Genomic DNA, 71,171 nt, shown 5'->3' on the forward strand with positions numbered 1-71,171 from the left:
AAAAAAAGGGGGAAAGAGTATAGTGGTGCCATCCTGACATTGTCCTAGCAACATGTAGCATGGTCACCACTGAGGTAGAGGTAATAACCTAAATTTTAATAGAAGTTAAAGTTATTTCACAGTATCATCTCTTCTGTTCTGGATGCTGTTAACATCAAAGGCAGCCCCTCCTCAAGAAGCTTCTCTGTTACCCAGGCAAGGGCATAAGTAGGAAAATACACAAGGGAGTGTACCTGCAGTAGCAGGACAACCCCAGTGAGCCTTTTGCTCAATCAAAATCCTTAAACCTACCACAAGCCAGAAACAAAGTTTAGTCAAGGCTCTTATCCCTATTCTCCTAAAACTGGTGACAGCAGGGAAAACCAGCTGCAGAAAATCAGCTTTGAAGGAGTCATTTGACCGTGAGCTCAGTAAGGACAGTGTCCCATGTTGGTACCTTGGGCACAAGATTAGATCAAAGGAAAACTGCCCTTTTATTGTCTAGTGGTAAATAGGTAGAAAAGGTCAATATTCAGTGGCAATCTCATGTTAGACCTTCATTAAGGTGACTTCCAGCACAGCCAAGAGTTTTGGGCAAAGCTGCTCTGACTGCAGTGTGGACAACCACAGGACATTCATTAGTGCAGCCCTTTGCAGGAATGGATCCTTACCTTAAGTGAGGTCCTTCCCTTGCTTTGGGGGTTTTGCAAGCAGCAGCTGTACTTTTATATTAAACTTGATAATTGAACAAATAGTTTGAAAGAGGTCTGCAAGAGCTGACCTGCTCCAGTTCGTGCCAAAGAATGAGAACAGAGCATTCATGGCTCTCTCTGCTGTGTATTTCCAGCCTAGTCACTGGAAACCTAGCCTTGATGTTGGCTAGCAGAAAACCAAAAAAAGCAAATCCATTTTACTAGCAGGGAGAAGGGGAGGTTAGCAACACCTTCTAGAGCAGGAGGCTTCCAAAGTCCACTCCCCAAGCCTAAGAAGGGCAAAGAATAAGTTTAGCTTTCACCTTGAAGAACAGCAGTATCAGCCTGTGGAGGTCAGCCAGTATTGATGGACCTCTCCTAGGCCAGCCCCAGCCCAAGAGACAACAGGATAAACCCTTACTTGTTACTAAAAGAGTCCACATGAACTTTACAGCAGCATGTGCTATTTCTGGAGCACTTTGCACCTCTAGTGGTGGAAGGGTAGGTGGCTCTGACAAGAGCTAGAAAGATTTCCTCAGCTGAGGACCAGGGATACAATCCAGCTCTGCATGCTCTGCAGCAACAAACCCCAGATTTGCTGAGAGAAGCGACAGGACATGAATGTCCTTTATCTACTCAGTGAAGGAGTTCCACTGATGTAGGGTTGCCTTATACATTGACAGGCAAAAATCCACCCTAAAACCAAAGATTTGCTTAGCCTATCCTGGTTGTCCCATTCAGGGGCACAGATTAGTGTTTGCTTTTGGACAGACATACCAGTTTTCTTCCTGTAAAAGCCAAAGCACAGCTGCAATCACACAAACAATTGCTGTAACATGAACCCAGCCACATGCCACTGCAACACCAAAGAGACCAAAGCAGCCCACTATTTTTGCCCAAGTTTATTTCTAGAAATTTGTACAAAAATTGATACTCTGTAATACAATAGTCTATCAAATGACAGATGAACATTTGTCTTTAGAGGCAAAGTTCCAGGAATGTGAAGTACCATCCTCTTGCATGGAAAAGGCACATTTTTGAGCGCAAAATACACTCAACTGAACCATCAAAAAGGCAAGTCAGACATGCAAGTAGTGCAATGTTTCAGGTTTACACAAACACATTGTACTCTGAAGAAATCTCACTACAAGCAGTGTTAATATCCACATAGACATTTTATAAACACTTTAAAAAGTCACTCGCTTGAGATCCTATGCATGGAAAGGCTACTCCTTTACATTCACTGGACGGAATATTTAAAAGCCATCTTTGGGCAGAAGTTACTCCTAGCTTTCCCCAAATGGTATCCCAAACATTTGCATGAATAGACCCACTGCATTTACCCCTACAGGCTACCCTAAGGGTCTGCAACACTGGGGCACACGATTGCACCATCCCACTGCTCCTAGAACTTGTCCCTGGGAGTTGTGTGGCTATGAAGGAGTCCCATAACCCCAGCTACACACCTCTGTGCAAGCAGCAGCTGGGACAGACCTGCTTCTAACCCGACATTCAAAATAGATGTAATGAAACAACAGCCACCAAAAGTAGCCACCACACTGTATGGATCAAGGTCCACCAGACTCATTTCCTTTGGTCCCCTGCACTGCACAACAGTAGGTGCCACACCAGGGGATCTGGCAGCCTGCTTGTGCTTTCAAAAGTGGCTTTTCCAAAGCAGAAGTGCCCTTGTGCTATGTAACCATGTCTCCACATGGCTCTTGTACAACTGCCATCCTAGTCAAATCAACCTGTTGTTTTTTTGACTGAAAACCAGACCGATCCTACTCTCCCAAAATAGCTTGTGCTAGTGAGTTCAATAGCTGTAGGAACGCCTCTGATCCATTGCTGGCAATCCAACAGCATTATACAGCAGATTACAAAAGGTAATCATTTCTCCCATCCAAATCCTTACAGCAATGGAGAGTTGTGCTTTTTTTGATAGAAAGACATTTGTAATGGGGTTTATCCAAAGTAAAACCATTTATTTTTTAAAAGTGGTCTAGCAATACTTTAAACACCTTCTTTGAAAGACACATTCACCCACATATGCTTGCAAGTAGATGGTGACAGCTTGGACTCCTGGAGAAGGTGTGTTGATTCCGAGAGAAGGAGATGCTGCTGAGCCAGTCTCTTCAGTTGACTTCCAAGACCTCAGTCTCTGGCAGGCCAAATTTGCTCTTATACTTGTCAAAGAGTTTGATCAGGGAGTCCACATATATGCCGTGGTAGAAGTCCACTTCCTTCTGGGATGGATTATCAATTTTGGGGATGGTGATGGGTTCCCCAACTAATAAAAAGAGGAAAAGATCCACATGTTAGGTTGAATGTTTCTGTACAGCCTGGAGATGATCTGTCCTCTATGACCACAGGTATGGTAGTTCAGCATGTCCACCCCAGCACAGCTTGCCATTATAGCAGAGGTTTGCCCAATTCCTCCCAGTTTTGCTAGCCTCTGAGGCACAGTTTTCCCACCATCAGGACCCTCATCACATCTACAGTGATTCCTAGATGCATGTTAGCTACACAAATGCCAGCAGTGCAGAGCCCCAACTGTGCAAGGTGACTGGGAAGTCCCACTTGCTTCCATTTAGACAGAACAATAAATCCCTCAATTAACAGGAAAGCTGCAGTTCTCATGCATTTTCCTATACATGCTGCAAAAGCAGAGAAGCACAAAATTCTTTCCCTTAAAGTCTTGCTGCTTTGGGTTGGAAGACTTAAAGGCAAGTTTTAAGATTGGCTTTAAGGTTCGCCTACCAGGCAGCATCACATTTCCAGTTCTAGGAGTGTGGGAGGGGCAGGCTGCTTCTGACCTTAATCATGCACGAAGGTAGCAGTTAATCATTATTTTCCCAGAGCAGCTCACTTGCAAAACCTGTCTAGCAGCAGAGCACGATGGAAGGCTTGTAGCCTCTAGAAACTCTAGGTCATTAGCTGTGCTGGAAGGTTTCATACAGACAGGAAAACAGATCTGTGTAGTCAAGACTCCAAGACCAAGCTAGAATAGGGGTAGTGCATAGACTCAAGTATGTTACTACATAGAGGAGCACATAGCATGTTTATAACCAAGATCTTACCAACAGTAGTGATGGGCTTTGAGTAAGGTAACAAGCCCCAGGTGTTGGAGGAAAAGAGGCCACGGCCATGAAAGATGCATGGAGCAAAGCCAATGTGCTTCTGAAACTTCTTCTGAACCCATCTTCCCCAGGAACCCTCCTCAAAGATCACCTGCTTGAACACTTCATTCTCCCCAAAAGAGTAGACAGGAACCAAGTCCGCACTAAAAAGAAGGAAAGATGTTAGTACCTCACACCCCTGGTCTGCAGTCAATGCTACAGCACCACACTCGGTGTTGTGTACTTTTTCAGGCTGCACAATTGCAGATTTTACTGGCTGGAGCTTTGTCTGCAGCACAATGTACTGACATAAGTCAGACTTGACAGGTCCAGGGAGGTTATTCTCCCTCTGTACTTGGCACTGGTGAGACCGCTCCTTGAATCCTGTGTTCAGTTCTGGGCCCCTCACCACAAGAAGGATGTTGAGGCTCTGGAGCGAGTCCAGAGAAGAGCAACGAAGCTGGTGAGGGGGCTGGAGAACAGGCCTTATGAGGAACGGCTGAAAGAGTTGGGGTTGTTTAGCCTGGAGAAGAGGAAGCTGAGGGGAGACCTTATCACTCTACAACTACCTGAAAGGAAGTTGTGGAGAGGGGTGCTGGCCTCTTCTCCCAAGTGACAGGGGACAGGATGAGAGGGAGTGGCCTCAAGCTCCACCAGGGGAGGTTTAGGCTGAACATTAGGAAAAAATTTTTCACAGAAAGGGTCATTGAGCACTGGAACAGGCTGCCCAAGGAGGTGGCTTTTTGCCCCAGTCCCCTGCTCAAGGGCAGCAGACAGGACAGGCTCATGTGTCTGATGCTCTGAGTGTACATCCACACAACACAGCAAGACTGCAGAAAGGAGAATCTAAGACATCAGCTGCTTCAGGGGATAAAAGCACCTTTCATATGCTAGCAGTACTGCTCTGACTTTGAGGTTGCCTCTTACCCGTGCCGTAGAGCTAGTTTCACAAATCCTTTTCGGTTTTTCAGTGTCACAGAGTTCTTCCCTGGGGTGCTGTTCAGGGACTCCGCTGCTCCTCCAACCACGATGATGATGGCATTACCACTGCCATTCTTGGACAAGATGTAGTCTATGCTGTCACGGTTCACAGGACATATACCTACACATCAAAGAGAAATAAGGGTCAAGCTGCAAAATTAAGAGGATCTTGAAGACACCAGCCATACTTTGTGCCAAAACATTTGTGCCTTGATTGAAAGTTGGATTGTACAACTTCCCCGTGGTCATAGTAGGTTAGGTACAGCATCAGGCAACCTGCTGCTCAGCTAAACAAGCAGTTCATAGACCTGTACAGCACTGAACTTGGTCATAAACAAACTCCAACACCAGATCTCAAAAAGTTGCCCTTAACACAAAAGACTTAAAAGATTTTCCTCTGTGCTTAGTGATGCCAAAGCAATTGTTTAAAACATCTCCAAGTCAACTGGTTTATCCTTAGGGGGTAAGCAAAGCGATTGTGTTTTGATGCACGAGAGTCTGAATTTTACTAGTTTCTCAGGAAAACCAAATATGGAATAGGTCTTCCTTTAGGAGGATGTTTTAGTGATACAAAGAATAAACTGATAAGCCTTCCAGTGACAGACCTATTTTACAGGTTAGTTAAAAAAAAAGTTCTGTTGCATAGTGAGAACTCAATCCTTTGTCCTCCTGGGAAGGAAAAGATGTATAGGACAGAGTGCTCAATTAATTCCATACTCTAAGATGAGTTTCTGGAAAGGTCTTTCGCCCCACCCCACACTGCAAGGGACAGGACTGCACTACTGTGGCAGGTGCTCCTGTCTCTGCCAGGGAGTTGGCCTGACTCATGGTGCAGGTGGCAAGACTCAAGTTGCAAACCCCACTGCCTCAGAGACCACTCCAACCAATAAGTGTCATAACCATATAATCGCAAATCCCGATCCAACTTTGGTATGAATGGAGCCCCCATCAGGAGCTGTTGGGTCCCCTCCTGAAGCAACAGCCTGCAGCATGAGGCCGTCCCCATGGTAGGGACACCTGTCACAGACATCAGGTCTGAACACCCTCACTTTAACAGGCCAGTGAACACACTATAGGATCCTTCCCTGCACCCTCAAAACCCTAAAAGTTCTAGGTTATCCTTTCAACAGTGTTGTCAGCACTTAGTGATCTTTACCATTCCATTACAAAGTCTGGGCCAGTCCCTGTGACATACAAACCTATACATTGTATGGACACCTAGTTTCCAAAGTAAATTTTTGCTAGTTGCGATTCCACCTCTGACTGTCAGTAGTTCTGGTTCTGTGACAACTACCAGTCACAGCACATCGACTTGAACAAGCAACCCCTACCAGTCCCCACTCCAGGGATCCTATTCAGCCCAATGAAAGAGGAAACCTGGGAAGGGCAGTATTACACAATTTAATTTTAGAAGTCAATTCCACACATCTCATGATTGTCATCACTTGAACCAAGAACTAAATTATGAATGGGCCCTGTGGAATTACACAGAGCAAGTCTGCAAGCCTCCATGTGCATCTTGAAACTCTGGGCATCAAGGTCACGAACTAATCCCAGTTCCAGACCTCAGGGGAGTAGACCTCACTTGAAATTTCAGCTGGATTTGGAGATTAAAACTCCATTTCTTTCAACACAGTTATAATTCTCCCTGACCATGTTTCCTTTGAAAGGCTCAAGCTATGCTTGCTATTCTAAAAGGACAGACAGAAGCCTTTGCACTTCTTCCATTCTCCACATGAAGACTCACTGACTACACAGCCCTGGCTATCAGGGCAGCACAGATTCATGCTCAGCCATTTCACACTTGTTAGCAGAAGGAGATTATACCTACTCACAGCACTCAACATTGAAATCCTTCCTCCAGAAAATGCAACCAGACATGTAGACAAGTGGCAGCTGCTGAATTATGCTCTTATTGCATATTCACACAGTATATAATTTTTAATAGCCATTTCTTCATACCTTAGGATCCTTACTGTAACTCTAATCTCTAGCAGGCTGTAAAACATTGCAATATGCAACAGTTGGTTGTAAATCAACTAAGTATGTGTATTGGCACAGTAATATTTGTTAGGATTTCACTTGAAGTGGTTCGTCCACAAAACAATATTGAGGGAATTATCACTTCCCAAGTGATGTTAAAACCTTTGTGGAGACACCCTTAAGTTCTCTCCAACACTGAAAACCTAAGATACCACTGGACAAGGCACTGGGCCAGCTTGCCTAGACTATGCTTTTGCCAAGACAGGTTGGACCAGATTATTCTTGAGGTTCCTTTCAATTTGATATTCCGTGATAGTATGAGTTAAGGATGAATTCAGAGTAGCAGCAGTCCCTGCAGCCCAAGTTAGTCACATTTCTTCACCGCTTCCTCTTGACAACTATATGAAAGCAACGTGATGCTATCAGAGAGAAGTGGCTACGTGAGCTTCTGCCACAGCTTTTCAGTTGTAAGAGGGGAAGACAGCTCAGAGGAAAAGGCATGAGAAGGTGGAGGAAATTGCTCTTGCACTTACCACCAGACATTAAGTAGTCTCTCAAAATAGGCATCCTGAAGTTCCCAGCCAGGGTAGCTAGGTATGGTCGAATCCCAGGGAATTTCTGGCCAACACCTGTGGCCTCTGTGCTGAAGTTGCAAAATGCACCCAAGCCCATGATGCCATGTGGATGGTACCCAAAAATGTAATTTCTGGTGGTCAGCAGATTATGGGTTTTAACCAGCTAGGAAAGAAAAGAGTGAGCTCACATGAAGACAGACATTTTCAGGTAATAGAAAAACAATGGAGAAAAAAGTCAAAGTCACCACCTTTTGTCTCTCTCGTCACAGCCTAAGCACTGACGGTGTGGGCTGTCTTGCATTTCAGAGACTGTGGTAAGAGCAGCCACTTAGATTTCAGTTCCTCACGCAGACTGAGCTGAATAAACAGGCTGATCTTAGACACAAGACTGCCATCCAAGCAAGAATAGGGGTTGGGTTGCAGTAGATTGTGCCCCATTCCTCCACTAATCCCAAAAGTATTCTTGCCCAAACCAACCGAGTTCTTCATGGCCCTGCAGCCATAGCTACGCCTCCTTCCAGGCCCTCTCTCAGCACATTAGTGGCTCACATCCCAGTATTGGGTGGGGTATGGGGGGAAGAATGAAAAAAACAAAAAAAAGTGTCCTGTAACAGAAGAAAGTCTGCTTAATACCTGAAAAAAAGACTCAAGCACTTAATATGCCTGCTGGCCACCCTTGAAGGGGGAAAACATGCAGAAGGGTGGCTTACCAATGGAAACTATCTCTCCTTTCAGAGGTTTTGCTCTAGCCTATATGCCAAAGGGCCAACAAGACACCTCAAGCCATCCACAGCAGGGCTCCAGTCTCTGCAGGACATGCTGCAGGAGCAGTGATCATATTGGTTTGGGATTGTGCAATGTTCCTAACCATTTACTCATCTGCTCACACAGCACGGACACTCCAAAGCTGTCTTCGTCACGCACAGCATAACCCATGCCCTGGTACAAGTGCCACAGGCTCTTTTGATGCTATAAGTAACAGCAGTGTCTCATGCATCAGAGCGCCTTTCCCTAGCAGTATACAAACAAAGTAAGCATACACCAGGACTGCTGCATCACTCTCTGAAAGCAGAGATCAAATTCAAAATTTTTCAGGCTGCAGTGGCACCAGTTTCTGCTGACTGCAACACCCCAGTAGCTTTCAGACCAGGGCAGGACCTACAAGCCCCAGCTGCACCCTCAATCTGAGGCAATAAACAACTGCTCCCCATTCCCAAAACTGTGCATGTAAAGGTCACTGTCAGCTCCTATAGGAAAAATACCCACAGATTTCCAAGATGTCACATCAGCATTACATATCCCACTGCCTTGGCCAAGAAGTGCTTTGGCAGTAATCAAGCAAGTCCTTTTTTGTTGAATCATGCTACATGGAGCTGAAGTGCCATTGCGACACACTGAAGCAGTGCCCAGAAATTTGATTCCCTCTTCCCCACGTTCCCACCACTGTCCCTCGATAAGGCTACTGCATTTGTGCTATTTAAGACAGCAGCTGCAATACAGGCATGAGAGAAGCAGGTTAAGCAAGTTGACTGCCCCTCTACAAACTTTCCTCTAGCTTTGAGGTCACTTAGGGCTCCAGGAAGCATGTGCAGATGCTTGTGGTTGAGCAGCTCTGTAGAACCCCACAGCCTGTGTCACACTTAGTCATCCTTTCTCCCCTTCCTCTTCTTGCCCAATTAGTAGGCAACTTGGCTTTCACACCTCCCTCAACCAATTAGGGCAAACAAGTACCCCAGACTAGACTGGAAACCACTCTCCAGGACAGATTGACAGACTGCAGGGGAAAAAGCAATGATACAGTACGCAAACCCTCCATCTCTCAGCTCTTGCTCAGTGGCAGACACTCTTTAGAGCTCTTGTCTGAGCAGGGTGGGGATTTCCAGGCTCTGAGCTTCATTCTTCATCTGCACCAAGCACAGCTGCTTTAAGAGGAAGCCAGCTGAAACAGAGGGTTTGTCCTTGCTACTCTGAGGCATGAGGCATTTGTGAGACAAGCCACATATCTGCCCTCATACAGAAGACATGTTGTTCTGCTGCCAGCCATGGCAAGCACCCTGCTCCAGCCCCTCCACATATAAGGACACACAGATCCCAGTGGAGCCCATTGCTTTTATATCTTATGCAACTCCCAGCCAAGCTATCACTTTGTCTGCTTTCCAAGACCTCCTGTTATGCAGGCAGAGGGTTCCATTTACCCTGCTTGGTGATACCTACCACACTCACTCCACGCCACTTGTGCAAGAAATTCAGAAGCAAAGCAAGGGTTGTGCAGGGAACCAACTCACCTGCACAGCCCAACTAAGATAAGCAAGAAGGGGAATACCTGAGCAGCACTGGGGACTCAATGAGAATCAAGTGTTCACAACAGGGATTTACAGATCTGAAAGTCAGTCTGATATTCATATATACACACTTTCCCCCAGCAGTTTGTCCCATGCAGGCTGCCACTGCCCTCCACAGGCAGTCTCGCAACAGGAAGGTTCACAGAAGATGAACTTGCCTTCCTGAACCCGAGTCAAGACAGGGTAACCAAGGACTGCAGGCACCAGACAAGTTTGTGCACTTATCTGCAAGTGGTGCAGGTCTTGGATCTGCTAATGCATAAACTCAACCCCAGGTGTGACCTGCCAAAAGCAGAGACTTTACAGACCCCTAAATTTAACCTAGAAGCAGGAATTTTTGAAGTGCTGTAATCACTTATTTCTAGTCTCAAGCATATTGAAGACTTCCTTAGGAGGCTAATCACTCGCTAGTTTTCTTGCACCTTTCCTCTTAAAAAGGTCTTCTCTAGTCTCACTGACCTCAGGTCCTTGAAGGCTTAGTGCCTCCAAGCACATCCATGTGCTGAAGCACATCCATGGTGCATGCCAGCCTGGGAACTGCAGAGCTGGGACTGAAGCTGGACCTTCACCCCACTGCACCAACACTCCCGTTCCCAGCTGCTGTCCTAGACCAAACCCATTGCAGTGGGAGCAAAGGTCCATCCACCTGCCATTGCAATAACATTTCTATAAACAGATCTATAACAGAAACAATAAAGGAGTGCAATTGTGGAAGAACTAGTGTAAATATTTGAGTGCCAGATACACCCATGTAATAGTACTGCCTATTTAATTTGGAGAAACAGGATGAGTAAGTAGCATATTCAAGTGTAAAGGGACTGCAGAGACACTGCTGCTCAGCACCCGGAGCCAGCAAAGAGCAGGATGAAAATGAGTGGGTGGGTGCTCAACCTACCAGCAAGCTGAGCAGCACAGTGACTACAGAAGCATGCGGAGAGCTGCAAGTTAGAACTCATCCTGCAGGATCCGAGCAAGAGCAGAGAGCATATAAACTTGCAAAACAATTGAACAATTGCAGTTAGCTGCATCACACTCAGAAGCCCTATGGAAGAAATTATCTCACCTTCCCAGCAGGCCAGGACCTGAATACCCCTGTAGGCTCTCAATATTACCATCACACTACATCACATGTGTGAAGCAAAAGTTTCCATTTCCATTCCATAAGTCATCTACAACTAAAAGACGCTTTGCCAGGAAGCCAGCCAAGCAAGATAAAATGTTGCAAGAAAGTCACTGTTTTGCAGCAGTCCCTGCTCTGACACACTGCAAGCTCTCCCATCTCAGCAGGAGACTGATAAGGTCTCACAGTGCACACCTGAAATGCTCACTGCTTGACAAAAAGTGAGCCAAAGGTCTTCAGTCCTTGCTATCTGAAGTGCTGTTACCTACAGAGATAAGCAGTAGCTGTGCTCACATGCTCAGGTGACGACTTCTTCACCTAAAGACAACCTTTAGATTGTGGTACCCCCCACATGACATCCTCAGATCAGCAGGATGTGCTCAGGTGGCTGCTGGGACCTCTTGCCTCTGCAGCAGTTGGACTGAGTCCAGCCAGGCACACAGGACTAAGCTCACACCTGCAAGAGCTCAGGTCTTATGTGGCAGTTCAACACCAGGATTTAGCTCACTAGAAATTTCCTCAGCCACTTCATGCATTGCTTAGCTTAAAGCACTATTTACAAGGCCAGCCACTAAGCAGCAGACAAACTTAAGCTTCTAGTGCCCTAAATAGCTTATTACTCTCAGAGCAGCTGTATGAAGCCCCAGTGAATGTGAATACCTCTGCTCATGCTGAGGAATTGAGCTAGATTCAGGCTGGTTTTCAAATCCACTTGGTATTATAAAACATGACCAAATCATCTCCAGATACCTGTACAATTGTCCTACTGGTGCTGACTCAGGTAAAGACCAAGCATAATCATAAAAAATGTCAGAGCCAAGCCTGCCTCTTATGCAGCTACTCTGATCAAGTAAACCTGATGCCAGCAGGTAAAACTGTGGAAGAATGTAGCAGACTTAGCTACAAGTTCTAACATACAGCTTTGTCAGATGTCAGTACTGGTGCTGTTTCAGTCAGGCCAGATCCAGTTTGCAAACTCAAGACTGATCTTGCATGAGCTAGGTACAAGGAAACCTTGGCCTTCAGAACCACAGCCACTGAGCTGAGTTTAGCATTACAAGAACTACTCATAAGGTTGTCACTGGTGTGACCTGCTCTCATGGTGCCCATGAGATATGACAGGTGAGTTCCCCAACAAACTACAAGCCAGAGAGATAAAGCTCTGCCAAGCCAACAAGAAAGCTGAAGAGGGACTCCTTACAAAGTCTTGTAGTGATAGGACTAGGGGAAATGGGTATAAATTGGAGGGGGACAGATTTAGACTAGACATAAGGAAGAATTTCGTCACCATGAGGGTGGTGAGGCACTGGCACAGGTTGCCCAGGGAAGTTGTGGCTGCCCCATCCCTGGAGGTGTTCAGGGCCAGGTTGGATGGGGCTCTGAGCAGCCTGATCTAGTGGGAGGTGTCCCTGCCCATGGCAGGGGGGGGTGGAACTACATGGTCTTTAAAGTCCCTTCCAACCCAAACTATTCTATGATTACATAGACAGTTCAGGATCCAGACAACAGGACTTTGCAGACAGAAGATTTAAAGTAGCCACCACCTCTAGACCAGTCTCCCTCTTGTCTGAAGACAGGTAAATAGTTCATCCAAGGAATCCCCATCCTTTTAGGAAGTTCAAACCCATGGCATTCTGGTGGTTAATACCACTCCTTATAAGAGATTATATTCATGCCCATACTTGCAGGCAACCAGGTCCAGCACCTCACAGCCCCATGATCCCTGTAGCAGGTTTTAACAGCCAGCTGACTGTCTCTCCACAGCAGATGCAGGAGTTACCCCACAGCCGTCAACCCTCATACATGCATTTGCATACAATTTACTACTGGGGTCTGTAAACTTTGCACGACCCCACCCCTCTAGTGACAAAGGAATTGCAGCCATAGGGAATTTTCACAAACATACCATGTGAACTAGCAACTATTCACCTAAAAAAACCCAGAGGTTTACTTTATCTACCCAATCCCTTATCTAAACCTACTTGAACAACCCAATCTTTTGACAAGCTTCCAATATCTCTAGTATCTAGACAGTGGATCTAACTCACATGGCTGGCACTGAGCACATTTCCACGAAGATGGGGCTAAGTTTCACCTTTCCTTTGAAGGTTTACAAGCGGACCAGTCATGACTGATGACCCTCTTGAATCAAGCCCTCCAGAGACACCAGCTCATTTTAGCCTTCAGCAATATCAAGAAGGCAGGGCTTGTTGCAGTACTGAGAACTTGGTATTGGGGGACTACCCATTTCAGGCCCTCCCATACTAGAACATTCTCTGTTCTCCTTTAGCTACGAGACCTTGGTCAGCCAGTCACTTGCACTCTGTGCAGTTTGAGTCTTTTTACATGTACACCTGGCAAGAATTACCTGTTAACAGCAGCAAGACTGCAGCAAAAGTGCTCACCAGAAGCATGGTCAGGCACCCCAAAATTTTGAGTGATTTTGCAAAGGAAGAATTCAGTCTGCACCACTTTGATATCCCGCTGGAATTGGACTTCCTACTGCCTTCTGAGGCTGGACTATCTTAGGGTAGGGCAGTTCAAAAGCCATGACAAGGTCCCCAGCTTTTGCTCAGGCTGAATAAAACTTGCTGACAGCCTTACATAACCATCCTTTCAGCTGTGTGTCTTTCCAAAGAGGATCAAGTTCCCTCCTAGCTGAATTTGGCTTCTGCTCCTCTCCAAGTCCTTCAGCTAATTCTGCAGCCCCCAGAGCAGACTGGCAGTTCTGTCTGCTGTCTGCAACTCATCTGAACTAGCAGGGAAAATCGAGCAGAAGGTGAACAAGTTACAAGACAGAATTGGTGCTATTCCCACTGCTGCAAAACCCTCTTTCCCCAAAGATGCTAGACCTGGGAGCCAATTTCATTGCTCCCAGTGAAGTGATAGGACTTGTGAGGCACAGGTTTCTCAGCTATTCTTACCCAGCATAATGGTGCCCTAGAGCATAACTGGAAAACAGACCACAACTAAGCTAGATGTACAAGAGGGGAACGAGGCAGAGCTAGGCACAGCTGATTGCTGTGGCACAAATCAGTGATGCAGCCTTACTGCAAAGATTGTGATTGCTTCAAGAAGCCTGGTGATAAAGCCATCAGAACAAGCATCTCCTACAAACCATGATACCAGAACTGATGATGCATTTCAGATTTTATAACCATAGCTGATCCAAGCACTAGTATGACAATTGTAAGTAAGCCATGTCCTGCTTACAGTTCAGTGTCATGCATAGGCTAATGTAGGTCCAACATCTCCGCAAGGGTTATTACAACTAGCCTAAAACCATTAAGTCCCAATGGATAGAGTTAACTGTTACTTACTCTTATTGGAAAATAATCCCTGAAGTACCTCCATATAGCCCAATTTCTCACCCATTGGGATCTTCTTCCACCTGAAGGGGGGAAAATGAAATCATGTTTTTAAAGCTCTTTCCCACATGAGTGCCCACCAAAAAGCCTAGAGGATTCCAGATAAGTTGCTATCTCACTAGAAAAAAAAAAAAATCAACAATCATAGTCCTCTAAGGGAGCAGGACACCCAAATCTCACTAAAATCAAGTGAAACTATCCATTCCCAGAACTTCAGGATACTTCAAGCTAATTAAGGCCTGACAACAAATTCAGAGTAGGATATGACTTGGTATTCCGCTGTAGTTGGGCAATGGACACTTCAAGCTAGAAGCAGCTCAATGTTAACCTCAGATTCATCTTTTGGGGAAGGAAGGCCAAGATCCTGGACAATTTCACTGGTCTTGAAGCAATGGGGAGTTGTCTAATGCAGCTACAAAAGGACTTGCCATCAAACCTTCTTGCCATTGCTGTAGCATGGTCTCAGAGCCATTTTCTGTGTGTTTTTTGAAATAAGTTTTCTGCTTACTTTGCAGCAACACTGACTCCATAAAGGAATGACATTTTAATAGTCATGCCACAATGTGAACCTTGCAAGAACTGCAGAGAACAGCAAGACCATGAGTGCTAACGTGGATCTTTCTGATTTATAGGAAGAATCTAAGCCTCAAATGCGTTGCTACAAACCAGCACCAGTACAGTATTAGTGCACACTATCCTGTATTACTCCCAGCATCAATAAAACCTGCAGTCACTGCTTATACTGAGGGATGGCATTTGTATACTTCACTGTATAGTGCTTTTGGTCAGTGATTCAACCAAGTCCCACTAAGAAGGGAAGTCACACATTATATGGAAGTGCTTCTTTGTCCAAATACTAAGACAGGGACACTTAAACAGCATGAATCTACTCTGCAATATTTACCTTTCTTTGGTGTATTCCAGTCAAATACCAGCCAGGCTAAATATAGAGCAGCAATCGCCCAGCAATCTGTGCACAGTATGTACATGAGGATTAAAGTGCAAGCAACACCTGGATAGGTCAAGAAAGAAGAAAACAAGGTTGCATCATATTTTGGTCTGCATTTACACTTGCATTAAGGGTCCCTTGCCTTTTGACCCTTCTGTACTGAAGTCTTAGTCTCAATCTGTTGTCATTAATCCTCAATTAAATCTTATTTAGCTAAAAAACCCCGTATGTAGAATTGAGATGTCTTCCTCCAAAGCTACCCGATTTGAAGTACTTCAACCCTCCCTTCATGGTTTCTCAAGGTATCTCTTCTATAAGATCTCCAGGTAGGACAAATGCTCCACCAGGCAACAGTGAGATTTCACCAGCATTGAGATTTGTTACCCATGCAAACCGTGTTTTTCACAGCTACACAAATCTTCCATGTTACACTAGCTCTAAGCCAGCCACCCCACTATGGTGCCAGAGATCACCTACAACTGCTATTGGCATTAAAACCAACTAGACTGGGAAGGAACAGTAAGACATCGACTGACTGCAATCAGCATCTTCCTACAGTGCTTTTATCAACAATGCTATTGAGCAAAGCAGCCTCAGAGTTCACAAAGTAGTACAGACTGTTCAGATACTTCTGTTACTGGTCTAACATACATTTTTTTGCCCATCTCTGGTACTTCTTGGAGAGAGAATAAGCAAGAGAAAGGCACTCTTGTTGCAATCAGTTGCATCAGTTATCCTTTGCTTCTAAGAAATTTCTTCTCTGGGGACATTCCCATGAATGAGTCAAGGGAGAGATTTCCAATTGCTTCAGTCTAATTTGTGTGGTAGACAAATGAGTTAATCAGCAGGTCTTTCTGTAGCTCCTATGGTTTTCTAGAGCCAGGTAAAGTCATTCGTTGCCTAAACACCAAACAAAGCAATTGTTCTACAACATCCCTGCACCCCAGAAACTGTCCTATGTGATGCAGGGCACATCCAGTAATTAACGCTTAGGTAAAAGTTAACATTTTTGCATTAAACCTCTTCCAGAATTAAGGAAAAAAAGGCTTTGTTTAGGCCAGATGGTGTTACCTACCCATGATAAGGAAAGTGAGAACCCATTGCAGCACAGAGATGATCTGGAGTTGTTTCTCTACTTTGGATTTAGAAAGCCAGAACAAGTCTTGCAGAGCAGAAAGAATGCTTGATCCTGTGCCTAAGAAAAAGGAACAGAAATGAAGTTACATTTGCACACTGAGCAAAGATAACTATTTTCCTTTCAAATACGAGATCTTAAATCAATGTTTGTGCAATTTGCTTTCAAAGCAAGGCTTGTCAGAGGCTAATATTTTCTATGGAGTCTAGCCATCCTGGAAGCAGAAGGGCTGCCATCTGTGAACATCCAGCTGTTTGGGGGATGCCGGAGGAGATTAATGGGGAACACCAGTCCCCACTTGAGCAAGCCTATATTCACTTGACCATAAAAGTGCAGAGTACGTTCACACATGGTCCTAACATGCACACCACCTCCAACTGCCAGGTCCTGGAAGTAGCATGCGATAATAGGGAAACCCACTAGTTCACCATAAGACAAAGATCAACTGTCCCAAACCACAGGCAAGCACAAACCAGGCCTTGGCCTGACCTGTTACTCATCCACCCTTCACCAGGTCCGTTGCACAACTCCTGCGTGCATGTTCAAGGAAAGCTCTGCACTCCAGCCTTACACAGCACAGCCCAAAGTTGCTAGCTGAGCAACATCTCACCCCACAACCTTAGGGATTCACAGCTCCAAGGATAAGTTAAAACTATCAGTGTTTCTAAAGTAGTAAATGAGGAAGAGAAGTTGAATTCTCCTCTCAGAGGTTTAAGCTATTCAAGCAAGGAGAAGCAAGTTAAATACCAAAATGAAAGACTACTTCTATGAGCAACCCACTGCAGCATTTGTGTGGACGCTTAACAATCTCAAAAAGAAGCACTTGCAAGCATGTTTACTTTCACTTCTCTTCATTACTTTATTACACAAGCACCATAACTGGGTAAAACACAAATCAAACTGCTGGCCTACAAAGATGTGCGTTTATACGTTTCCTTTTCTAATAACAGGCTGATCCTTAAACAGAAGGGATGCAAGGCTGCTAAGCAGCTACTATATTGAATGGGTTCAGTCCCTGCCGTTGCTGCCAAGGCATGACACTGATACTTGAGATACCATAGCAAGTGCTCACGCTTAGTCAAATGAAAGTTTGATAGAGAAGAGGCTTTCCTCTAGATATAGAAGGTATTGTAGTTTTGGTAGTTTCTACAAAGCAGGTTTCACTAATGCAGCCTTTAAATATGCAAAGCATCTCTGCAGTCTTTGCTGTTGCCCTTGCTGATAGACTAAGTAATAGGATTAACACACAGTAGCTGCATCTGTAGAACTGCTGTATTAGTTTTGCAGCTTCTTCGCTCCCTCTGTTAAATGCCATTTAATGTTAAGCCTGAGCACAGTCCCTAGGACTGAAAGCTACACACCTAAATGTTTCTGCTAGAAAAAGACATGGACCAGGAGCCACACCTGAGTCTGCAGAATCTAGAAACCCAGAGCCAGCCCACCTAGCTCAGATCTTTGGCTCTGCTTAATCTACACTGAATGAACAATCACAGCAATTATGGGGCATTAACTACCCCAAGCAGACCAAGTTTTGGTGAAGGATAAATCATGTCACTGCAACTGCCAGTAGACTAAAGCCCACAACACCAACCCAGTCTGAAGGAACAGCTCAAGTTGAAGGCAGATCTTTAAGATAACATGCTATATGCTGAAGTCACTCTTAATGATGTAATTCCCCAGTTTAAGATGCAACATGCTGATGAGTTAAATTACCACCACACACTGAGGTGCAACACTGGAGTGCCCAAGCAGGACAACTCAGAAATCCTGTGCTGCAGCTCTTAACATTTGACAATAAATGCCCAAATTTGGGGTGAGTGAAACTCCACCCTGTTTTTTAAAGTCAGACTCATCTGTCCAAGGGCAACAAATTTGTTATTCCCACTGAGAGGCCACAGCCTATGGGCAGCCTCTAATGCAGCACTAGGAACTTGCTATCCCAAAAACCTGATTTACAAAAACTGCACATGGAACAGACTTCATACGTCCTGAAGACTGTTCAATACTCGAATAAAGGGACCTTTTAACAACAGGGATACAGCCAGTGATGCCACTATGTCCTCAAAATCAGCCAGAAGTCTTCGAGATTGTTTGTGATCCACGACAAAAGCCCAGCCCCATGTAATTTATCCTTCCAGCACCTATAGTTACACTACTAGAACATCACATTCCAGCCTTGGATCAGAAAAATCCATACCCTCTTCTCCCAAAGAGAACAACTGTTTATTTCTCCAGATAAGAATTTGTACTTCAGCATTTTCTAGATGCTTTAAGAAATCGTATGCATTGCTAGCCCTGTAAATAGACTAGTATTGGGTAACATAAGTCAACTTGTCAACATGTTTCTTAAACCGCATTCAGCTTTTTGTGGCAACATTCAACTCTTGTAGACAGAGGGAAGGCACAGGTTTGGCAGACAGCTGAGCACCTGCCCTTGGACAAGTGGTGTCCTGGGTCAGTTATTTACTGAAAGCAAAAACATCCTTTGCAGAGATCTACATTTCCAACAACAGAAAAGCCAGTAGTTACCATGGGCCAAACAATATTAGCATTTAACTCCCAGTTAAAGACATTAAAAGTCATCCAGTGGCAATGGAGGGGTCTGTGGGAATGGGCAGAGGTTATCTAGCAAGTGCATCTGCCTGCACACAGTCTACCTTTGCAGCAGCCTGTACACTCCAGATGGACCCAGTGCATCAAGTACAGGTTGGGCAAATAGATTTTAGTGCTAAGACAGCCTTTTCCAGCCAGTCCTGAACTTGCTGTTCCTAGTGTCAGACTTAACACCTTGTGTATTCAACTTCCACTCAAGCTACAGCTAAAGAAGAAAGGGCGCAAAGCAGCCAGGAGGCATTTTTGGGAAGGCACTCCAGTATCTTGAGAGCCAGGCTAGTTACTAGTGCTAGTGCCACGGCAGAAGAGAATTGAAAACAAATGTGGGGGGCTTGGAGAGACTCAGCCACAGCAGAATAAGCTAACACTGATACTTCGTTTCAGTTCTTTAAAGAAAAGATTTCTTTTTAAGAGCTTTGTGAGCCCACATCAAGCATCATTCATGTATTAAAAACCCAAAGAAGCACAGGAAAGGCAGTTTCTCTCACTTTCAAAGAACACAATTAGCCTAATAACCAAGTTTAATAAGGCCCATTAGACATACCTATCATTAACTTTGAGAATACTGTATACCCCAGCCTTTGGTATCACTTGTATCAGTTTTTTCCCAAAGAAATTTTGAATCCTGGAGAAACAGACCTCCACCTTCTACTGCTGAAGACAGCTGGTTGACCCTGGAATGTTTTCCAGGGCACCTGTTCCAGAACTGGACAGCCTGACTGTTTAGAACCACACCCTTCACAACACACATCTACACAGTAGATATCTTTGCAACTGCTTTCCTGGTCTCATCCAAGATCCTAAGCCCTGTCCACCTGCACTGCAACTCATGCCCTGGAGTACTTCTGCACAAAGCAATGCATGGCTCAAGAATGCTACTTCCAGAGATGGCCAAAAGCAACTTCTCCAGGAGACCTCTCTGCTGCTCAGTGAAATCAGCCATCTGCAGCCTTCCAAGGAAGCTCAGTGACAGCCACCAGCTGTGTCCCAGCTGGCCATGGGCTTAAGTACCCTCACTTGATTCCAGCAGCCAGAGGCAAGCACAAGATATGCTACCAAGGAGATCCTAGAGTCAGTGAAGGGTTTGACCAAGCATCTCACTCACCAGCAACACAGGCTCAGACAGGCACAACATCTGGTTTCCAGCACAGTTTATTTCAGATGATGCACTCAAACACCATGATTTACCCAGGCAGGGAGACAGACCTAAAGGTCTCAGTAGACTAACAGGTCTTCACATTTGGACACCACAAAACCCAATTCACAGCAGTTAATTAAATACCAGTCACATAAATTAGATGTGAGGAAGTGTTACAGATATTTAAAAATACACATAAAAGCTTGTTAAACCATGCATCACCTGTTTCCTTTAAGACAATTAGCATATTAATTCTCAGCCAAGAATTGTACTGCATCACATTCAGCAACTGAATTAGATGTAGCATAGCTGAGCCCCTCCAAAGCATAAGGTGCAAATTGACATTTTGAGCTATGTATTTGGCAGACAAGCTGACATCAGAGCTGTAACAAAGCTAGATTGGCTAAACAGACCACTACTAGGATACTTGTGAGGATCCAGCCTCCCATGCAAGAGCAGGAGTCTGCACTCCAAGCTGCTACATCAAATGCGACATTTGTAAAGCCCCTTCAGCAACACAAGTTATTCTGGGTCCTAGCTTTACTCATATGCCTCAGGTGCAGCGCACAAGCTCTCTGCACTTCCAGCTTTTTGTTAGTGCTATCAGATAGTGAATCATTCATTAGAGAAAAACAAATTACCAGTGTGGCGTATGGTTATCCTGCCCTATAAACAGCTGACTAGAAGTTTGCTCATGCTCTAGGAGACTATTTAATAATCTCATACTATCTGCAGAAAAAACACCCCTATCACTGGAGGTCAACAATATAGTTAAGAGGGACATGTGACAACATTTATTTCAGCCCCACTGGAAAGGAGCTGGGATTCTGCATAGCAAAAACAAATTTGTTATGACATTTATCTCATGTTAGATCTACATTTACTTGCAGCACTGAACTTGGCCTTCAGCCTTGACAGTAGAAGCTATATGTGGGTCAAAGTGAGGTAATATGAGTGTAGACCCAGCTGTCCTAAATCAGACAAGCAGTTTTAGATTTAAGTCACTGAGACTTAATAGCTCTAGACATAAGATAGTGAACCATTTTTCTGCATCTCATTGTGTGCCCAGGGGCAAAGCGTAGGTAGTTGTTCTAAAAGAAGGGGTCAGACACAAGCAAGTCCAGGCCTCTTGCTCCCAAGCAGTTCTGTCAAGAGGAGACACCACAAAACAGCTAGCAGTGATGACAATCCTAAGACAGGAGCCCAAAGGTCCTCCCCCAAGCAGATATTAGGTCTGCCCAACCTCAGATGTAGCATAAGACTAACTCCAAGATAAAGCTGAGCACAATTGTTTTCCTCACCCTGAGCTATTCTACAATTTTGTTCCACCTTACTGGAGTTCGGTATTGCCTAAAGCTTTTAGCCACAGTCCAGCCAAAACATAAGTGAGAAGGAGCTTCTGCAAGGTGAAACAAGGTAAGAGGAGATATTTGTGCAAAGGATAGACTTTAAATGCTCTGGCTACGCTAACATCCTTCCCCAGGGGAACAGAACACCCCCTTGCTGCTTTGCCAAAACACAAGGAGGATAGCGTCTGGATAGCCTATGGCCAAAGTGGGTCAGGTCTGAGGAGATGGCAACCCCTCCTACCCAACCAAAGTGTCTCAAAGCATCATTCAACCCTAGGCACTGATCCAAGACTGCTCAAATTTTTGTAGTATTGGGTTAGTGTCCAAGAAAGTTGTCCTGCATACACCCAGAATTGGATAGAGGTAGATGCCTGAACAGTTTTCCATTTGTTTTTAAATAGAATACAGTCTTTCAGCCAAATTCACAGGCACGGGGACAAAGCCAGGTGCCAGGCAAGCAAGAAGACTGGAGGCCAAAGGACGCTATGAGCCATTCAGCTTTCACCCCACAAAAGTCAGCCCTTTGCACAGTCAAGATACTCAGAAAAGATGGTCAGGGCAGTAGAAAAAAAAGTCTAGCAGGTCTGCTATAAATATCATGTGTAGGGGGAGAATTATCCAACATGAGCAAAGGGCATGTGAGATCCTATGCGTGAACTGCTGCACCACATCACCTTTGCCCAGCACTTGATCTGCAGGGACCCACATCACCATCCCCAAAGCCTAGCCTGTGTCTGAACAACTCTGTCAAGCACCCAGTTTTTGCTTTGAACAGGCAGGCTTTGAAGCTGGTCCTGCGCTTTGTTGCCCATGGCAGGCTACAGAACCAGCAAGGGGTTGCGTTGGTGGATGCTGTAGTCGCCAAGGCAACATCTCCCACCTCTTGAGGCAGAAGCATGTGAAGAAATGAGTAAGGAAGCACAAATATCACCGCAGGACCCCCACGAGGTGCCTCAGAGGAAAACTGACCTGAGGAGAGTTAAGACAGCTTCCCATCGCTAAGCAGGATTATCTAGAGATGAGGCCAATCACTGTCCCTAAACCACACTCCATTTTGAATTATGCACGTGTCCTAGATCCATCATTAACATGCCAACAAGGTGGCCACTGCTCTCTCAGGTCAGCCCTACATATTTTATAGGTCTCCTGAATGATTTATCCTCTATATTTGGCTCACAGTTAACTCTCAATTTAACAGTTCACATGCTGTTAATTCAAATGACTTCATATCAAAACATCACTTGTCTTCTGCTAGTTATGTAAACAAGCTAAGTTACTTTAAGGACCAGATTTGAGCACGGGGAACACATGCAGATCTCCTCCTCAACTGGTTGACAACTGATCCTACAGATCCACCTCTAACATTGGCAGGTGTTACATCTTTCCGATAGATACTAACACCAGTAGCTCTACACACAAGACTGGGCAGGATACCGTGTAAAGGCAAGGGCTCAGGGGTTAATTCACCAGGTTCAGGTCTTCTTGGCTAGTTGATTAAGCAAATCATTAGCTTCATCCCAGGAGGAATTAGCAGTTTGCTTTTTTCAGGGCAGAAAGCCTTTTGCAACACAGGCAGCAATTAATCAAGGACCCTCCGTAAGGCATAGGATAAACCGCTGTCCGAGTGCATTTCCTTGCACAGACCCACTATTTCCAAGTCCTAAGACCTCTAGACAAAGACCCTTGCAGGAGGAGCACAAGGCTCTACTAAGGAAAATATTTAGACTTGTTGAGTTTATTCCTGCAAGATCCCTACAGCTGCTTTCACAAGCACGCAAGGGAGCTTGCAGTTTGAGATTTCACATATTGTCCCTCCAACATCTTTAACCTGCTTGTTTCCACCTGCAGCAGGATGCGTTCGGTGTCTGCAGCAGCTCTGCCCATAACACCCAACCTGCTCCACTCACCCAGAAAGTGACTTACAGCATGGAGGGCTACAAAAGCTTGGATCTACCTCCCAACATAAAGCCTTGCTTCAGCACCAAATCTTCAACTCTCCGTTAAAATAGAAATAGAATCATAGAATCACCAGGTTGGAAGAGACCCACTGGATCATCGAGTCCGACCATTCCTATCAAACACTAAACCATGCCCCTCAGCACCTCATCCACTCATCCCTTAAACACCTGCAGGGATGGTGACTCCACCACCTCACCGGGCAGCCTGCTCCAATGACCCGTTCCATGAAAAATTTTTTCCTGCTGTTCAGCCTGAACCTCCCCTAGTGGAGCTTTAGGCCATTCAAAATAGTGATACTCTTGTTTTCTTCTCTGTTGATGTAGGCATGAGGAACATGACATTACAAAATGAGGATGCAACAGTGAATTTCACCGGCTGTACGGTGTTGATAAAAATTACTACACTTTCCTTCCTCCCATCACAAGGGGGAAAAGGAAAGGCTCATTTCTGAAGCAAGTGCCACACACCCACGTTTTGCCAGAGTGAAAACTCCCTTAGATAAACCAGAGCCCTTTGCAGCGGCTTCAGGAAAGCAGCCCAGTCTTCCCAAAAAACCAAAACCTGCACGGAGAGCCGTAATCCTCACCCCTAAGAAAAACCGTAGCCATCGCGTAAAGGTTTCCCTGCTCAATGCCCTCTCCTGCAGGCAGGAGGAAGGGGAATGCGGTAAAGCTGAGGCTGCCGGCGCTGCTCCCTCCCCGCCTCGCCCCTCGCCCCGCCGGGATGCTGCGTCCCCACCGCCGCATCCTCCCTCCCTGCTCCCCCCGCACCTCGCAGCACCCCGGAGTAGGCGGCGATGATGGTCTTCATGGCGGAGGGGCGGTCAGGTCCCGGCCAGGGCCATGGGACGGAGGCCACGCCGGCTCCTCAGCCCCGGGGGCGGCGGCGAGTGGGAGAAGCAGCGGCCGCGCACCCGTATATAGCCGCGAGGAGGAGGAGGAGGAAGGAGGAGGAGGAGGAGCCTCGGTCCCTCCGCTCGGGGCGGGGGAAGCTCTGGGCCCCGGTGAGGCCGCTTGCGGCCGGGGATGGGGATTTGGGAGAGAAGTGGGGGGGGGGGGCGCCCGCACGCCCTCCGCCAGGTGTTTACCTCCCCGTTTCCCTTCTCCCCATCGCAGGGTGGGGGAAAAAATCCCAGCAGGGCGAGGGAGGTGATTCCGCTCCTCTCTGCCTCTCTTGAGAAACCTCTCCTGCAGTCCTGTGTCCAGTTGTGGAATTCTCAACATAAGAAGGAGATGGAGCTGTTGGAACAGGACAGGAGGAGGCTACGAAGATGATCAGAGGGCTGGAGAACCTGCCATACGAGGACAGGCTGAGAGAGCTGGGCTTGTTCAGCCTGGAGAAGAGAAGGCTCTGAGGAGATCTCATAGCAACCTTCCAGTACCATAAGGGGGCTACAAGAAAGCTGGGAAGGGACTTTTTACAAGGGAATGTAGTGATAGGACAAGGAGGAATGGCTTTAAATTGGAGGGGGGAAGATTTAGACTAAACATTGGGACAAATTTCTTCACCATGAGAGTGGTGAGGCACGGGCACAGGTTGCCCAGGGAAGCTGTGGCTGCCCCATCCCTGGAGGTGTTCAAGGCCAGGCTGGATGGGGCCTTGGGCCTGATCTAGTGGGATGTCCCTGCCCATGGCAGGGGAGTTGGAACTAGATGATCTTTAAGGTCCCTTCCAACCCAAACTGTTCTATGATTCTACATTGCTGCCCCCTTCTTGTTCAAATGCTTGCCCACCCCCTTTTGGCTGATTCTAGCTTCCTTGGAAGGATTTGGGAGACCTGGGTTCTTAAAAGCATCATGAAAATAAAATAAACGGTAGGGGGAAAAAAAGAAAAAATTGGACATTTTGTTAACAGAAGCTTTAATGATTTCATTAAGTTCCATTTTCTTCACTGATCAAGCCTCATTATCTCCTCATAACAAGGTGTTTAAGGATCTACTCATGAGATCCATAGGACAAGGTGTCATTTAGGTTTGCATTGAGGTTTTAACATAGCTTCACTTGCCAAGAGATTTCTTTAATTTTTTACAGATGGGTTTGTCCAAGATTCCAAGACATTAAACCAGATTCTTTATAATGAGGTCATGTCTGGTCCTGTGGTTAAAGGAGGGATTTTGCTACACCCCTGTGCAAAGGATCAGGCCTCAACCCCTTTCCTAATTTGTTTCACCTTCTATAATTTGAAGTAAATAGAATCACAGAATCACAGAATCACAGAATAACCAGGTTGGAAGAGACCCACCGGATCACCGAGTCCAACCGTTCCTACCAAACACTAAACCATATCCCTCAGCACCTCGTCCACCCGTGCCTTAAACACCTCCAGGGAAGGTGACTCAACCACCTCCCTGGGCAGCCTGTTCCAGTGCCCAATGACCCTTTCTGTAAAGAATTTTTTCCTAACGTCTAGCCTAAACCTCCCCTGGCGGAGCTTGAGGCCATTCCCTCTTGTCCTGTCCCCTGTCACTTGGGAGAAGAGGCCAGCACCCTCCTCTCTACAACGTCCTTTCAGGTAGTTGTAGAGAGCAATGAGGTCACCCCTCAGCCTCCTCTTCTCCAGGCTAAACAACCCCAGCTCTCTCAGACGCTCCTCATAAGGCCTGTTCTCCAGCCCTTTCACCAGCTTTGTTGCTCTTCTCTGGACTCTCTCCAGAGCCTCAACATCCTTCTTGTGGTGAGGGGCCCAGAACTGAACACAGGATTCGAGGAGCGGTCTCACCAGTGCCGAGTACAGAGGGAGGATAACCTCCCTGGACCTGCTGGTCACGCCGTTTCTGATACAAGCCAAGATGCCATTGGCCTTCTTGGCCACCTGGGCACACTGCTGGCTCATATTCAGTCGGCTGTCAACCAACACCCCCAGGTCCCTCTCCTCCAGGCAGCTTTCTAGACAGACTTCTCCCAGTCTGTAGCACTGCATAGGGTTGTTGTGCCCCAAGTGCAGGACCCGGCATTTGGCCTTGTTAAACCTCATGCCATTGCACTCTGCCCAGCGGTCCAGCCTGTTCAGATCCCTTTGCAGAGCCTCCCGACCCTCCAGCAGATCGACACTTCCACCCAGCTTAGTGTCGTCCGCAAACTTGCTCAGGGTGCACTCGATGCCTTCATCCAGATCATTGATGAAGACATTGAACAGGGCTGGACCCAGCACTGAGCCCTGGGGAACCCCACTTGTCACTGGCCTCCAGCTGGATTTCACACCATTTACCACCACTCTCTGGGCTCGGCCATCCAACCAGTTTTCCACCCAGGAGAGTGTGCGCCTGTCCAGCCCAGAGGCTGACAGCTTCTCAAGCAGAACGCTGTGAGAAACTGTGTCAAAGGCTTTGCTGAAGTCCAGGAAGACCACATCCACAGCCTTTCCCTCATCCAGTAGCCGGGTCACTTTGTCATAGAAGGCGATCAGGTTAGTCTGGCAAGACCTGCCTTTTGTGAACCCATGTTGACTGGGCCTGATCACCTGGTTCTCCTGCATGTGCTTCATGATAGCACTCAAGATCACCTGTTCCATGACTTTCCCTGGCACTGAGGTCAGACTGACAGGCCTGTAGTTTCCTGGGTCCTCCCTGCGGCCCTTTTTGTAGATGGGCACAACATCAGCCAGCCTCCAGTCCAGTGGGACTTCCCCAGTCTTCCAGGACTGTTGGAAGATGATGGAAAGGGGTTTGGCCAGCACATCCGCCAGCTCCTTCAGTACCCTAGGGTGAATCCCGTCCGGCCCCATAGACTTGTGACTGTCCAGTCGGGCTAGCAAGTCTCTGACCACCTCCTCTTGGATCATGGGAGCCTCATTATGCTCCTCTAGCTCCTGGGTTTGTACACAGACGGAACGACCCTCCTTACGACTAAAGACTGAGGCAAAGAAGGCATTAAGTACCTCAGCCTTTTCCTCATCCCCTGTTACTGTTGTCCCTTCTGTGTCCAATAGGGACTGTATGGTCTCCCTAGTCCGCCTTTTATTATTTATATATTTGTAGAAAGATTTTTTGTTATCTTTCACTGACTTGGCCAATCCAATTTCTAGCTGAGCCTTAGCCCTTCTGATTTTTTCCCTACGCAATCTCACTTCCCTCCTGTAGTCCACCCAAGAGGCCTGTCCCTTCTTCCAGAGGCCATAAACATTTCTTTTCTTCTTGATATCCCTCAAGATCTCTCTATTCAACCAAGCTGGCTTTCTCCCCTGCCGGCTTTTTTTCCGGACCACAGGGATGGCTTTCTCCTGCGCTGCTAGGACCACCCCTTTGAAGAGCTCCCAGCCCTCCTGGGCTCCCTTGCCCTTGAGTACTGTCTCCCATGAGACTTCACCAACCAGCCTGCTGAAGAGATCAAAGTCTGCCCTCTGGAAATTTAATGTTACCGTCTTGCTAACCACCCTCTTCACTTCACCTAGAACAGAAAATTTTATAATCTCATGGTCGCTTAGTCCTAGGCGTCCACCTACCGCCACATCCCCTACAAGGCCTTCTCTGTTCACCAACAGGAGGTCCAGGAGGGCACCTTCCCTGGTTGGTTCATTCACCAACTGTGCAAGGAAGTTATCTCCCACGCACTCCAGGAACCTCCTAGACTGCTTCCTTTCTGCTGTGTTGTACACCCAGCAGATATCAGGCAGATTGAAGTCTCCCACCAGAACGAGAGGCATCGATCTAGAGATTGACCGCAGCTGTTTATAGAAGAGCTCATCAGCTGCTTCTCCTTGGTTGGGTGGTCTGTAACAGACTCCCATCACAAAATCTACCTTCTGGTGGGCTCCTCTGATTTTGACCCACAGGCCCTCTGATTTTGACCCACAGGCAATAAAAAGAAAAAATAAAAAAAGAAAAAATAAAAAGAATCTGTATTAGAGAAGCACTTTGAGATCCCTTAAGGAAGAGGCCATTGAATATGATGAGCATGCAGAGCTCCCCATAAGCAGAGGACAGGTAGCAATCACCCCCCAAAACCCTTCAACTTTTGGCTAGATTTTAGGGTAGGAGCAGGATGGTGCCTTGCTGAGCCAGCAGTTTTTTCCTTTTGCTCCTGGAGATACCACTGCAACATCCACTTTTTGGCCCAGAGAGATGTGTCCACCAGTGTGTTTCACAAAGCAGTCATATTTTCAGCTGTGGAGAGCTTAAATCAGAGACTCAGAGGTGAAAGAGTGGTTTATTTTTCTTCCCAGTCCTCTGAGGCGTTCCTATGCCCATCTTTTTGAGTCAAACTGGCATCGGGAGTTGTTTGCTCCCCTTTTGGCCATAGGGCCCCGTTCCAATAGCTGTAGTGGCCTGTTGAAATATGTATAAAAATGGAAAATTGCAAGACCCTGTCTGAAGAAAGGGTTTTGCCCAACAGCTCTTGGATAAGACCTCCAAAAAGGCAGCCCAGAACAGAAATAAATCACCGCTGAAATACTACCAAGTGGAAGGGGAGCTGTCTCCAGCCTGTCTGTGTCGCCTATTGCCTTAGAGTTATCTGCAAGGGAATTGATGACTGAGATAGCTTTTTTTTTTGTCATAACTGAAATAAAACCTGCAAAAAAAATATTTTACTGCCAGGTTGTGACAGTAGGAGATGGGTAAACAGAAAAATGTTAGTACGCTGGGACTATGATCCATCATCTTTCTCTTGACCTATACCCACCTTTTCTTTCCTTTTTTGTGCAAATTCTCTGAATCTTGATTATCATCTTAGTCAATATGCTGCAGTGGAGTCCTAGCCTGCGAGGGTTCATTAATAAAATAAATGAAGAAAATTAATAATAATAAAAACCTCAGTGCTTTAGGGAGCGTCATGACTTGAAGGAGTAAAGACACAATCACCACAGCCTCAGGCTGAGCAGCTGCTTGAATGTGTGACTTGAAGGTACGAATTGTGACACCACATTTCTTGAGAGGAAGGAAATGTTCAACACAGATCCATGATAACACAGCCGAGCCTCTCCATGTGACCTAAGCAGCGGCAGAGATCTGGCTGCCACTCACTCCCGTCTCACTTGTTTTACCAGTACTTGTCTTACAATTTTCTTTTTTTTTACCTCTTCCATTCAGCTCACTCAAAATCAGAAAACAGTCCCAAATAATAGGTTAGAAATATCTGTTCCCCACAAGGATAATTTCTCCCAAAGAGAAGACGTGCACCATGGTGCTAGATGGTTTTGGAAATGCATGTGGCTTGTTTTGTTTAGTGCTTATGTTGATGTAGGAGAGATATGACCCTGTCTATTATTAACTTGCATGTCTGGCACAATTACTCTTGAACAATAACATCCTTTCTAATACCCTACTATTACTTCACCTGAGACTGAAAAACATGGATTGTGGACAGAGTAACATGGGTAGGAGCCAGTCTTCCATCCCTCTGCAGCCAAAAATGATTCACAATAGTTTTAGACTCTTTTATTTCTGTTGGTTTTTAAGCAGCTGAATCTCACAGGAAAGCAGTGATGCACTTTGACACGGTATTTTTTTTTTTTTCATGCATGTAGTGAATTATTAGGATGGTGCCTATTGAACACAGCTTTAGATGACACGTATTTTTCTCTTCCTGCTTCAATTCAGGGACTTGAGAATTGTTTGTAAGGCATGGGGCAGACCTGCAGTAGTTTGAATCAGCTCTTGCTTTGCTTCTATATAGTTATTTAACAGCAGAAAATGCCCCCTTATCAAAGCATCAGTGTTTAATGTCTTCACTCAGGGCTAAGTGTTTGGTTGCACATATAAAACAGCTTGTATTTGGCATGTCAGAACGCATGCACTCAAGTTTGGCTTATCCATCTTTGTAATTCTACTTCTCTAACTTAAAAATATACAGTAATTTCCCTGACTGTGGTTAACGTTCTGTTTATGGATTTTTAAGTTTTATCTTTCTGGGTAGTATTATTTTTAGTAGCTTTTTGTTTGTAGGGCCAATACAAATCTTAAACACAGAGGGTTTATAGCTGCCAGGGTTATCCATTAATCCAGTCATCTCTTTCTGCACAGACCGCAACCACAACATCTGAAAAGGGCCTTTCCTCCCTAATTTCTCCTCCTGAGTCCACTATGAAGAATATGATGGGTCTGTCTCTGGTAAAGACCATAGTTCAGGTACCATGATCAGACCCAGTTCCCTGTGTATTTCTTCTGGTATCTGCAGTGTGATGAATTCAGGTTGGAAATAAACTTTATTGTCATTGGAGACCACTCATGGTGCAACCTCATGGACAGGGAACGCCTTTCGTCCTTCCTTGAGCAGAAGAACACTGCAAGCGCACAAAGTTTGTGCTGCTAAATTGTGCCCCACTGAAGACCTCTCACCAGACCACAGGGATTTCCAGATCACTTCTGCTTTCATCCCTGCCTCTTCCTCTGAGCCGTAGTCAACCTCTCACCAGGAGTGATGGAAGTCTTCTCATCAGTGATGTAAACAACAAACCAGACGATTAGAGGTAGGATTTAATGAGGAGTTTTAACCCGAGTCAGCCAGCCAGCAAAATTGCCAAGTAGGCAAAACAGCGACAAGAACCTTTCTCACTCCTGCAGTGGTTATTTTTCTACTTGCCATAAATGTTACTTTGCCCAAGCTTATTTTGCATTGTGTTTTGCCTACGGTGCTCACTTCTGGCCTTTCTTTGTGTCTCTTTCTTTGCTTGTTGTTTCAACAATGGGAGCCCAGGAACTGCTTACGTGAGCCTACAATGTAACCTGAGCCTCAGGGTTCCGGTTGGGAGGCACTCAAAAGCAGCAATGCTGGCAAGATGTTGCTTGGTCATCTGCACTTACCTTGAGAAAAGTCCATCCATCACCTCCCTGAGGGGTATTTTTAGCATTTTCTACAGAGGCAGCAGAAAGTGATGAGAGGATTTGTCTTCCCCTCCATCATTTTTCCTGTCTCGATAGGAACAGTTCTCAGTCCAGGTAATATTTATGGAAGTATGTTGTTGGCTTATACATCTCCCAAATGATGGAAGGGAATTCTGAGCTAAGGGAGAAGAGATGCATTCCCAAATCCTCACACATCACCTGCATCTTTACAGACCTTCAAATAAACCCAAAAGCTGTGTAAACCCTGAGCACGGAGAGGGAAACTGAGGCAAACACTTGCTAGGGAACTGAGCTGGCATATCTCTCTGAAGAAGCATCGCAGATTTAATTTATTATAGGAATTTCACACTTGGTCCTTCACCCCTTTCCTTAGTCTTGAATCCATCAACTTCAAAGCTTGTCTTGGTCTCTCCTGCTTCCTGGCTGTGGGTTCTGGTGAGATCCCGCGGCGTGTCGGGTAATTTCTTACGCCAGCAGTGCCTGGATTCAGTTTTCTGTGCATTCTTTTGAGTTAGATGTTACGATTTTAAGAGCCTGGACTGGTCCTTTCCAGTGCTCCATCCCCAGAGAAGTCTTCTCTATGTGAGCAGGAACCAGCTACATTTCAGACATGCAGAATAATTGTTGAACAGGGCATCTCTGAGCCCATAAACAAACTCTTCATGGCCCATACCTTGTTGCACAAATGACAGCCACGGATCATACACTTCCTAACTGAAGCATAACAGGACAATGTGTTACAGATGCATAAAGTCACTCTGGGCAAGGCCATCTACACGGTCCAGTGATGCCAGCTCATATTTTACCAGGGTACAAAGACATCCACTGCCATGAACAGGGCCAGGAAGAGCTGGGTGAGCATGGAGCCACACTTCCCATCCCAGGAGAGTTCAGCAAAGCCCATACTGAGATGCCCACAGACATCTGAGCATCACCATGTCATTGGCACCGTTGGTCCTTGCGTCTCCAGCTGGATCCACCCCATATGGCTGAGGATGTCTCCTAACTCCCACTCCATGTCCTGATTTTCAGTCAAATTGCACTTTACAACCTCCCCTCACCAGACCTCAGTGTCACACCCAGTTGTTATCTCACAGGTATTTATGAGGTTTGTCCTTCAAAGAATTTGCTTAGGAAGGGGATGTTTGCGAGGCAGAGCCTTGCAAAGCCTTTCCTCCAGAGGGTTTTCTGCATGCAGTATGGGCACCTTGGGAGTGCATCCACACTCATCCCTAGGACTTTTTCATCTGGACATTCCCAGGAAAGAAATTATGAAAGAAAACATTCAACCAGCATGGCAAAATTTGCATTCAACCAGGATGTGTTAAAAGCAAATTTGACTGAGGAGCAGCCTGTCTGTGCAAAGAAGGGAAGAGGAGAAGGTCAAACCCCGATGGGGTTCTGTAGAGATTCTGGTCCTATATCCTTTCTGATAGCTCAGAATATATTAGGTGCAGTCTGGGATATGAGCACTAATGCCACAAACTCCCATAGAATCATAGAATAACCAGGTTGGAAGAGACCCACTGGATCATCGAGTCCAACCATTCCTATCAAACACTAAACCATCCCATCTCATCTCATCTCCCATCTCATGCTCAGTGTAGACACGGCCACTAATTTTGGTAGTATTGGGCAATGAGAATGTCCTCTGCAACTCACTGGTTAATAGTGCAACTGCTTTGGAGCCCAAAGCTGGAATGAGTTATTTTCTTACTTTTTTACTTACTTTTTCTGTTCATGGAGTTAAAAGTTATTTAACATTACAGCGGTTTTGAAATTTCTTGTCCTTTTAAGCTGTGCTTACACTTCTTTTTTCATAAGTAGAAGCAAAGTTCAGGCCAAAACTGCAAGAACTTCACAGCAAGCTTTGTGCTGGAAGATATTAAAACCAAAATAAAACATATAAATGATTTTTTTTAAAAAAAATACATCCTCACTTTTCCCCACCAGACAGATAGCAAGATTTATGCAAGTCACTGAGCAAAGCCAGATTTTGGCAGTTGGCAGCAAGTCAGGGTATAGCTGCCTAGCTACAGTCTAAAATTAGAGCACCTAAAAATTAACTGTATGGCTAAAGAACTTTGGTCCCTGTACTGAATGAGCACTGGAGAATTAGTAATAGGCAGTTAACCAGCTCCACTTTTAATCCAATTGCAAGGGTTTTGCAAAACAAAAACTGGCACAAAAAAAAAGATATTTTAGTGTTTTTCTCAGTTTTCTCAGGTATTTTTGCTTCCTTCATTAAGAAGGGTTTGGGGAAATGAAACATGGGAAACTGCTTAAATATAATAAGGAAAAAAAAATCCCCTTACTGAAAGGTGAAAGACTTACACGTTCTTTTAGGAAGCATGATGTTAACCTCATGTTGTACATCTCAAAAAATGAGTATTTTTCAGCTTCCCCCTATGATGAAAACTGCATTTTCGTAAAGGCTTCCTTGTGAACTCCACAGACCTCTGTGTACACAACCAGCCAGTCCTGGGGCAGCATCAGCCTCCAACTACAGATGGGAAACTGAGGCACAAAGCCTGGAGGGGTGACCATCCAAACCCATGCATTTCTGATGAAAACAAGGCAAGTGCTCCTCTTCACCTGCTCACCTTGATCCCAGCTCTCACACCAGGTGAAAGACTCCTGCACACTCTGTCCCCTGGGCTAGTCCAGGGCCAGCAAGGATGGCTGTAATGCTGTTAGCTCAGGCCATCTATCTGCCCCGATCTTCTAGCCACGCTGGCCTCTCGAGGGCTCTCCACCACCCTAGGCTGGACAGCTCTGGCCCCAAATCCTGTGCAGGATCCAGGAGCCCCAAAATGATAAGGAAAAATGGATTGAAAAAAAAGAAGAAATTGATCTAACAAACCAGTTTCCATTTGCATGGGCATAACCAAGAGTCATTCATGGGATTTTCCCATTTCTGGTTCTTTCCATCTTCAAAGGCTTTTACCAAATGTAGCAAACATTCCCAAGCCCTTTGGGGATGCTTGGGCAGCAGTCAACTCGCATGTGCTTCATACATACAAAATAGAGGCTGTGGAAATTCTCCCTTTGCCCCAGACTCCTGCAATCCTCCCTTAGATTTGTAGGCACACGGAAGATGGCGTGACTTCTCCTAGGGGAGCAGAGAAGATGATGCACCCCATCCCTGCGCAGTAGCCTGGTGAGAAGTGACCACCTTTCTACAGGGCAGAGAGGCGAGTTAGCCACTGCTGAATGGGTATTTGGTTTCTCAAGGCATAGCCACAGTGGGTTCTGGGTACCTCTGCTCCACAAGAAGAGGGCTTGGGTTGTTTCCTTGGAGACTGTCTCCCTCCAGCCATTGAATCTCTGCTCTATCTGTTGCTTGTCTCCACTCTTTATCGGTGAAAAGTTGATGCTTCTTAGAAACTGAGATGATGCTTGTGGTCTTTCTAAGACACAAGAAAGGGCTTCTTAGGATTGTAAACTGGGAGATGTCAGCTTGCAGCAATGCCTTGATGTTAAGACCATATACATACTCACATCCAGTGATTTGACTCAGCAGGAGAAGAGGAGATGAAGACTGCTCAATAACCTCAAGCATGTGGCTCTCAACAGAAAAGAGCAAGGGGATGGGCATGAGAACACAGGCAAGCTCTAAAGACACACAAGTGATGTACCCCAGGGCTGAGTGTTGGGTCCAGCCCTGTTCAATGTCTTTATCAATGACCTGGATGAAGGCATCGAGTGCACCCTTAGCAAGTTTGCAGACGGACAGTAAGCTGGGGGAAGCGTGGATCTGCTGGAGGGTAGGGAGGCTCTGCAAAGGGATCTGAACAGGCTGGACCGCTGGGCTGAGTCCAATGGCATGAGGTTTAACGAGGCCAGGTCCTGCACTTGGGCACAACAACCCTATGCAGTGCTACAGACTAGGAGAAGTCTGTCTAGAAAGCTGCCTGGAGGAGAGGGACCTGGGGGTGTTGGTTGACAGCCGACTGAACATGAGCCAGCAGTGTGCCCAGGTGGCCAAGAAGGCCAGTGGCATCTTGGCTTGTATCAGAAAGGGCGTGACCAGCAGGTCCAGGGAGGTTATTCTCCCTCTGTACTCGGCACTGGTGAGACCGCTGCTCGAATCCTGTGTTCAGTTCTGGGCCCCTCATCACAAGAAGGATGTTGAGGCTCTGGAGCGAGTCCAGAGAAGAGCAACAAAGCTGGTGAAGGGGCTGGAGTGGCTTACGAGGAGCGGCTGAGAGAGCTGGGGTTGTTTAGCCTGGAGAAGAGGAGGCTGAGGGGAGACCTTATCACTCTATAACTACCTGAAAGGACGTTGTAGAGAGGAGGGTGATGGCCTCTTCTCCCAGGTGACAGGTGATAGGACAAGGGGGAATGGCCTCGAGCTGCACCAGGGGAGGTTCAGACTAGATATCAGAAAGAATTTTCTAACGGAAAGGGTCATTGGGCACTGGAACAGGCTGCCCAGGGAGGTGGTTGAGTCATCATCTCTCGAGGTGTTTAAAAGATGAGTAGACGAGGTGCTGAGAGGGGTGGTTTGGTGATTGATAGGAATGGTTGGACTCAATGATCCAAGAGGTCTTTTCTAACCTGGTGATTCTATTCTATGATACTGTGATCCCAGCCACAAAATGCCACAGCTGGACATTTCCTGCGGTGTGAGCTGCCTCAGCCCATTCTTGGTCTGTGGAAGCAGAGCTCATGTAAGCTGTTTTGCAATGGGGAAAGGTGAAAGACGAGAAGTGCATGGCATATGCTGCACCATTTTCTCATTGCAGTGCGTATGAGTCACTCCACAGGATTAGGGACACAATGCTACCCACCTACCTGTTTTATGTGTAGTTCAGAGGCCCAAGTTAGTCTTTTCCTGGAGGTCTTGGACCCAATGGTTTCTGCTGATGAGAGGCTAGGAGTCAACCAAAGGGACTTAGGAGATTCTCAAACCAAGACAGTCTCCTTTCCATGAATGGAGGTTGGAGGTCTAGCTTAGTGTATAAGCATCACCATGGGAGCATCAGGGATTTGATCTCCTTTGCTATGGCAAATTTCATCATTAATACCAGAGATGTTTCTTTTTTTCTGTATTTTCACAGGTTTCCCCACTTGGCTAAGTCTGTCTGCATCTTCTATGACCAGTTTCAAGGGAGGATTGTGATACTGATTCAAAACTTACTGTGATACTCCTCAGACCATGAGTGAGAATAATAACAGTCTTAAATTTATCAGGACATCCAAAACAGGCCTTGTATCTGCTGCAAATACTCATTTAGAGGCACAGCTCGAGAAAAACTGCAATCAAACCTGAGCTTACTAATTATGCCTTGTAAACACAGTTTTTCACCCTGTCCTGGAGCTCTCCCCTGTGAACACAGAAGAGCATCACTTTTGGTGTTTTGGGAGAAGGCACAACTGTTCTTCCCTTGAAGGGCATCTGTCTATCAAGAGCTGAAGTTTTTGCTTTTCTATACTACAGAAACAGCTGCAGTGAAGTTTTAAGGGTTGTTTGCAATGTTTCAGTTTGCTGTTTTAGAGTAAGTGTACTCACCAGCCATCACTTTTATATGAAATAACAGTAAATGATGATTAAAATTGAGGGTTATTTTAGCAATGAAAAGAGTTAAGTTTTCAATTACAAAATTGGAAATGCAGGTACAAAGAGAAAAGCATAAAACCACTAGAGCAAAGACTTCAGACTGACTTTTCTCCTCACATTCTTCCTGCTACTGGGGTTTCTTCTTTGGCACTTGCTTGGCAGGGCTCTGCTACTAAAATGCATTTGTCTCTGGGGCTTTGACTCTCCTGCATGCTTGGATAATTTGTATTGGTTCTTTAATTTCAAAGCATATCTCTAGAATCCATGTACGGTTGAAAATGCCTGCCCCTGATGAATGAAAAATGATCTTGGAATAGAAATTCATCTCCTTCCCTCAGGAAGCCAATTAACAAGCTGCCCCCACAGCACTTTGCAAGTTGTACAGCAGAAAGGGTTTGTGGACATCCCACAGGCGGTTGTCTTTCAATTGCTCCTGGCTCAGCCAATCCAAGCAATAACCTGAGCCGTCCCACGGTGTTAGAATAGCTTGCAACTGAGGTACTATGAAAAACACAACACTGCTTCAACAATTCTTTTACAGTCCTGCAATTGCAGGGTTCTATGTAGAGACCGCGTGTGATCAATCAATGGACTTGAGGTACCTCAGTCCCCCATAGTGTTAAATTTAGGGGGTTGTATCACAGTCAAATATAGAAAAACTCAGGACTAACAAAGTCTGCAGGGAAAAGGTACCAGCCTTGTTTCACAACTCCTGTGGGTCGCAGAGGAGTCATTCCACAGATGTGTGTGGGCAGTTGGCACAGACAGACACAATCCTGCAACCCTTTACTCACCCAGGGAGTTACGCTGACTGCAGCAACACTGTTTCTGCAAATGCTCTCTGTGCACCCCACAGCTGCAGGATCAGGACAGGAAATGCAGTATAAAGGTGGTAATAATCAGTGGCATCTACAACCTGAAGGACAAAACCTGATCTAGTCACCTTAGATTGTCTAAGTCTCTAAATAGCAATTCTCCTCATTCTGTGATGCTAGAGTGTCTAAGTAGGGCTTCTATGAATATATATACATATAGAGAGAGAGGGAGAAGGAAGAATCTCAGCCTAGGAAGAAATAAGTGGAACAATAGGTGGAAATTACAACAATTTTAAAGCAAGCAAGTTGAAACTACTGATTATTTTAGAGCAAGCTAGCAGAATTGCTAAGTTCTAACTTAAAAATGAGAAGTTAAAAAGGTGTTGACCAGATTCAACAGATGTTTAGTATAAAATTCGTTCCCTTTCCTGGAAAGTATAAATAACACAGATAAACCAAGAGTCTTCTCCATGTTAACCTCATGATTCAGTAATTCCTGCACCTTCATATCCTCTTTTTATAGTCTCTACTATTTTTCCCTCTTGTTCCTTCTTAACCTGCCAGAGTAGTTGGCATGAGAAAACTTTTGCAATCCTGTTGTATCAGACCTCATGTGTACAAGATATCCACATCCTTTGGCTAAGGACTGAGAATGAGTGGATTATCATCTAGCTGAGAGCATGTGTGCAGCGCAGAGGCCGCTGCTGTCCCGGCACATCACTCTGATGATGCCAGGATGTGCTGCTGGTTCTCTCTTGCCAAACTTGAGTGCTGGGAATGGCCAGAGTAGCAGCAGGAGAGGTGGCACAGCAGCATAGCAAGGAAGAGCGTGCCCACATGTATAACTCAGTCCAGATTTTGTCCCTGCTGGGTTCAGTAGAAAGAACCTTTCTGCTTAAAATGTTTCCTTCTTCTCCACCAGACCCTTCTCTCTCCACCTTGGCCATGGCTTCCTTCTTCCTCACAGTCAGAAAATGCTCTCCTTCATGGTAACTCCAAAGGTCAAGTTCTTCAGCCTGACCCAGAGGTTTCTGCTGATTCCTACCAGGTTCCAGCAGACTGGTAGACCAGCATCCAGCCGCAGGATGAAGCACTCAGTCCAGTTCACAGGGTGTATCTCTCTTCTGGGACTCCCAGACCTTTCTAGGTGGTCTTCAGGGACAAATACACATTATAAGTTTAAATACAAGGGCAACTAAGTGAAAGGTAACAACCTGCGAGATGTGGAAGATCATTAAAAAGCTGTGGATTTCCTGGTATTTCCCAGATACGTTCTTTCCCTTTTGCTCTGCTGTGGGGATTTTTTTAAGATTTTACTTGGCTACTTCTCTTCCACTTCTCATTATTTGGGTAGGATTTCAGGCAACCCATTTTGAGGTTTTGTACATATGAAAAAACTCTTTGCTCTTGCACGGATAAGAAAGAGAAGAGATTACTAGAAACTGAGAATTTAAACTGATACCGTCGTGCAGAGATTGCAGATACTGCACCCCAGTTCTTAGGGATTGTTTTGATGCTAGATCATCTCTATTTGATTTTGTCTACTGCTCTTGGGAAGGACTTTTTAGAAAACTTACAAAAGTAAGTATGCTTATTTGTTCACATATTCCTATGTAGACCAAGCAGCCAAGTGGTGATGGGACCTGAGGAAGGAGCTAATGTATTTGCTTCCATATTTTGGAGGACGTGGCAGTTCGTGTAGGTTTTGGGTCAGCCTGATGATCTGTCAGCCCATGTCCTGTCTCTGCTTCTAGTCAACAGTGGGTGCTTACAAAACCAAGGAAGACTGGCACTGCTGTATTTTTCTCCATCAGAAGAGCAGGAGACAGCCTTTCAGGTATTACCTTTAGGAGTCCAGTGGACTTATCTTCCACATTTTTTTCTAATTCTTGTTGAACCTGCATGCTTTCGGCCACCCAGCTTCTTCTGCCCCTGTGCTCTGGAAAAAGGGAAAACAACCCAAAACTTCATTTGGTTAACACTGGAAGTGTCTGCCTAAAGATTTCTGTGGATGTTCCCCATTTCCTGATCTCCAAGAAACAATTTTTTCTCCACCTTCTGCTCTCCATTTAGAGTTTCATAGACTGCTCCTGCCATCCCCTACATCATGTCTTTCCCATGTTGAGGACTCCTACCATGTGCCTCCTTCTATACAAGAGGTTTTTATCTCTGATTATCCCTTTTTTATCCTCAAAGCAGAATTTCACTCATTGTTTGAATATTAGCTCATGTCATGAGTTTATTCAGGGGTACAGAGATGCTTTCTTTTTCATTCTTTGTTCCATTAGGGTTTTTTAGCCAATGTTAAGCAAGTACCCAAACTTTTCAAAGAACTAACCATGAGGACTCCAAGATCTCTTTCCCATGTGTTGAAACAAATTTAAAGTCCAGATGTGTGAAAGTTTCTATTGGAAATAATGTCAGCTGTGAAGGTGAAAGGTTTGAAAAAAATCTTCTAAGGGAAGAGGGCAAAAACATTCACAGGATTTATTATTAAATACAAGGTAACACCTGATCAGGCAGACCCAGACTGAAAAATTCTGGGACCTGGGGAAGTGTTGTGAAGGACCTTTACACTGTGATCATCCTTTTCTTTCCAGGCATCTGTGGTTGGTCACTGATGGAGAAATGCTACTGACGTAGATGGACCTTTGCTCTGAACCAATAAAATTGTTCTATCTTCTTAGCATGTGGCTGGAACGATTTTTATGAGGACAGAGTCAAAGCTGGAAATGCTCTGCATGTGCTGGAGAAGCAGTACTTGACACAATGCAACCTACCCACAGTTCATCGGTGTGGGGAGAAAAGAGATCTGGACCGCAAGCACTTTCTCCCTAGTCTTCAGAGAACTGGAGTCAAGGACATAAGTTTGAAAGCCCTAAGACAGAGCCAAATTCTAGTGCAAGAGCTGGAGAAATTAAGACAGCATCAGGTTGTCAAAGCCAGCTGCCTTCACCTGCACTGTGGGCCTGGATTCTGTACCTCAATCCAGAAATAAACTTGACCTTCATTGAAATCTTTATTTGATGAGGAGGCCTCTTACGACTGCACTTTCTTTTGTATTGGCCTGCACAGACCTTTAGAAGCAATGAAACCCAGTAACAGGCAAAACCATTGGTCGCTGGTGTCAGTAAGAATGAAGATGTATTGATAACTTCCTAGCAGCTCATGCTAAAGCTGACCTCACAAAAGATCTCCCAAAGCCTATTAGCTAAGGCACATCCTGGGGAAAATCCTCTTATAGCAGTGGAGGTGAGAATGCAGATGATATTACTGTTCCTAGCACTGCAATCATAGAGAGACAGGGTTATTAAGAGGTTGGCAGGGTCATGCCCTTTATCCCAAGGGAGGATCAAGTCCATCCATGTCATATGTCACCAAGCAGACATGGTGTTAACGTGCTCTTAAAGACGCCCTATGATAACCATAAGCTTTCCAGCCAATTTATTCCTATCCCAAAATTTCCTGACTGTAATTAGGCCCGTTGCTTATTTTACCATCCAGTATGGGCATGGAGATAAGGTTATTCCCTTCTGTGTACCTGTCCTCATTTCTTCATGTATCGTATCTTCTCAATCTACAATTGTACAAGAATATACCATGTTAATTTGTTCAGACAGATCTAGCAAAACCTCCATAATCACCTGTACTAGTACTGGTGCTTGCGTATACATACTTGTATATGTGTGTGCATATCTATATCTATATTTTGATGATCATCTCAACTTCTGGAGTTGGAGAACTTGGGGTTATCAGGATTGCCATGAGCCTGAAAGTGCTTCCGACAGAAAAGCATTGTTGGAAGCTGGCCTGTGAAAGGAGTTTTTCTCCTCTTCCCATTTATATTTCAAAGCCATTGGTATTTTCTTGGGCATCCCCTAAACACTTGCCCATTTTTGGCAAGAAATTTCTCATGTGCAGATCACTGAAAAGGCTTGTAAGATAAAGTGCAGATGGCAAATTCAGAATATGATCAGGAAAGACTCATGAGGGCGTACAAAGTACTTTTCTGCTTCTTTCCTTAATATGTGTTTGTGAGACAAATCTATCCTCATACTAATTTAGAGCAGCTCTGAGTTTGCTCTTGATTTCCATCCTGTTCTTGGAAGGTCTCCTCCAGGGCTAAAAAAGTGAAGAACAGCTAAATCACAGGCTGTTCCAGCTGTGTTTCCCACCTCAGGGGATAGCCTACTACAAGACCCTCATTACTGAGCAAATTATCATAAATTAACCTCTGTCCTGGCTACCTCAGAGTGACTGAGACTCAAATTTCATCAACGTATAATGTCTGGTATAGTTTCTGTTGGTGGAGGATTTGTAGTGCAATGGCTGCTTGCTATGGTGCGTTTGTGGAAGGAGCTCATTTTCCTCTAGATAGGTGTTTCCTTAATATCTTGAGGCTGGGTGATCATCTGGCTCGAAGTTTAGAGCCCTATAGCCAAGACTTGAAGCAGAATTCAAGCTGAGACTGGAAATCGGAATCTAAAGTAGAAGCAAGCCAGCATCAGTGAAAGAACAAGCAGAAAAAGGAGCCAGGAGAGGACACCAAGCCCTGAAGCACCAAAATGACCCAGGGAGAACATCAGACCCTACCTGCTGCCACCAGGCTGGGATCTCACCCTACAGATTCCCTGCATCTCTAGCTATGCCCTCAGAGTGGTTAAGTGCATCTTGGTCAGAATAGCTGTCCCTTTGTGAGGGGCAAAGACATCCTGAGAGGACAATGCTGCTTCCATGGGAGACGGGCGTTTGCTGATCCTGCTTTAACCAGCCTTACACCCAGGAAAGCACCTTTTTATATGACTTACATAAATGCCTCTAGGATACTTACTGATAAGATACAAAGACCCAGAGGACCTGGAAGTGTGTTCATCCCACCCTTCTGGTTTCTTTGTCAGGGATTTAGAGTTTAGGCACCCTGATCCTTCAAATCCTTTAGCAATGATGGGAACCAGGCTGTCCAGCTGCCACCATGATAAGATCTTTAAACAGCTGTTAAGCAAGAGCAGTATCAAGCAAGAGACACTTAAAACAATGCAGTGGTGGTTGCAAAAGGTAGTTGAAATAAGTCAGATATCTTCCCCAGTCTTATCTTCAGGGCTTGACTCTAAGGGGAAAGGCAGCACCATGGTTAAGACTCCAGGGCATGGGGTGGGGGATTCAGGTCTCAGCTTTGCTACAGGTTTCCTGCAACATGCAGCAGATCAGTTGGGTTTAAGTTCAGGGATTTAGCCTGCAGGGTCATGCTTATACTTGCTTGCTGGCCCTATGACACATGTGCAGGCTGACAGCAGTCCAGCATCAGCTGAGGGGTTAAAGGAACTCCTGCTCCACCTCGCCAGGGGTTATGGATCATATTTACTTGTAAAGTACTTGGCAGTTCTTGGAAGCAAAGCACACCATGAGATTTGTAACATCATGGGACCTGTACAAAATACAGCATGGAAAAAACCACAACTTCAGCCACTCCCTCCTCTGAGGGACACATTTTGACTCTGGAGAGTGAGAACCGAGTGCCTCAAGTCAAGATTTTAGGTTGCTGATGAGTAAAATGAGGTGCTTAGCCTTGCTAGGCGATTCCACCCTGTGGCAGCTTAAGGTATCTCTTTTCCAGAAGGTAGAAGCTAAGCACTTTGTAAACATTTCTGAAAATCCTGACCTTATGGTATCCTCTCTGTGGAAGAATCCTATAGCAGTGTTTATGTGCTCTTGGCAATGGAATTTTTCTTCCTTGTTCAAAGTACTCCATGATGTGGAAGTGAATTATCCTCAGGCATCCACATGTACCCTTGGCCATCAGTGTTTGTTTGTGATAAGCAGCTGAGTTCTGTGTTTCCTGACAGTGGTGAAGACAAAAGCAGTGCCTGCTTGCATTTGTTTCCTTTCAATTTTAGGTGATTAGAACAAATCTGCAACCCAGAAAACGGTCTTGCCCAAGAATTAGGTGTGCAGTTTTCTGTGCGGGTTTTTTTCTGTGCATGTTTTTTCTGTCCATGCACAATTTTCTGTGTATGCATGATTTTCTGCTCATGCATTTTCTGCAGGCATTTTTATAAACCCGAATTATTTCAAATCATACCCATAATGCTTTCTGTTTGCAATTTCAGTGGGTCTGGAGTTGTTCTTTGAAAATACATTTGGGTTGCTTCCTTTTAGCTCACAGGCATTATTTTGTATCCCAGCATCCAAAGTGCTGGCTCATGACTATGTGATTTTACAGAAGTTTCCCCTCCCAATAAGTGTAGGCTGCATTTTGAAGGTACTGTCTGAAGCGTATGACACCCCCATGCCCCAGAGATGTGGTGGGTTAGCTGGTTGCCAGCACAGAGTTAATGATGTAGCGTCTCTGAACAGGCTGAGGATGGGACATGGGCAGGAGTAAGAGTAGGCACAAGATTGAAAAATGGTTCAACCATGCATGATGTTTCCTTAAATCCAATATATACCCTCCTGCCTTGTGCAGCACATTAGTCATTGAAGGTTATTTCTCTGCTGGTGGGTTTTTATAACCTGAACAAGGCAGTCAGCCGAAGTCTGTATCAGATGGTTCCTCCCAGAAAGAGGTGAGCTCAAGTGGTGGGAGATGCAGAAAAGTGGTTCATTGGGTTCAAATCAGACAGATCTAGAATATTACCAAAAAAAGTGTCCATATTCCTAGGGAGACATGTGGCTTTTGAATGCTTTAAATGGTTTTGAAAGCAAAGTGATGGGTTTCAGATGCATTTGCAATTTTATTTCCTTCCTTGAAAAGGAAAAGGCTCTGCGGCATGAGGGAGGGATGTTTAACATAACGTATTTGGGGGCTTTATTGAATTAAAAGTAGGAATCTTTCCCTGAGTCGAAACCCACACATTTTTCTAGTTGTTTGCTACAACAGCAGTAACTTTTTAACCCCCTTCCCAGGGCAGTAAAACAATTTTGTGGGACTGGAGCTACAGAAGGGCAAAAAAAAGTATTTTGCTTGGCTTTCCTCCTCTTGGGGAATTAGTCCGTATTTTGCATTCACCAGTCATCGGAGGTTTTCTTCTGAGCCTCATGATCTGAACCTGCTAAGTAAAGCAAATCCAGATTATAGCCTCTCACAGCAGAAATACCGGAGACATCATGAAGGAAGCAGCCAGAGGAAGAGATAGGCAGGAGGGCAATACTGAATTACTACCCTTTTATTTTTTTACCATATTTTCCAATGTGGAATTTCTGTAGAAGTCCCCAAAGGGCTGAAATCAGAAATTTCTGCAAGAAAGGCAATGAGTTTTTCTCTTCTCCTTGGGCTTGTTTCTCAAATCAAAGCTTGTAAAAGAAATAGGGGGTGGATATGCTGGAAGGAAACACGCTGTATCATTTTATTTTTAAATCGTCCGTATTTTGGGGTGACAACTTGAGTGTCTCCTCAGGCCTAGCATTTGTGTCTCAAACCGAGCGAATCCCAAGCTGCAGAATCCAAACTCTAATGTAGTTTGTTTTGACTGGATGATCTGGACACTCCTCTTTTCCTAAGGTTTCTCCTGCCTTGTGTTGCATCAGAGAAGTTTTAATCCTCCATATAGCTCTGCATGAGGCCAAAATAGTACAAAAGCTTCTCGTCTTATGGCATTTGGCTCAGAGACAGCTCTGGCCTCTTGAGAAGATGAGACCTCTCATTGCACTGACCCCCCTGTATAGCTCCCAGCTGCAAGGGCGCCTATGAATTATTGTTTTTAATGTTATATTTAACACAAGCCCAGGCACTGACCTCTCCAGAGTTATGTAGGTCTCTGAGGGATCAAGGACATGTTCCAGCCTGTAAGATAAAACTGACCTTGAAGGACGCCAATTATATATAACCAATGCCCTGTTTTGACCCGTCTTTTCCAGCACTATAGTATTCCTTTGCCCCTGAATGCTCAATCAGCCCTCAAACAGCTTCAGTGTCCTCCTCCCCAGTTCTCTTTGGGATTTTTTTCCTAAGCACGCATTTTTCTGCCTTTTCTTTCTTTCAGGATGGCATCACCAGTCAGGAAGGTGTTGAACCATCCCACTTCCCAAGCTGGTACATCTCTGGCGACGGCGACATCATCATCATGCCAGGTCTCCAGTGGGGAGGACTGAGGCCTCCGAGGACATTTGGGAAGCTCATCTTCTAATGCAGCTCTGGAGTTAGGGTAAAGCTTGGTGATGAACATTGAAAGAAAAAGGTGGGACAGAATTATTTGTATGTTCCTGGTGCATAAATCTTCCTCTTCCTTAATTAAGGACAGAAGAAAAAGTCTATTAATAGAAAGCAAGCAAGAAATCATAGCAGGTGACCTGCTTTATTTGACTACATTAAGTGTTGGATTACGAGAGTGTTTAGACATGTCAATAAGGGCTCCATCAAATTCTTCCCTGTTGCTTCTTGTTTTCTGGGAATAGGAGGGATTAATAGGAGTAATTGGATCAGGGCAGGACGAAAGGGAAAAGAAAGCACAGTGATGACCTTGGCATCGTCAGTTTAGAAACAGTTCTGTGTGTTTTCCTTGTTAAATGTAAACCTTGCAGCTATAGTAACAAAAATCCCAGGCATAATGAAGCACACGTGCTCTGCAGGATTTTTGGTGGCTCCTTGCAGATTGGGAACAGGATGTGGGGAAGAGGAAGAGAAATGAAAGGAGAGCAAGAAGGTGATGGTATAAGGGTTCTATGGGGGTGATGTAAAGCTGATATAAGCAGGTGGCTTCCTGCCACCTAAAACTTCCACATTGTGAAATCCCATTAAGTGCAGAGTTTAATAAAGTTCTGGATATCAAGAAGTAGCTATTTAAAGCCTTGATCGCCTGCCAAATATGGCTTTATGAGCTTTGTATTTCCTGTTACAAATCACTTCTCCCTTCTTGCTTCTTACTGGTGGCTGGTTCAAGTCATTCCCATGCAGGGGTGTCTGGGGTTATATTAATAAAATTACAAGCAGGAGTCCCAGAGCCCACTTAGAGCGAACCCTTTGGGTGAGCCTTTGCTGTTTAGAAAGGTTTCATTTCTTTTGCCCAAGGGGATGAGACATCATGTGGCTGCTGAGGCTGCCTGGCACCTTTCTGGAAGTATTCAGCTTTCTGATAAACTGTTTCAGAAGGCAAGAAAAGAGCCCAGAGCAATTAAAGACAAGAACAGCACCAAGCAATCAATGATCTTTTGTTTATCTAGAGAAATTCTATTTAAAAGAATATATTTTCAGCAGAATTTATGGTTCATCATCCCATTTCTAAATGAAAATAATGCAAAGGAAACTTTCAGTAATTCACCTCTGTCTGGAAATCTCTTGATAAATTGGCCTCCGAGTCAGACTGGAAGTGTGAGTTTTCTGCTGGGGAGTTTCAACAGTGCTGACCATAGATAGGATTTCTTTTTTTCTTTTTCTTTTTATTTTTTATGCGTCCTGCAGGGACTAAAAATGAAAACTCTGCCCCAAATCCCATGCAAATGCTGGAAAAATCAAGTCCTTCTCCCTACACTGTATGGACCATATGCTAACCATGAAAAAGGTGAGGTTGTAAAATAGTTCCAGAGGCAGGGAAAAACTTGAAGCATGATCTCCATGGTTTCACCTTGCTTGAGGAGCTCTATATAAATTCCAGGTGTCTATCTTCCGGGATGTTATATTTAGCTTTGTGCTCCTCAAAGAGCTTACTCAATTCATTTAGGTATTTCTGATGAACTTGATCAACTTCTTCTTCAGAGGGTCTGTGCTTCCTTTGCACTGGAATTGGCTTCCCAACTGGAAAACAAGCACAGGCATTAGGAGGACCCAGTGTCAGGTCCCTCTGGACACTTCACACATGTAAGCACAGAGCTGGAGTCCACTTCTCCAAGGATGTGGCGAATAGATCTATATGACCAGTCCTGTCCTGGGATTTGGGAGGTAGCACAGCCAAAGAGGTAGGGAGATGGAGGCTCAGATCCTGGCCTCCTAGGCTGCGTCTCCCCTTGCATCAGTTTCCCCATCTCTAAAGTTGGTTAATGCCAAAGATCCTCTGTGTAGCAGTTTTAAATAAAAAGTAATGCATCTCATAGAATCATAGAATAGTTAGGCTTGCAAGGGACCTTAAAGATCATCTAGTTGCAACCTCCCTGCTATGGGCAGGGACATCCCTCTAGATCAGGCTGCTCAAGGCCCCATCCAGCCTGGCCTTGAACACCTCCAGGGATGGGGCAGCCACATCTTCCCTGGCAACCTGTGCCAGTGCCTCACCACTCTCACGGTGAAGAAATTCTTCCTTATGTTAAGCCTAAATCTGCCCCTCTCCAGTTTATACCCGTTCCCCCTTGTCCTGTCACTACAAGCTTTTGTAAACAGCCCCTCCCCATCTTTCCTGTAGCCCCTTTCAGGTACTGGAAGGTCGCTGTAAGATCTCCTCGGAGCCTTCTCTTCTCCAGGCTGAACAAGCCCCACTAATCTCAGTTCAGTCCCTGTTGCTGCTCCTGATATCTCAGATGTGCTGCAGATAAGGACAACATCACCCTAATATTTGGGCTGGGCTTTACAAGCTCTTCCCACTTGACCCTAGGAATCTGCATTGCAAATGGGAAAACTGAGGCATGGGGGAGCCCAAGACTATCTAAATATACTAGCAGATGGAGTGCTTTCACGTTGCTCAGATTAAAGCTTATGTGAAACATCTGATTTTCTTTAGACACCAGGTATGTATGAATCTTCAGAAAATTATGTGGTTTTCAAGGGCAAATCTAATTAATTTGATTCCCAGCACTAGAAGAAGCCCCTTCCTCTCTCCTGGAGCCACCACCAGCAGGACAGGTAACTGTAGGGAAGTCCATGAGATACCTCTCTTGCTCTGGTCTCCTACTCAAATTGTGTTTGTCAAGTGACAAAGGATTTCATCATCCCCTAACACTGCTCCTCATCAGACTAATGAAGAGCCCTTGTGATACTGCACAGCTCATAAAACCATTGAGACAATCCAAACAGGTTGTAAAACAATTAGAAGTAATTGCTGGCTGTCAAACGCAATCAGTGACTTGAGCTCCGACCATTCCAAACAGCCTTCTTAATTAGACTAATTCACAGAGCATCAGTCGCACTGGCGGCCATGCGTGGAGTTGTTGAAACCTTGTGAAACCGAAGACTTTCTTGGAATTTTGTCTCCCATGGGCGTTCATCTCAGGTTGAGATCTCAGGCCTTCTCAGGCCTTATGAGGAGCGGCTAAGAGAGTTGGGGTTGTTTAGCCTGGAGAAGAGGAGGCTGAGAGGTGACCTCATTGCTCTCTACAACTACCTGAAAGGAGGTTGTAGAGAGGAGGGTGCTGGCCTCTTCTCCCAAGTGACAGGGGACAGGACAAGAGGGAATGGCCTCAAGCTCCGCCAGGGGAGGTTTAGGCTGGACGTTAGGAAAAAATTCTTTACAGAAAGGGTCATTGGGCACTGGAACAGGCTGCCCAGGGAGGTGGTTGAATCCCCTTCCCTGGAGGTGTTTAAGGCACGGGTGGACGAGGTGCTGAGGGATATGGTTTAGTGTTTGATAGGAACGGTTGGACTTGATGATCTGGTGGGTCTCTTCCAACCTGGTTATTCTGTGATTCTGTGAAACAGTATGACGTGTTCATGTGCAAATAGTTTGAGTTTCGTGGCTGTCTGCACTGGACACTGAGCAAACTTGCAGTCGCTACTGCAATGGTTCATACCTTTTGTTGTAATGGGCTGAGCCTTGGCTGCATCCCACAGGGGTGATGCAGTGGCTGTGTTTGCTCTGGGGCTTTCTCAACACAGCCCAGGTGACCTAGGCTCTGCCATAAGACCGAGTCCCATACCAGCAGGACATGTGAGCAGCTGGAGATGCTCCTTGGCCAACACATTTCAGCCCACGGCAGCTCATGGTCTCTGGCACGATGCTCCAGCTCAGCAGGAGGCTGACACAACCCAGGAACTGCGCCTGGTCCTCCTTTTGGCCAAGCTGAGTGTGGCAGGAATCACGCTGGTGTGCCAAGGAAGAACTTACCCACGGTGTAGATGGGCCGTCGATAGGGCATCAGCCCAAAGCTGTACTGGAAGACGCCTCGTGCATGAAAGAGGGGAAGGGAGATGCCCATGATCTGTTGGAGCCGGTGCTGGAGCTGCCTCAGCCAGGAGCCCTTGGGGTTTCTCACCTGCTCAAAGAGGTCGTTCTCTCCGAAGGAAAAGATGGGGACCAGAGGGGTGCTGTGGGGAGTTGAAACCAATGCAGGAGCATGAAGATTAGCAAAGCCCACCCCAAAACTCCTTCCTCACCTCTCCAAAATCAGCAGGAACGCCCCATTAACCAGCCACAGAGCAGAGCTTCCCTCCCAAAGTCCCCCTTGACCTCAACTCGCGCCTTACCCATGCTGGATAGCCAGGCGTACAAATCCTTTCCTATTCTTCAGGAGCAAGGTGCATGATCCTGGCCGGGCATCCAGTGCCTCCTGGGCCCCGCCAACGATGATGGCCAGCATGTTCCCACCCTCTGGCTTCTGCAGCACGTAGGATGCACTCTGCTTGTCAGAGGAGACAAGCCCTGGTGGGCAGAGAAGAAAAATGAGCATCTGTAAAATCCACATGACTGTGATTTGCTCTGCACCTTTTCCCTCTGTTATCCAGCTCCAGAGGGGTTGCTAGACACTATTTCCAGAGTTATCTTACACTTCAGCAACCTCAGCCCAGGTCCTCTGAAAGGTGCTGGTTTCACACACAGCCCTGCTGAGTGAACATACAGTTATCCCTTCGCTGTCTGGCCCAGAAGTGAGAAATGGGGGGGAAAAAAAAATCCTGGGAAAAAAAGTAAACTGAGAACTAGCTGCACTTAATCCCCAAGGAAAATCTGGTTTGGTTTGTTGTCAAATGAAACAGTGTTGAATCCTGAATCATTCTCAAGTCAGTGAAACGTTTGCTTTATGTCAAAACGCACACAGATTTCAGTGGATGCTGCTAATTTAAAGTGGAATCTAAAGCAGAATTTGGTCTCTTGATGTTGTATACTTGAAAAAGTTAGGAATCTTTAATTCAGAAATGATGAAGCAACATTGTTTTGATCTTTTTTTAAAAAAAATTCTGTTTCAGGGGCTGCAATAAGTTGCAAATTAAAACTTCTTTGTCAAATGGATTCAATCAGCCTAAAAGTGAGCTATGCACTGAACTCCCACATTACAGTGATCAAACCTTCTTTCACCTGGGTCACAACTCTCTCATATCTCACTGTTATGACTCTTTGCTCTCTGTGTAAATATATTTTCATCATCAGGAGCCTGGGTTTATGTGGAAAACAGGGCGATGAATTCCCTGGGGTATCCCAGACAGAGCTAGATGCCTGTGTTTATTCTATTGTATCTTGCCCACAACATGAGCCCATTTAGCTGGAGAAGTGGCCATTCCCCAAGCTTAGCAGCAAAAGATGGAGGTCACCTCCTGTCATTCACCAAAAATCTCTCAAGATTCCCTTCCCTCTCTCTCTATTTAATTTTCACCTATTCCTCTTCATTTCTACTTCCTCTCCTGCCACATGGTTTTTCAGCAGTGTGAGCTGCTATTTTCATCTTCTGTCCCTGGATTTTGCTTCCTTGAAAGCAGCAGCAGCTTTAGAAAAAAAAAAAGGTTTTCTCCTTTTTTCAGCAGCAACCACAATTTCAAGCCTGATTGTTATTTTCATGGAAAGAAAGAAGTACAGGACCGCTCTGCCTCTTCTGGTCTCAAAACTTCTGCTCACAATTTGCTCTGCATTTTGCTGTTTCACAGCTCCTGGCACGGTGATGCCCTGAACACAGAGGCAATCTATGAAATGGAACAACAGACATAACAGCTAGGAGCACCATTTTTGACTTCAGAGAGTTTTTAGGTGTCACCTCCAATAGCTGTGTCTGCGTATGGGTCAGATAAGCCATAGATGGGGCCCCCTGGTATTTTCACTTTCTGTTCCCCGAAGAAACACCCAACTCACCCACTCATCTCACTACTTGCCTGTGCTGCCGCGCTGCTTACCTCCGCTCATCAGGTAGTCCCTGAAGAAGGGGATGCGAAACCAGAGGGAGAGCATCATCAGGTGTGGGGTGATACCCGGGAAAATCATGGAAAAACCTGATGCCTCTGTGCAGAAATTGAGAAAAGCTCCTGCTGCCAGGACCCCGTGGGGATGAAATCCCATCAGATAGTTCTGCCTAGGGTCCAGCTCTGCCGTCTTCACCAGCTGAACACAGGAATGAAACCAAAACAGAGCCATGAATAGTTATGAATAGAGCTGTTACCTTTGAGGGAGGGAGCATTGGCTATGGAGAAGAGATGTGGGATATCTGGAGGGGGTATCTACCCTCTGTGCCTTCTGTTGGAAAGGCTCAACTGAAATAACTCAATATTTTTTCACTGAGATGCATTTCATTGCCTTTATTTCCATCTTCTCCCACCCACTGGCCCAAACTGACATTTTCAATGGCACAGTTCCTCATGTTGCCTTGATCTGGACTAGGTGCAGTTTAGAACTTACTTTGTTTAAAGTATCTTCCAGTACATTTCCTAATATTGCAAAAAAAGATGATAAGTGAGAAAAGGGCGATTATTTCAAACCACCCTTACCTCCACCCCATAACTAGAACAGCAAAGGGAGTGCAGAATCACTCTGGTAATAATCCATGTAAGGCTGCTACCTGGTGCACTGACATGTCCCTGCTCAACATGATAGTGTGGACCCAAGGTTTGTCCTGTCCTGAAGTACGTGTCAGGTGATCCAAGAACGCTTTTGTACATGATAAGGAGACATCCAGCTCCAAGGCATCCTACAGAGAGCAAGCTGATAAGTTTTCTTTCCACTGGCGAATGCCTGCAAGAACCCAGTTGCCTGTGCCTGTGTTAGGTGCCCAGTTAATCCCTGAATCCAATCAAAGATCAATGAATATCTGCCCAAGATTGTTGCATTTTTACTGGGAGAAGGGAATAAGGAATGCCCCTGTCCAGCCTCCAGAGACACACTGCATGAATTCCAGGTACTGTACAGCACATGGCCAGCCCTTGGGGGAGGGATAAGGAACTAGCTGAAATGCTCAGCCAGTTAGAAAGTGGGTTTGAAGCCTGGAAGATACTCCATGGGAGAACAGGCACCGCAGCAGAAGGGATGATTAAAGGGAGATAAGGAACAGAAAGATAAAGGGAGATTTGGACTCTGTGGGTTACATTTTCTATGGACTGCCCAGAGGACAGGGACAGGTGTGACAAGCCCACCTTCCAGTTATGCCACTGAGAAAATCCTGCCGTGACAACATCAGCCAGCATGTGCGTAACCAAAACAGAAACAGTCAAAAATGAACACTGATGCCTCTGCACCTTTTCTGTGGGTTCCAAGGATATCCACAACACTGAGGAAGGATAAACCTTTCCAAGGTTAGCCACAGAGCCACCAGGAATTTCCAGACAGCTCAAAGGCACTTGTGCTCAAGAACAAAAGCCTTATGTGTTTTAGCTCATCTCCCCTCCAAGTATCCTGGTCCCCTCCACACTTAGGGAGCAATTAACAGTGCACTTGTTTTCCTAGAAGCAGCCAGAACCACATGTTAATCATGAGGCTGTATTTTACTTTCTTATATTGTAGCTAATTTCCCATCTGTCCTAAGCTAGTGTTGACTGTACACATGTGCCCATTCAAGCGCCTGCTCCTAATGAGGGGAACAGACAAACAAGAGTCCCACTGCTGCAGGTGTGGAGGTCTCCACACAGGAAGAGGGGCAGATGGCTGAATTACTAAGTGCCCAGGGCCCCTGCCACGATTTGCTCATTTTTTAGTAATCTCAGCTTGCGTCAACGTTTTCTGCATTCATCTTCAACTTCCAGACAACCTTTCATCCCTATATGATTTATAAGCAGGGAAGCGAGATGCTAGGCTGTGTTGGAAACTACTAAATCTCCATCTGTGTGTGTAGGGCAGCAAGAAGAGGCAAAGTGACAATAGGATAAATGCCTGGCTGCTCCTCAAGGTCACACCATCCTCTTTGCTAATGAAAAGTCAAATTCAGGGTGTCTGCTGAGCTGTGCAAACTGCTTCACTCAGAGAGTTCCCCTGTGCTAAGACACCACACATCCTTAAAAACTCTCCCTAGGAGACACCCAGATGCTGTGCTCACCCAGTGAAAGGTGAGGGAGTGACTTAGTTGGGTTATTTGGCTCCATCCAGGGCGTAAGTAAAGGAGGACAGAGAAAGTTCCTCATCTTGTCACAGTGTCTAGTCACATTTGGATGATTTGGCTAGAACTTACAGAGAAGCCAAAGAGCCTCTGCAAGACAGAGAGGAAATCTGTAGCAAAGGATGCTCCTGGACTCTAAACCACCCTTATCCTTCTGGAAACTCTTTAATGCAGAAACTCAATACTCACATCTGGATTGTTTCCACTGTTAATTCGCTTCTTCCCTCTTCACCTTCCAGAGGTCAATCTCTGCTCCCATACTGCCAGGAAAGTTAATACCTGATGGGGCCCAGCACAGTCCTCTCCTGCACTCCAGCCTCAAAATGCTTAACAGGGCTGGGGTTAAGGTGCAGAGGGGTGAGATTCTCCTCCCTCCTGGCTTGGCCGGGTTGTCATTCCCACACCCACCAGATGGCATCTGCTGCTCTGGTCTTTCTGGGTGAGTTGAACCTTTAATAACTGTCACAGAACTTAATGGTCCAGCCAAGCCAATCTGTGCATAAATATCTGAGTGAGACAAGTGCTTGACTTGAAGGTTGGTTTTATTTGTAAAGCAAGAGCAGTTTCTCATCTCAGAGGCCTGAGGGATGCCAAGTTAATGTGTATGACCTATGGTCCAAAGGCAAGGAGCTGTTAGTAGCTCAGGGTTGTGCTGTTCAAACCGAGCCATGGGTTTGCTGGCTTCCCTGAGCTCCTCCTGGGCATGGTCTAGATGCTGCCTCCTTTCTTGACTGCTGACAGTGGTAATGACCCTTTGTCAAAGGTGTTATGAGTCCTTCCAGATCCCAGATCTGGGGTGATTTGGACTTCCCAACAAATTAATTTAGATTTGTGTTTGGAAGGATGAGGCCTATTTTATGCTTCTCCTTCATGAAGGAATATTTTGATCGGTACACTTGCTCAGTGCTCACAATGATTCCTCTGTAGCAGTAAACCCCCTTTACTCTGTCTACTCAAATGTGGAACCAAGACACGAGTGAAAACCTCCACCAATTCCCCCAGCTCTTGCAGAAATGTGGTGAGACCTGCTCTATGCGCTGGCAGATGAGTTAGGGAAGCGCATACACAGACTTTCAGGAGCTCTGATAGGAGCCCATGTACCAGCAAGGATCTCAAGCAAATTAATCCAAATTAATTTTAAACTGGATTAGTTAAACCGTATTAACATCCCAAGCAGATGCGCTTAGCTGGAATTAAAGTGGCCTTGTTTGGTATTTGTTTTGGTTGTTGTTTTTTTTTTTAATTCATTTTGGAGTGGAATTAAGCTAATCGGAATTAGGACTTCTGAATGATTGTATCAGAACAGGAATTTAGAATTGATTTAACAAGGCTGCTTTAATTCACCCCTTGATACATGGTTGGGGTTTTCTGGTTGTCCCCTACAGACTGGACTGTCCAGCCCCACATCACAGAAAGAGAGAGGATGGGTTTTTCCCTGTGTGAAGCTGGTGCAGTACTGCTTCAGGAAAGTAAAATTTTCATAAGTTCAAAGGACTGGACATCTCCAGCATGCTCTAGAATGTTACCAAGGCCCCCAGCTGGCGTTGTTTGCAGGGCTGTAGAGATTAAAAAGTCATTAAGTGAGCAATTAGATCAAGTCAAGCTGAGACAAGTATGGGCACTGCTTGCCATGGTGGGAGACATGAGCAAGGGAGACGGAGACCGAGACGAGATGAGCATGGGATGGGAGACAGGGGTAGCGTGACATCAGCCCAGCAACCATTTGCAGAGCAGTGGATGATGTGGACACGAAAGCCTGTCAGCAAGCTTGTGCTTTCTTCATTTCAGGTCTCCCAAATTGAATTGCTATTGTATTTCTGTCCTTCTCTGGCCCCAAACTCTGCCTCCAAGGATGCTATGTTCATGAATTCTCTCTTAAGTAGGATAAAACTCCTTTCAACTCTGTCCAAAGCAAATCCTCAGGTCCCTTGTTGTCTACCCGAGCACCTCTAAAGAGCATCTCGCACAGGACAAAACATGCAGCCAGATCCTCTGTGGGATAAAACTCAATAGAGGAAACCAGCAACCCAGCCAGATCCAAAGAAGGAGAAATTATGCCAAGGCAAAGAGAAGCAGCCCACCCAGGGGTGTCCAGAGAGGAGACCAGAGGAGGGACAAATATTCCAATACTGCTAGAAGCTGCAGAAGGAGATAGGTTTTAGGTCCCATCAATAGCAAGGGTCTGAGAAGGATCATTGGAGAAAAAGGGCTTTGGGCACCAGGGTTTTCTTCAGGTGCCACAATGCCAGCTCAGAGCTATGTTTGCAGCAGGTATTAGGATATATGACCAGCTGAGTGGGTTTAAATTGAGTTAGGATAGGACTTCATCATCCTCACTCACAAAGCTGGTAAGGATGGTAGCTCCAAAACACCCAAGTCTTCCCTTGTTCTGTGATGATGTTTTTGGGGTTTTGGAGGACCTCCCTTATACTGTGGCTTAGCATGTTGCTTGGCAGTGCAGATGGTGGGACACAGTCCTCCAGTGGACCTCACCTCAGCAGTGGACTCTCTCTCACTTAAGGTCACCCAAAGGAAAAGAGGGTCAAGACAGGGGACACACAAGTTCCTCAGAAAAGTAATGAGAAGTGGCTTTGGGTTATTTGGCTATGTCTTGTTTTTACTCTAACAACCCCTTTTCTCTCCTCCAGTAAAGAGAAAGAAGTAAACTGAACAGCCAAGACTGCTCAAAATCAGAAATTATACTTAACATCATGGGCCACCACACAAAATTCCCAGTTACAAATAATACCACTCCTCTATGAAAAGAAAGAAAACATTCCTGGAAGGGCTTGATTCATGCAAACTTGGGCTGTCCCTTCTCTGTAACACCTTGCACTTCCCCTGGAACCATAACACACTCAACTAACCCCGATCATTATTTATGCAATTATAAGAATGAATGAGCTATACGATGGAGGCATCCCAAATCACAGCTTTGAGGGGTCAGCTAATTCTCCAATAACTCATTTTAGTTACACTAACAAAAAAACAATAATGCCAGCAAGTCCACAAGCACAACGACAAAGGCCAGGACTCTGGCAGTTGCTACAGATAATAAGGTCCAAGGCTAGTAAGAAATGCCCCGTGGCTCTTCATAAGTGGAAAACAGTGCAATGAAGACCACAGGGACCTTCTCTACACAGCAGAAACTTTTCAGGCTGTCCTGAATAAAGCTGGTAAGATGGTGGCTGCTGGGGTTGCTCTGAATGATGACAGTGCCCAAAGACAGGATTCGTAACTCTAAGGCCTTAGTTTTAGCTTCCTGCTGTTAGGTTTATCTCATAACCCAGGCTGTGTGATCTAAAGGTGAAATGTGTTGTCTAAACCAAGCCTCCAGCTCCCATTTATAGCCAGCAAGAGACTGTGACTTCTGTTTGAGGACAGTGGTAGAGGTGGATCTTGTCAAGCTTAAGCCTTCCCCATTTCATTTCCATCATCACCTTCTGCATGCTCATGGTGCTCCTCAGCTGAAGTTACCAAAGCACCTTGGCTGTATGAGGGTGATTGGCAATAGCAGTCTTATAGCTGCAGGAAGGGATAGGGCTGGAGAGAGGAGCAGTGAAGATGCACGTTGACTTGGCCATGTGATGGAGAAATTTGTTTTTACTGTAATGCTGGGTGTGTGCTTTGTAATAAAGATTCCACACTAAACGATGGGAAAGGGACTGTGTGAATGGATATACTGGTTTGTGCAGAGACCTGCCAGCAGCAAACAGATTATTAACGTCTCATTGAACACAGCATTGGCAGAGCACTCCAAGGTATCCAAAATCTCTCTGAAAGCAACATCAATCCACAGCAGGCATCACTGGATAGTTGTTCAACTGTAACCTACTTCACACAGATTAATTTTGCACCTTTTGGTATACTTTCACCACTTTTAAGGCCCAGATGAGCTCAGTCAAATAGTGCAGGCCTATCGTGAGGCATATAAAGAAGAAAGAGTAGAACAGGGTTAAAATACGGGGACTGAAGCAGAAAAAACCTTCCTGGGCAATGTACTGGGTGCCTTTTTGGATTCTTAGAATCATAAGACGGTTTGTGTTGGAAAGGACCTTAGAGATCATCTAGTTCCAACCCCTCTGCCAGAGGCAGGGACACCTTCTGCTAGGTCAGGCTGCTCAAAGCCTCGTCTAACCTGGTGTGAAACACCTCCAGGGACGGGGCTCCCACTGTTTCTCTGCGCAATCTGTCCCAGTGCTTTTTCTCATCCCCCTTTTAAAATCACCCAAACCCATTCAGGTCTTGCCTGACCCCATAGCTTCCAAACCCGTTACTGAAATGCCGTTAGCCCCGAGGTGAAGAACCCCAGCGACGAGGCTTTACTCGTGCAAGGGCAGCGTCGGCAGAGGGTGTTCTTTGCACACGGCTGGCAGCTCGGAGGCTGCAAGCTGCCAGATGCTGCAGCAAAGTGCAAATTCATGCTGTCCACATCCTCGGAAATGCTCGTCCCAACCTGTCTTTGCTTTCACAATAGCAAACATGCCCAGGGGTTCTTCAAAGGCAGCGTTTAACACCACTTCCTAAAATAAAACAGCAGGCAGCCCTTCCTGCCTCCAGATACTGATGCGCTGCCAGGATCTGGGGGGATTAGGAGCCACATTTAATCTTCCAGAATGACTAATCCTCCAGGGTTGAACGAACTCAATCTACAAATAAAAACAGCCTGAGAGTGGCAGGGGTAGGTGGGACAGGATTTGCATGGGCTAATCAGGGAGTTTCCAGCGATAAGAGTAGGGAGATCTTCATGATACATGTGGTTCATCAGGTGAGCTCCTTGCTGGGGATGCTGGGGATGCCAAACGATTTTCCATGGTGACAAAAGGTATCAGATACATTCAGCAAGAGCTGTTAAATCTTATATTCTGTCTTAGAAAGTCCTTGAGTAAATAAAGTATGGAAGACAGAGGAAAATTATTTGAGGAAATATTATTATGTGATTGCTTGTTTACCATATCTTTGCTATTATATTTTTGTTTTCTGCTGTCCTTTTGCAGAGCCCACCGTGACTTCTCCCACAGCAGCAGTGAGAAAGGCTCTATTGAACCCTCCCTGCCTTCACACACTGAGCTGCAGCCAAGCCCAGTAGCCATGCTCCCTCTACTGGTCTTACTGGTCCTCTGGCCAGGTCCTCCCTGCCTTGCAGCGGCACCCAGGGAGGGAAGGATGGAGGACAGACGGACAATGCAGTGTGGTAATTGGGAAGGGGTGTGCGGGGCCTTACAAAGGGATGGGAGAAGTGGTTGGCAGCTAGGTTGGCAGCTGAGTGTCAGCAGAGAGGTTCATCCAACACTGCACCACCAGCAGCTTATGGCCAAAACCAATTTACAGAATATAGATTGCATACAATCATTACAGCTACATGAATAGCTCATTCCAATTCTAACATTTTCTAAGGCAATCTTGAGAATAATTTATTGGGAACCCACTAAGTGTTTCCTATTAAACATCATAAAATATTATTTGTGCTTGATGGTAAAAGTCACCACGGGCTTTCCTAGGACGTGTACTGATTCCTTCCCAAAAGGCTATGATACATCTTTTGAGGGCCCTGCTTTGAAGTTCATCCCAAAGCCCTTAAATCACAAGTTAAGCTTTGAGATCAGCCATAAAATAACTCACTGCAGTTCCTTAACATCACTTTCTGCCGTGCCTTTTAGGAGAGAAACTCAATGGCAGTAGCAGGCAGACAAAGTAGACCTACTCTGATGGATGGTGTTATAGAAAGGCAACTTGGAGATGCAGTTCACCCACCTGAGACATGGGAAGTTTGGCTTGCATAATCCAGCTTCCAGCACAAAATTAAGTGGATTTATTTGAATGATCCACAGCAGAGGAAAAGGAGAGTGATGGTCTGGTTCTGCCCAGCACATCTGTCTCTACCCCTTGCACTCAGGTCCTGTGAGGGACAATCCCAGGTTGCACAGTGCTGTATGCCTTTAACTGGACAGAGATCTTATAGCAACCTTCCAGTACCTGAAAGGGGCTGCAGGAAAGCTAGGGAGGGACCATTCATAAAGGCTTGTGGTGACAGGACGAGGGAGAACAAGTATAAACTAGAGAGTGGCAGATTTAGGCTAGATGTTAGGAAGAATTTCTTCATGATGAGAGTGGTGAGGCATTGGAACAGGTTGCCAAGGGAAGTTGCGGATGCCCCATCCCTGGAGGTGTTTAAGGCCAGGTTGGATGGGGCCTTGGGTAACCTGATCTAGTGGGATGTGTCCCTGCCCATGGCAGGGGGTTGGAACTAAAAGATATTTAAGGTCCCTTCCAACCCTAACTATTTTATGATTCCATGATTTTAGACACTGTAATTCTAGGGGCAGATGTACCCTTCTGAGTTGTTGTAACATAATTATGTATAAGATCCACTCAGAAATGATAGGAGAGATCCAGACAGACTCTATCTTCTCTTCTCTTTTTTTTTTTTTTTTGCCCAGCCCTGATTTCTGCCCTAACTTAATCTCCTTCCATACCAACACTGCAGTCTGCATTCCAGGACCTTGAAAGTTTCACGTATGTTTTATGGAGGATGTGTGGATTTTGTCCTTCAGTTTGTAAGGGAGAAACCTCAGGTTTTACTGTTGAAGTGCAGGGCTGTGTTTCAAAATAGCTGGCTCTTACTTCTGGTTGAGCAGCAAACCCATTGGGTAGCCTTGGGCACATCATCTCTGGTCTTCACTTTGCTCCTTATCCCAGGTCCAACTCTACGCAGGATAGAGTCTCAGCCTTACACCTGGGGCCTTGTTTTTCCTTTGGGCTGATGAGTCCTTTGGCTGTTTGGGCTGCCCACCTCATTTTACCTGGACTGGAGAACCCAGCTCCTGACTCCAGACTGTCTCTAACCAAAAAGCACAGCTGTCCACATTCCATCTGAGTTCCCTCAATAGTTAATGCTTCGTTATAGGAATTACCTTACAAATTCCCATAGCTTGGTCTACCATAGAAACTCATTCCCTTGCGTGGCCCAGGAACTTTTCTGTTGCATTGCTCAGATTTGTACTGACTTGTTATGGCTCCAAGGCAGGACTTCATGTTGATCCACGTATTTATGCCATGCCAAGGGGATAATAGATCAAGAGTAAGGGCAAAGGCCAACTAAATACATTAAAGAAAATCAGGAAATGTCACAGAAGTCTCTCTCAGCAGAACAGCAACCCCATGAGACTGCCTAGTGCACACTCAGCTTTACCCATTCAGCCTCTTCCCCAGCAGAAATGGATGGTGACCTTACAAGGCACCAGGAACTCCTGAATTTTGGTAAAAACTTGGCCCTCTGTCTACTGGGTAAATGCTGAGTAGCCTGAAGAGCAGGAGTGTCACAATATACACATGGGAAACAGGCAAAGGGAGATTTCCCTAACTACTAGAATGTAGCAAGGTTAAATGGGGGGGTAAAAGGCAAATGATTAAAGAATGCAGTTGTGGAAATGGTAGCCTGCATTTTTTTTTCTGGGTTTTGCAGTAATCTAAGAGCTGGGAAGATTGCCTCAAGATTTCAACACTGAGCTTCAAGCACCCTATGCCACAAATGCTAGCCGCAGACTGCCTCAAAACAACAAGGACAAAGTTGGTCCCTGAGTGTCCTTAGAGCTGATGAGATCAGTGGCACTTACCGTGATGGGAAAATAGTCCCTCATGTACCTCCAGATGACACTGTTCCGGATGGCGTGGATTCGCCTCCCACCCTTGCTGGGCTTTTCCCTGTCTGTGAACCACCATGCAGCGTAGAGGGCACTGATCAGCCAAAAACGGGTGAAGAAGAGGGCGATGAAGACAGCTGTGCAGCACTGTGCTGAGAGAAAAGCCAGACAGTGAGTTTGTGGTTGGGTTAGGTTGACTTTGGGAGAGGAATGATTCACTTGAAGGGATTTAGTCTGTTTGGACCTGGGCTGGAGCCCAGGACTTGTTGCAGAAGAGTCAGTTTCTTTCCTATCTACACCAGGAACCTGGAACGCAATCAAGCATCATCCTTGCAGCAACCACCTATTTCTCCAAAGGCTGCTGTGTCCCACTCTTCTTACAAGACTGATGGATCTCACTGCATCCCAAATGTCCTCATGTTTCAGATCTCTATCCCTTCACTGTCTGGACTTTCTCTAGAGTCAGTCTGACCTCTGCCTGTGTTTCACCCCAAAATTCTTGTTAATACTCTCTGATGACACCTGGTATTTTGCAAAATGCAAGGCACCATGCCCTGTCCTGTACGATCCCCAACAGGTTCTCCTGAGCTATCAATTCTTCATTTTAGGTGTCTCAGATTTTTAATTTTTTTATCTTCTCATAGATAAGATTTTACTCTCTATTGAGTTTTTTTCTTATTGATTTTTGGACTCCTTCCTCCACTCCTCAGGTTCGCTCTCAATTGTAATTCTGGCTTCTAGAGGATTTTCAGTCCTTTCAACCTGGTGTCATCACAGATTTTATAAGAATGCTCTATTTCATTCCCTAAGACACTAATGACTTGGGACTTTCCCAAGTCATTAAAGACTTTTCTGAGCTGCTTCCAGTTTTGCTCAGCTTTGCCCTCTACCTCCCATCTCCCTTATGTCCTGTGTTTTGGCATGGGAACAAAAGAAGAAAAGTCTGTGTGCACACAAGCATCACTTGGTACATCAAAGCCCACCCAAGCCCAACAGCATCTGCACAGAGACTGAGAAGCACTGGTGGACACCAAGCTGACACCTGATAAAACAGATGCCCTAACAAGTGCTTAGGAAGAGCTGTGTCTTCTCTGTCTGTCCCTCTGGAAGCCTTGGTTCTGTCTGGGAAGAGGCAGACTGGTCTTAAAAAAAACAAACCAGCACTGATCCAAGCTCTTTGCCTTCTGCAGCTCATGGTCTGCATCATGTGTGGTGGGCTATATATTTTGTTCTCTGGCTCTTCATCACAGATCCACCACCCAGGGCTGAAGGATTTGAGAATGGAGATGCAGTATTAAATTTCAGCTTCAGCTGTGAGATAGGTGCATCCACACCTTCATCCTCTGAGACATGGATTTTCATCTTTGGGAGTCTCCTGGCACTTGTCCTCTCCACCTTGTCTCAGCTACAGCCTCTCAGATAAAAAGCACACAATGCTCTCATCTGAGAACCTCTTTATACTTCCTGTTTGCTTTTACAGCGAATAAGGAGAAAGAAGGAAGAAGGTATAAGTATAAATAAGTAGATCTGGTTTGTAGTCTTTTTTATTTTTAATGTCACCTTGATCCCATAGCTGTGCCTGTCAAAAGTAATCCCTGACCCTTTTAAAACACTGGCATGACAGTACTTATGCTTCCTATAGGGAAAAAACCCTATAATGTAGCAGGATCCGAAATCTCCTGAAAGATGAAATGGGAACTTAGATCTCCATATAGGTAGAGACACTGCAGCAGGTACCTGGGTAGGCACTAAAACAGGGCATGCGGAAACACTGCAAATGTCTGCAGAGCAAAAGGTCTAACCTGCAATGCCTCCTGCAGGTCAGAATGAACCACTGCTTGTGCCTAATGCCACTCCTTTCAAGTGGTACAGACACAGTCTTTACAACTCTTGAAGAAAAGAGCATCCGGCATGAAACATATCTCCACGGTCCACAGGACCTATAAATGTTGCTTGAGGAACAACGCGGAGATTGCAGTTTTAGTGCACCTGGGAGCCAGGTCATCAGGTCTGCTGCAAAACTGTGCAATACTTAATTCTCTTTTTATCATACTACACAAAGCTCAAAGTACATTCTGCAAAATTAAGGAGTGGTTCTGGTCCACATCCATGCACTTATCATCCAAGTGAGGCTTTATCTTGCAATTATATAACTATTAATATCTCCTTTGATTTATTTGCAATTCAACTTTTTTTTCGCAGGATAGAATTTGCACAGTGACCTTCACTCAATCTTAACATTTCTTTTGTGTGCATGCATGCAGTTATAAAATATTACAACGTCCTGGTTGCTGTGTGAAAGGAGCCCATGTCTGTGCCGGAATGGGTCCTCCATCTGAAAGTTGCTGTGGATGGGACCAAAGAGACAGGAATGTTCAAGAAATGTACAGTTAAATCCTACTCTCTGCATTCAAATCAATCTGAGCCTCAGGCAGACGTGATTATTTATGGGCTACATTTTGGAGAGAAAGGGGCACTCTGTACTGCTGCTTGAGTGTGAGGGGGAGTCACTGTAGCTGCTTGTGTCAAGGGAGATTGCTGTCCCCCTTCCAACTCTGTGTGTCATGTCCTCAAACTTCTCAACAAAAACATAGCAAAGGCAGTGCTATCCCATGGGTTAGATATGGAGACTCTCCAGACAATTCAGAAGATATTAGCCGCGGAGCTGTATCACTGCTTCCCAAAAGCAGTGTCAGGTCCCCAGGCTGGCTTCACCACCAGCCCCACTTGCCAAGATTTAGTGCTCTTCAGGCTGGTTCCAGGGTCCCTTTGCTGGCACACAGGGGCCTCTTCGTATCTTAAAAATCTCCTTATTGTCCAAGCCACTGCAAAATAACATTCCTCAGGAGAAAGTGCCAAATCCTGCACCTATTTGAGCTGAAGGCTGGAGAGAAGGACTGTGCACCATAAGCCAAGATCTATTTCTATTGAGGTAAATACCCAGTCTTTCCTGAATCCACACAGGAGGGGCACACACACTCCCCTTCCTCTGTGGTTCATCTCCTAGAAGCAGAGCAGCAAGGACAACCTAAAGTCATCTTTTTGCCCCTTCTGCTTCTTTTCTGCAGGACAAGGCAGAAGGAGCGGGTGACATGCAGAAACATTTGCTTGTTGCAAGGCTGTTCCCCATAATCATTGCTTTCTTCTCTTAAAAGGAATCCTAAGAGGAAAATGAGGAAATCCAAGAGTTTCTTATCTGTCCCTCCTTAGACCAGGGACCACTTCAGAGCTTCACAGATGAGAGACATATTTCCCTTAGCATCTGCTTTCCTATAAACTACTGTCATTTTCTGGGCTACCTGCCAGCCAAACACTTTAAAGGATATCACAAATATGGCATTAGGCTCTTGGCCAAGGAACCTCAGCAGATATCTCCCTTCTAGGGCCAAACTCCATCCTATGTACAACCCACTGTGCCCACAAAGCAACCTGCAATGGGCTGCTGAATCTCAGAAATACCTCTGGAAGAGATGGCAGTCTGTGCTCTGATGGGGATGGGGGAAACCTGCAAGTCCTCAGTTCATTAGAAACACTTCTTTGAACTCATCACCTGTCAGGGCCCTGCAAAGCTCTCTAGCTTAGAATCATAGAGAGATTTGGGCTGTAAGGAACCATAAAGACTATCTAATTCCAGCCCCCGGCTTGGACAGCCTTCCCATGGAAGCAAGCTGTCTGGTGAAGTTGGGTCTGCAGGTGTAAAAGACACACAAATGCCAATGAGACGTGGTTATAACATGGCTCTGCCTTGCTGCCTGTAAACTATTATTTAACAGAAAGGAGGGGAGAATTACCTTTAGTATTCAGCCATAGCACTATTACATCTACCTTCCACCTTTCTAACCTCATAAAACTCTTGATTCTCAGCCTGAAGTTGCAATATCCCAAGCCATAGCTGGACACTCAGGAGGAACAGGCAGGCTTGAGGGTGCAGTTGCAAACAGACCTGATGCTCATCTCCTCCCTCTGCAGGTCTGGACTTCTGTGAGGTAGCCCAAAGGCACAGGCTAAATTGTTATAAGATGGCTTAAGCCATTACACAAAGTCTTTTCAAGGCACACATCACCATGGTCTGCAAGAGGAGGTCTAAGGGAATCATGCATACACCCTTGCAATCACATCAGTTCGATTATCTGAGAATGGCCGCTCCGCTGAGATTAGCTGCTGCACTGTCTACACTGCCATGGAAAGTGAAGAGAGGCCTCTTTGAATTAAAAACAAATCCAAAGGTTGCTTGACAGGAAGGAAAGCTCCGTACAGAACCTAAATCTCACACTTTCTGTTTAGGCCAGGTGCTGGGAGGTTTGTCTGCACTTGTCCATGGTGAAGTGTCAGTCTCAGTGAAGCCATTGTGGGACATTCCTGGACTGCAGGGCCACAAAAGTGTGCACCCAGCCTGTTGACCAGGGGTGCTTCTGAAACAGTTCTTCGTGATCCAGGACCTGGCACCTCCCATCTCCATGGCCATGTGGGAGTCAGCAAAGAGAAGACACATCCATGTGGATGTGATGGCTTTCTTAAACCCCCTCACAGGCCAAGTGGTTTCCTGGTCTGGGCTCCCTCAAAGAAGCTCAAGGCAAAAATGAAGCATTTGGCTATGGGCATTTTGTGTTAAGTAGTTTTGTCATGAGCTGCGGGTCTCTCCCCTGCTGAAAACATGGACATATCACAGACAACACACAGGCATATGCCATGTCTTCTAAGTGAGCCACAGGCTAGAAGCACATGGAGGACTTTTCTGGTTAAACCAGTACAGGGATGAGGTCCCACCAAAGTGCTGCTGCGTCCAACATTGCTGCTAACCCAGCATTTGCTCATTTATCCCAAAAGGGAAAACAACAGTTTATGGAAAGAGATTTTTGGCATCACAGTAGTATAGAATGGGTCAAACTCACATTGCAGTGGTCAGGATGGTTTGCCAGACATACATTGCTGAGGTTCCCAATGCCAAATTAGAGTCCCTGACAGTGACAGCCTGCACAGATCCTGTACCCCTCAGTACACCCAAGCCTGGCAGCCTGGCCAGGCTCTCTCAGGCTGTGGACTATGTTCAGCTGTCAAGGGAGCCCAACTCATGTTGGTGCCGCATGCCCTTTGAGCCAGCCCTGCTGAATGAAAGGGTTCAAAGGCTGGATGCTGTACACTGGATCTGCAGAGGCAGTGTGCTCAGGTCTTTTGCCTCTGCACTGGGTTTGTTTGCATGGGTTCAGCCCCATATTAATGCTTCTGCATGGTATATCTGGCTGAATGCCCATGCCCAAGTCCGTAGAGACCAGGAATGAGAGAGACAGCAGGAAGCAATGTGGCAGGTTTGAGCACCAGCTTGCTGATTTCTGTGCCCTGCAAAAGCCTGACTACACTGCATTAGAAGGATGCTCTTGGTCAGTATTGGGTGACTGCAGGTGGGGGAGGCAGTGGGGTCCCCACTCCATGCCCTGCATCCCATCCTCGCACCATGCACTCTTCTTCAAGCGGCTGTCAGCATCTCAGGCAAACGGCATCTTTTGTCTCAGTGCCCTTCCAAGGATCATTCTCAAGTAAACCGCAGCACAGACAATGCCTGCCTGTTGCGAGAGACACTGCAGCAGAGCTCCCTGCCAGCACCAGGGTCGAGCTGTTGCACTCATCCAGTGCCCCGCAGAGAATGAATGAGCCCTTCACCCGGTGCTTGGCTTCTCAGGGGATGCGTTTCCACAACCATAGCAACAGCTGCCTGCAACCAGTGCTACCGAGCAGCGGCTGCTGGGATCTCCATCCAAAGGGCTGTGCAAATGTCTGGCAGCAGTCAGACGTGTGTTTTCAGGAGCTCTTTTCTGGCAGCAGAAACACAAGCGTGTCTCGGAGAGAAAGCAGCAGCCAGTGGCCAAATCCTGCCCATAGAAGGTCCGATCTCTGTGTCTGAGGGTTATAACTGAGTGCGGCACAGGGGGCTTGACAGTTCAAGAGATGAAAGTGAGTGTATACATTAACATCAAGCTTTCACAGTTGTTAAACTGGGAGCTTTTGAATGGAAAGCTCCAAGCCTAAAGAAACTTTGTAAAATTTATCAAAGCAGCTAGATTCTCTCTACAAGGTTTGGTTATCCCCTTTCTAATGCGTTTGCTACTCCATTTCTTAACTCCTTTTCGCTTCAGATTGTATCAAAAAGAAACACCATAAAAATCTGTAAACTGCAAAAATCTGTAAAATTGTTCAAGGAAAAGGCAATAATGTCTGGAAGGCCAGCTGAGGAGGAGGCATGGGCTTGGGTCTCATACTCATGTGCAGAAAGCTCTATTTCCCCACAGGAGGAAGAGTCTGCATTTTGATCAGACCATCCAGCCGTGGAGAAATCCTTTCCTGCCCATTTTCTGTCTTTCTGCTGATTTCAGCAGCCATTTCCACCACAGAAAAGTCAAGTGCCAGCTTGAACCAAGACAGGACAAACTTCCAGTGCAAGTTGTTTTGCTGGAAAACACTGTTAAAGCCGCATAATCATAGAATCATAGAATAACCAGGTTGGAAGAGACCCACCGGATCATTGAGTCCAACCATTCCTATCAAACACTAAACCATGCCCCTCAGCACCTCGTCCACCCGTGCCTTAAACACCTCCAGGGAAGGTGAATCAATCACCTTCCCTGGGCAGCCTGTTCCAGTGCCCAATGACCCTTTCTGTGAAGAATTTTTTCCTAATGTCCAGCCTAAATCTCCCCTGGTGGACCTTGAGGCCATTCCCTCTTGTCCTGTCCCCAGCTGCATCCATGCTGGGAAAGGGGATTTGTTGTTGTATCCCTTGTTAACATTGCAGCCACATGTCTACTATGCCCCATCCTGTCAAGGCACCATGGAAGGAAAACCTGGCACAGGAACAAGAAGGGAGCTACAGGGAACCCCAAAATGTCCCTGTGCGTCTGTTTGGGGCCAGGGCAGCATGGCTTTTTCCAGATCTTCCCTTCTCTGTTATCAACACCTATGTCTCCCGCAACATGGTCTCCAGTGTGCAAGGAAAGGTCACTCACAGCTGGGATCTCTCCTGCACTAGAATAACCCAAGGTTTATAACACAAGCACAGGACGGCACCAAGAGCCCTGCATTCTGCCACGTCGTATCTGTGCTCTGCAGCAGCTCAGCTGGCTGTGATGCCACTGCCACACCAGGATTTCCCCTCCCTCTGGAGAGGGATATCCTATGGCCCAGTGCTCTAGTCCTCCAGATACTGGTGCAGAGGTGGCCATTCAGCCCTAGGGCTATACCAGAGTTTGTATGGAGCTATCTCAGAAACTTAAGGAGGCTCTGAAACAAGCCTATGCTTTCTTTGCAGGTATTGTTTTGGAGATGCTTGTATGCCAGGACCCATATATACACACAATAATCTGCTGACTCTGTTTATTAGGACTAATCAACAACTATCCTGACACAAAAAAAGCAGAAGCTTTACACAGATCCCACCTGAGATTAAGAATTGGCATGACAATGGCAAATTCCAGGTTATCACTTTCAGCTTGGCTCCTGATGGGCTGTAAATCACCCCAGATGGTTTGTATTCTCTGCTGACCTGTCTCCAATTCTCTTAACTCCTTGTTCCCTGGGGCTTCCTATCCAAAACTGCACGTCTCTCATTTCCATCAGCACCTGATGCTCTCCACACAGTAGTGAGTTTGTCAGTTTGCTGATGTGTCTCTTCCTCAGCCTGCCTGAGTTTTCCTGGAAATGCCCTTTTGTGTTGTGCAGAGGCATCTGTACAAAGTCAAGGGTCTGTTTCCAGGGTTGCAAAGTCCCTCATGTTCTTCCCATCATACCATCCCTCAAGCAAGGGAACACCTAGTTTCTCACACTAGGCAGGGCAGCATCTTAGATCAGGAAAAAACTAAACGTAAAGAGCAGGAGGAGCTGAAACCCCACACGATTTTAGCTGTTGTGTAAGACCCATAGATGTTCCTATGCACATGGCCATGTAGTTCCTTACTGGTCAGATTGAGTGGTGAGAAGAAACTCAAAAAAAAAAGTAAAAGGAAAAACTAAAACAACTGTTGCTATTGAGACAGTGTCCTGTTTCTGCTAATCACTTGTCCTAACATGGCATGGGATTCACTGCAGACTCCCAGAAGATAACTTAAATGCTACTTTTCTTTGGTGATAGGTCTTCTTTGGAGTCGGAGAGAAAAGGGATTGGGGTAAAAGCTGTTCTGGCTTCTCAGAGAAGGAAAAGGAGATGACTCTTACCTAGACACAGGAAGCTAAAGACCCATTGAACCACCGATGCTGTCTGAAGCCTCCTCTGTAGCGGCACGGAGAGTGGAGCAAACTCAACCTTCATCTTGCCCTCTGCATGCACGTCTTGAAAGGAGAAGGAAGCTCTGCAAGTGACAAATGCAAAGTGCAAAGTCGCATGTCAATATTTACTCAGACTTACAGTATAGGGGGTTGCGCAATGTGCATGGGCAGTGGTAGCTGCACGCAGCCACCCTTCCCGATGGGGAGGAGAGGGGCGCTGTCTAGAGGTGTCACCAGCTTTATGTCAGTGTGACTCACCACGTGGTTAGATGGTGAGGATTTCATGCTTTTACCACCCAAATCTGGGAAGTAAACTCCCTTCAGGACCCAATCCCGCCTTCAAGTGCCTGTCTCTGATTTTGCAGCATTTGGGTGTTCCCAGAGTGGATGAGGCATTTGTTCATGCAAGGCAAGATTTACTTTCGTCCCTCCCCTACAAATCACACCATACACAATGGGAAGGGACGAGCAGAAGGGAGAAGCACAGGCAGGTCACTTGTATTTGTGAGTGACATGTGATGGATGGGGTTTAGTCTCAGCCAAGGAGGTATGCAAACAGTTCAAGGGTGTTTCACTGCCAGGCACAGGGGTTCATGAGAAACGTGATGCCTCTGCCAGGACATGGATGGATGGATGGATGGATGGATGGATGGTTGGATGGATGGATGGATGGATGGATGGATGGATGGATGTCCATGTTTATCCTTGTGTATGCTTGTGTGGGTGCATGAGAAAGGAAACTCTACCTCCCTTTTGCATTTCTACCTCCAAGCAGGTTCATGGTCCGTACTTCTGCCTAGTCACATGCAAAGAGCTGCAATTGGATGGAAAAAAAAAAAACAAACCACCAAAAAAACAACTCAGAAATTTGGGGGAAAAAATCCTCAGGGAACTGACAAGCCACTCAGGTAAACAAAAAAATCATCTCATGAGAGGCCTGAGAAAAGCAAGGGTCTCGTTGTAACCAGGATACAGAATAATACCGCTAACAGACTGAATTAAACAATAAGCCGATCCACTGCTAAAGCACCCGCATGCATACAGAGGCGTTGCTTGCTTGTCTAAGGGGCATTTCAAATCCCCAAGCTCCAGCCAAGAATTACAAAACAAAACTAAAAAAGAACCCTTGGCAAAATCAAAATCAAAGGTGTTAGCTGAAAAACAATCCCTTCTTTTTGTCAGGCCCTAGGAAGATGCTGGGCTATGAGGAATTTACATCGTAGACTGCATTTTCAGTAGTCACTAGAAACAACAGGGCTCTGGTGAAACCCCAAGGGCTCTTTCCTAAAGACATCGGCCACTTTAATTGAGCTGAAACTAGCTTAGATCTTTTTGCACCTCTCCCCATCCTTTGTGTTCTGCTGTAGATGTCGAGACCCCGTCTACTTTAAGCAAGCAAAAGAGGTTTTTAACTCTTTCGGCTCTGTTGCCTGGAGACGAGATGTTTCCTGGTGAGAAACAACCAGCAATTTCCAAAATGCTGTGGGAAGATCTGCAGGATCATCTACTGGACTTCCTGGGCTGTGTGATCCCCAACGCAGTCAGGGATGTGCATGGTGGGACCAAGGAGGGGAAAGTACTTGCAGGGACATCCCTGGTCCAGAGATGATGTTCCAATGTGATTTCCAACCTGCAGTCTTGTCCTTGTTGGAGCCCACCCATACTGAGGCCCAG

The 71,171-nt window shown here is 45.8% G+C and overlaps 2 protein-coding genes across 2 annotated transcripts; both read right to left on the bottom strand.

Annotated features, from left to right (window-relative positions):
• Positions 1-1,558: 1,558 nt before the first annotated feature.
• On the bottom strand, positions 1,559-24,215 carry DGAT2 (diacylglycerol O-acyltransferase 2). Its single transcript, XM_069883298.1, has 8 exons — positions 24,073-24,215; positions 16,184-16,303; positions 15,064-15,171; positions 14,112-14,182; positions 7,288-7,492; positions 4,718-4,892; positions 3,752-3,954; positions 1,559-2,961 (listed from the first exon to the last, which is right to left on the bottom strand). The coding sequence occupies exons 1-8, from the start codon at positions 24,110-24,112 to the stop codon at positions 2,807-2,809; spliced, it is 1,077 nt and encodes a 358-aa protein (XP_069739399.1). The 5' UTR covers positions 24,113-24,215; the 3' UTR covers positions 1,559-2,806.
• A 22,182-nt stretch (positions 24,216-46,397) lies between these two features.
• Positions 46,398-69,546, bottom strand: MOGAT2 (monoacylglycerol O-acyltransferase 2). The gene is made up of 6 exons (XM_069850026.1): positions 69,447-69,546; positions 61,218-61,396; positions 51,416-51,620; positions 49,784-49,958; positions 49,425-49,624; positions 46,398-47,188 (listed from the first exon to the last, which is right to left on the bottom strand). The coding sequence occupies exons 1-6, from the start codon at positions 69,538-69,540 to the stop codon at positions 47,034-47,036; spliced, it is 1,008 nt and encodes a 335-aa protein (XP_069706127.1). The 5' UTR covers positions 69,541-69,546; the 3' UTR covers positions 46,398-47,033.
• Positions 69,547-71,171: the final 1,625 nt, after the last annotated feature.

The sequence above is a fragment of the Phaenicophaeus curvirostris genome, chromosome 1, assembly GCF_032191515.1.
Source record: "Phaenicophaeus curvirostris isolate KB17595 chromosome 1, BPBGC_Pcur_1.0, whole genome shotgun sequence".
Classification (NCBI taxonomy): domain Eukaryota; kingdom Metazoa; phylum Chordata; class Aves; order Cuculiformes; family Cuculidae; genus Phaenicophaeus; species Phaenicophaeus curvirostris.

What these genes read in the sequence shown, in the direction of transcription:
- DGAT2 (XM_069883298.1), bottom strand. Translation starts at nt 24,112, where the DNA reads ATGAAGACCATCATCGCCGCCTACTCCGGGGTGCTGCGAG. An exon ending in AAACTAGCTCTACGGCACGG is followed by an intron (nt 3,955 to 4,717) that starts GTAAGAGGCAAC and finishes CCTTCTTTTTAG; the next exon opens with TGCGGACTTGGTTCCTGTCT. An exon ending in AAAGCCCATCACTACTGTTG is followed by an intron (nt 2,962 to 3,751) that starts GTAAGATCTTGG and finishes TCTTTTTATTAG; the next exon opens with TTGGGGAACCCATCACCATC.
- MOGAT2 (XM_069850026.1), bottom strand. Translation starts at nt 69,540, where the DNA reads ATGAAGGTTGAGTTTGCTCCACTCTCCGTGCCGCTACAGAGGAGGCTT. An exon ending in GGGACTATTTTCCCATCACG is followed by an intron (nt 51,621 to 61,217) that starts GTAAGTGCCACT and finishes TCCTGTGTTCAG; the next exon opens with CTGGTGAAGACGGCAGAGCT. An exon ending in CGCCTGGCTATCCAGCATGG is followed by an intron (nt 49,625 to 49,783) that starts GTAAGGCGCGAG and finishes AACTCCCCACAG; the next exon opens with CACCCCTCTGGTCCCCATCT.